General features: G+C 41.0%; 1 protein-coding gene across 6 annotated transcripts; it reads left to right on the top strand.

Annotated features, from left to right (window-relative positions):
* Window positions 1-16,674: 16,674 nt before the first annotated feature.
* On the top strand, window positions 16,675-69,354 carry DAB2 (DAB adaptor protein 2). Of its 6 annotated transcripts, XM_029216605.1 has the most exons (16): window positions 16,675-17,067; window positions 46,701-46,893; window positions 47,873-48,012; window positions 48,714-48,812; window positions 50,504-50,635; window positions 51,124-51,204; window positions 51,638-51,664; window positions 51,913-51,966; window positions 52,351-52,413; window positions 57,157-57,810; window positions 58,788-58,947; window positions 63,607-64,239; window positions 65,326-65,435; window positions 66,022-66,092; window positions 67,647-67,682; window positions 68,994-69,169. In XM_029216605.1, exons 2-14 carry the CDS (start codon window positions 46,803-46,805, stop codon window positions 66,085-66,087), a joined length of 2,310 nt encoding a protein of 769 aa, XP_029072438.1. In that variant the 5' UTR covers window positions 16,675-17,067; window positions 46,701-46,802; the 3' UTR covers window positions 66,088-66,092; window positions 67,647-67,682; window positions 68,994-69,169. The 6 variants fall into 6 exon arrangements, with proteins under 6 accessions (XP_029072438.1, XP_029072436.1, XP_029072439.1 ...); XM_029216603.1 differs by lacking the exon at window positions 66,022-66,092 and having other exon boundaries at window positions 68,994-69,354; XM_029216606.1 differs by lacking the exon at window positions 66,022-66,092 and having other exon boundaries at window positions 68,520-69,237.
* The last annotated feature ends 2,735 nt before the right edge of the window (window positions 69,355-72,089 follow it).

Genomic DNA, 72,089 nt, shown 5'->3' with positions numbered 1-72,089 from the left:
AGCCACCACAATGGGAAGCCCGCTCACCGCGACAAACAGTAGCCCCCAAATGCCGCAACTAGAGAAACCCTGTGCACAGCACCCAAAGCAGCCAAAAATAAAAAGAGTACAAATTCTTAAAAAAGATAACCTCAACCCCAAAGTTTTCCCAATCCAAAGAGTAAGTTTTCCACCTGATTCATCTCAGGCTTTACTTTTTTGTGTGAATAAACACTTCTTTGCCAACCCTACCTCTATTTCTTCACATTGCTTTTCTTGCTTGGATCGAAGGCTATATCTCTTTTATGGGCTTTGCTTAGGAGTGCCATAATCAGTGAGCATTCCTCAGCTAAGAAGAACCAGATGGCCATGAAGAGATGTTAATGTTCCCCTCACGTGTCTTCTGGGCAGTCCTCCTTCATAAGGGACAAGTGTGCTGACTTACCACTACTTACCACTACTCTGAGACTTACGTTAATCCAAATAACCAAGGACAGTTTTCTTATCTGGATGGCAGGCATAAGCCAGAGGATCCTACCTTTGTCTAGCAATTAATCAACTTGTTTGGAGGCAGCCCTGAATTGTGCCATATATTATATACAGTACCAAAATAATATTCTGATCCAGTGAAAATATTTTAGGCAAAATAGAAGACTCTATGATTTTAAATTATAATGCCCAGAGATACTTGGAGATTAAAAAGAGAATGTGTCTAGCAATATAATAATAATAATAATAATAATAATAATAATAAAACATAGCTAAGTTCACAGCATCTGTGCTAATGAAGACATGGATAATTTTAACACTCTAATATCTATACGCTTCTTCCTTGCTTTTCATCAAATGTTTAAGAGGTCATACAGAGTAGTTGAAAGTCACTGGGTGGGGTAATAAGACTTAGAAGAATTGGTTTGAATCTTGGCACCTTCACAAGCAATCTAAGTGCACTTGAAGGAGTTCCCTGACTTTTCTGAGATATAATTGTATCACCCTTAAAATGGAGACGGTTATACTGGTTTAACTTGCAAGATGAATATTAGGATCAAATAAGAATATATTTGAAAGTCTATTAAACTATAAAGTTGCATGCAAAGAATGCATAAACAGCATCGTCTTCATCGAGGTCAAACAATTTCTGAGTTCTATCCCATCCCTCTTCTGCCCTTGACAGAGGTGCCACAACTCTTGAGCAACAGAAGAAAAAGGAGGAGAAGTGAAATCCCTCACACCTCCCCCGCCCCCAATATCAGCAGTGACTTCACAATGTAGAATTGCCTTTGGTAGCCATATCCTGACTACCAAAGACACCCCTGAAAAAAAAATCTACTTGAAGCACTGTGGTTGATTTCCTGACTTTATGAAGCCAGAAAAAAGAAAAAACAAACTCTGGAACATCTCATCAGACAAGCACATGACAGCAATATGGGCCTCTGTCTAGGGCTCAGAAGCCAAACAGACTTTGCACCTATTTGTTCTCACCCCCGTGGTGTGAAGCAGACAGGAGAGACGAGGTCATTCTGCAAGTCATCTGACTCCAGCCTGAAGTCAGTAACCCAGAGGAAAAAAATCTTGGGACCATAGGGGCATCAAAGAAGGGGCCAGGCCTGGGCTTGCTGGTAAGGCCTAATGTTGAGTGGAGGGTGGTGGGTATGACTCAGTTGATCATTCATCCCAGAAGGTACTCCTCCAGCAAACACAGATGTCTGGATCCCCTCTGGAGAGGAATTAGGGTAAAACAAAATCACCCTCTCAGACAAGGGGTACTATTATATATGGAGTCTGATTCCTGAGCTTCTCAACACTGACAGAATATTGGTTTTCCTATAAAATAGCTCCATGTGAAAAGTTCTCTGAGCTAAATCATGGAAATCCTAGGGTAAGTTAAGGCTTGTTTATCTACAGCACTCACTGGTAGCCCAACAGTAACTAGCCCATGGAAAAATTGAATGAATGAACTCCACGGAACACCTAATGGTAGCAGTGATCTTTAACTTTTCGTATTATAGAAATTTTCAAATATAAACCAAAATAGAGAGAATTGTATACAGAAACCCCATATACCCATCACTCTGCTTCAACAATCTTGTTTTGTCTATTCTCCTTCATTTTGGGGGGTGGAGTAGGTTATCATTTTACCCGTAAACACTTTACATCTCTAACTCATAAGGACAATGCATTCACACACCTGCAAAATTAATAATTCCTTAGTATCTTCTAAAATTCCAATTTTTCTGCCTCAAAAATATTTTTTAATGTTTGTTTGCTAGAATCAGAATCCATACAAGACTCACAAAACTGCATAGTTTTTTCCTTGTCTTCATAAATCTATAGAGGTCTTTCCCACCCACCCCACTCCATTTTGTTAATACCATTGACTTGTTGAAGAAAGCAGGCTTTTTCTGTAGAATGTGCCACATTCTGGATTTGGCTTACATGCCTGGTGGTGTCATCTAATTTGATTCACTATATGTGTATCTCCCCTAAACTGGTAGATGTATCTAGAGGCTTTCTTAGATTCAGTCTGCTTCAAATATACTTCATAGTTAGCTGGGTACTTCCTACAGTATCTCACAGAAGTGATCTTTGAAAAAGCATCAAATGGCAAGAAATCAATTTGGTCTGTCTATATGCCATATATAGGTTATAGCAGGCGCATATTCCAGACATACTAGAAATTCAATCCTCAAGTTAAGTAACATATACTCTCTCTTTTTGGTCTTATTTGTTTTAATGGATCTGTATTGGTGCAGTAACTACGCACAGCTATTTTCTTGAACCTGAGACAGGAGGAACAGGAGAAGTTAGATGAGTTTAGCAGGTATTCCCCTTACTAAGGAAGCAATGTCACACATGTAGGGATAAACATTTCCAGTTGGAAGAGTAGGTGAGAAGGGAAAGTTAAGTAATATTTGGAGACTACAGTGATTTGCTAATCGTCACAGTCATGAACCATATTGCTCAAGGGAAACTTAGAAACCATCAGGCTCTTGTCAGTTAGTGAGAGGTGCTATGGAGAAATGTAAATCAGAAACTATGTAGGAGGTAGAAGGTAGTGGGGCAGTAATTTGAAATCAAATGATTTTATTTGCTTTCTGGGGCTGCTGTAACAAACTACCAAAATCTAGGTGGTTTAAAACAAGAGAATTTTATTCTCTCATAGTTCTGGGGGTTAGAAGTTTGAAATCAAGGAGGCATTGAGGGCCCTGCTCCTTCCGAAGGCTCTAGGGAAGAATCACTTTCATGTTTCTCCCTTGGCTTCTGTTAACAGCCTCAATCTGTGGTTACCTAGGCTTGCGGCAGCATCATTCTAACCTCTGCCACCATCTTCACTTCGCCTTCCTCCCTATGTGTCTTGTGTCTAAACTTCCCTTTTGTTTCTGTTTCCAGTTTTACTGAGATATGGTTGACATACAGCTCTATAATTTTAAGCTAAACAACAGAATTATTTGACTTATGAAATGATTATCACAATAAGTTGAATGAACGTCCATCATCTCATATAGATATAAGATTAAAGAAATAGAAAAAAAATCTTTTTCCTTGAGATGAGAAGGCTTAGGATTTACTCTCTTAACAGCTTTCATATATAACATGCAGCCATGCTAATTATCTTTATCATGTTGTACATTACATCCCTAGCACTTATAACTGGAAGCTTGTACCTTTTGATTGCTTTCATCCAATTCTCCCTCCCCCACCTTCCACATCTGGTCACCACAAATCTGATCTCTTCTTCTGAGTTCCTTTTCTTGTTTGTTTTTGAAGTATAATTGACCCATAGCACTATGTTATCTCCTGTTACCCAACATATACACGCACACACACATAGAAATGTATATTTCCATACATTTCAAAATGGTCACAATAAGTCTAATTACAATACAGCACCATGCAAAGATATTACATAGTTATTCACACTGTACATTTCATATCCATGACTCATTTATTTTGCCGCCAGAAGTTTGTACTTCTCGGGAATTCCCTGATGGTCCAGTGATTAGGGCTCCGTGCTTCCACTGCAGGGGGCACGGGTCGATCCCTGATCCCTGGTTCGGGAACTAAGATCCCACAAGGCATGCAGAGTGGCCAAAATTTTAAAAAGAAGAAGAAGAAGTCGTTTGTACTTCTCAATCTCCCTCACTTATTTCTTTTCTCTCCCAACCCCTGTCCTCTCTGGCAACTACCTGTTTTGTTCTTTGTATCTATAACTCCGTTTTGTTGTTTGTTCATTTTTTGTTAGTTTGTTTTTTAGATTCCATAAATTTCCTTTTCCTTATAAGGACACCAGTTGTTGGATTTAGGGCCATCCCAATTCAGTATGACCTTATCTTAACTTGATTACATCTGCAAAAACCTGATTTCCAAATAAGGTCACATTCACAAGTTCCAGGCTGGACATGAATTTTTGGAGGACACTATTCAACCCAGTACAATGGTCAAAAGTACTCTCCATGAGAAGGTGACGATTGAGCAACTACCTAAGGTAGTTAGAGAGCTGACTGGTCATGAATCTGAAGAAAGACAGTCCACGCAGAGAATAACAAGTGTGAAGGTCTGAGATGTGAACAGGCCTGGTGAGTGAAGCGAGTGAGGGGAAGGTCAGTAAGAGTGGCAGTTACATAGGTAACACGGGGGTGGAGGGCGGTCAATACAGCCGTGGAGGCCATTTCTAAAGACTCTGGCTTTGACTTTGATGGAGAAGGAGTTTTGAAGGGTTCTAAACAAATGTGTGATATTATTGGACCTTTCTCGTGAGAATCACTCTCTCCTCTGATGACAATAGACTGTGGGAGGGATAAGAGCATAAGTAGAGAAAGGTTATTTTAATAATCCATGTGAGGAATGATGACAGTTTGGACCACAGTGGAGGCAGTTGGAGGCTATCAGATAATAAGAACTATAAATTAAAAAGTTCCAATTTGTTTCCATCAATACCTATCTACTACATTATCGAGTGTTTTGTCACCTGTTAGTACTCACCCCCAGACAGTGGAGGCAGCACCAAAAGTTTAAGAATTCTTTTCATAAGAAAATCTTCAAATGAGAAGAATATGAGTTACTTGCCAAGAATTTGTTATCTTACATCCGTTATTATATCATTTAATCCTGAAAATAAACCTGTACCACAAGCATTGTTTCCCATTTTACACATAAGAAGTTTAAGGTTCAGAGAAGTTAAGCAATTCATCCAGTCATATGAACAGTTAATGACAGAGCCAGAGTTTGAATTTATACACACTTAATCTCAATCCCATGTGATTTTCATTGCACTACAGTGTGAATTAGGAAAAGTCATTATTCTGTTTCCGTATCTAATCATCATGGCCCAGATCTTGTTCCAGAGAAACATTCTTCATTTATAGGTAGTTGATTCATCAATTTAACCGATGGTTCTTGACCAGGAGTATTGTGAAAATAGACCCTTTAGTAATGAAGGTATTGGGAGAGAAAGAGGCTAGTACATGCCTTATACCAGGGCTGTGCTACAGCCGGCACCCATGCTCACAAGAGCAGGTCTTTCCATCTCTACATTAAGTGATGTGACATCACATCATACCTTGAAATAAGCCCTGGTGGGTGTAGTTACCTCGTGGAAATCAGCTAACACACTAAAGCGGAGCTTTCTTTTTCAGAGACCTGGTTTACCAACATAGTATTGCCTATAACTCAATCACAACTAAATATAAAGGTGTGGGGTGGGGGACAGAGATGGGAGAGGGGCAGAGATGGGGGAAGGGCAGAGTGTTATCAAATTACTAAGTATAGTTAACGTCTAACAGTAGTTTAAGAACTGCCTCGGTATAAAACGAAATAATAGAAAGTGTCCGCTTGACAGATAAACACATTTAAAGTTTATGATTACACGTTTCCTGGTTGGCCTCAGCAAAATGACTATAGGACTTAAGCGCATTCACCTGCAACTGCAGAGTTCTAGACTGGTTTTCCCTAAACACCAACACACCTAGCCTAGCTTTGGCAGGTGGTGTTTCTTCAGCAAGTACACCTTTGGTGAGCTCGGTTCCTCCACGGAAGATCAAAGCCACAGCAATCCTGGCAGAGGCAGGCCAATTGCCTGGCTGGCCTGGAGGAATGCTCTTTCACCAAGGAGAGACTGAGGAGAGGAATCAGCCTGAATATTAACGAAAGTAAGTATGCTTTCCTTGCCATGGGGAAAAAGCAGGATACCTTCATCTAGATGGAGTGATGACCTCTGAAAGCCAAGGAGAAATTGTTTGAGGGTTATTGCTTATTTTGAATCATCCCCACACCTTGTATGTTCCACCAGGATTTCTTTTTTTTGCCACTTTAAAATTATTTCATTTGCCGTAAAACACATATAGCATAAATATGTAATTTAACCATTGTTAAGTATACAATTAAGAAGCGTTCATTACTCTCACAATGCTGGGCAACCATTACCATTATCTATTTCCAGAGCTTTTTTTTAATCACCCCAAACAAAAAATATGTACCCATTAAGCAATAACGTCCCATTCCACATCCTTTCCACCTAGCTCCTGGCAAGCTCCAATCTACTCTCTGTTTCCATGAATTTGCCTATTCTAGATATTTTAGATAAGTGAAATAACACAATATCTATCCCCCTGTGTCGGGCTCACTTCAGTCAGCACAATGCTTTCAAGGTCCATCCACATGTATCAGAGTAGCATGTGTCACAACTCTGTTCCTTTTTATGGCTGAATAACATTCCATTATATGGATATATCACATTTTGTTTATCCATTTATTTGTTGATGGACACTTGGGTTGTTCATTGCAGTATTATTTACAACAGCCAAGATATAGAAACAACCCAAGTGTTCATTGACAGATAAATTGACTATTATTCAGCCATAAAAAAGGATGAAATCCTGCCATTGTGACACTATGGATGGACCTTAAGGGCATCATGCCAAGTGAAACAAGTCAGACAGAGAAAGCCAAATACTGTATGATCCCACTTATACATTTCATCTATTAAAACCAAACTCATAGAAACAGAGAACAGACCGGCAGTTGCCAGAGGCAGGGGGTGAGGGGTGAGGGAAATGGGTGAAGGTGGTCACAAGGTAAAAGCTTCCATTCATAAGATAAATCACCTCTGGGGATATAAATGTACAGCATGGTAACTACAGTCAACAGCACTGTATCTGTATTGTATATTTGAAAGTCGCTAAGAGAGTACATCTTAAAAGTTCTCATCACAAGAAAAAATTTTTGTTAACTACGTGAGTGATTGATATTAACTAAACTTGTGCCAATCACTTCACAGGGTATACATATATCAAATATTATGTTTTGTACCTTAGGCTAATACAATGTTATATGTCAATTATAGCTCAATAAACTAGAAAAAATACAATATGAAAAAGAAAAAAAAGGCAGATTCCTGGGCCTCTCCACAGACCCAATGAATCAGAACCTCTGAGGTAGGACCTGGGAATGTGCATTTATTCCACCTTCCTGGAGACTCTGAAATGGGCCAACATTGGAGAATCCATGCCCTACGTTGTACTGCCTACCCCTGCACTGGACCAGGGGAAGGGAGTAGGGAGGCCACTCTAGCAGAGGCTATTCTGCTGAGACCTATTGATGTGGAAGACTGTGGAGCTTTCAGGGATTGCAGGAACAAAGGGCGTGCCTGAGGATCCACTATCCCAGACCTGCTGGAGGCCTGTTGACCCCCACGTTCTTCTCATACTCACATCTCTAACTTCCTTCACCAGGTCCAAGACAAGACAAATCCCTGGTGTTCTTCAGGGGCACTTGCTTTCACAGAACCCAGAAGGCGGCATCAGCACTGACCCACTGGACACTCTTAGGCTGCCGACCCTGATCTAAAGGCTGAGCGTCCCTGCAGGCCTTCGGTACCACACCCCCTACTCCCATTGTAGCGCGCTCTGAACTTGCGGCTAATGATGTGGCAGCCATCCTTAGCAGGGAGGGGACCAAAGGAGTTAGAAACATCCTTTTGGAGATGTCATGACACTTTACTGGTGTCATCTCATTTTGTCCTTCAACAGCCGGTGAGAGAGTGTTGATTATCCCCATTTTACAGATGAGGAAGATGAGGCCTGAGACGGAATGGGGAGGTAGAATTCCCTGATTGGTCCTGAGATAGACAGGGGAGAACTGGTGGCTGTCACGTAAGTGGTCACTGCGTGGATATAGAGCAGGGCCCAGATCCCCACCAGTATTTCTTTTAAAAAACAGCAGCTTATATCCTGAACCAACACACACACACACACACACACACACACACACACACACCTGCTACCACCTCTACTCCTACCCAATCTCTCTTAAAACCTTTCTCAGAGAAACATTCCTTTGCAGGGCCTCGTCACGGCTGTCCTCAGCTGGAGTGTATAACTTCCCATTTTCTCTTCTCCCTCTCGTGACCACCGTCCAAAAGGGCCAGACCCAGGCTTCAGGTCAGGATAGGACTTTCTCCTTGTGCTCAACATCTAGACACCAGAGATGGCCTGGAAAGATGCTGAAGTCATGATCAGAGACAAATGAATCCAAATGAGGTCATAGATCCAGGGAGGGGAGAAGAGCAAGGAGAGATGAGGTGTGAAGTGGGGGGCAGTGGAGGGGCAGAGCAGCCGCAGGAACCAGCAAGCGGAAGTGACTGGCGTGCCTTCCAGAGTTGTGCTGGAGAGTCCGTGTCACTTACAGCCTTCTCATTTCTTCATAACTTCTAACAAGAGTCAGGATCGCATAGGGGTTAATTCACAGACCCTGGAACCACACTACCTGGCTTTAAAACCTGGCTTTGGCATTTTTTTAGCCTGTTATGTTCATCAGTTTCCTCAGTTTCTTAATCTGTAACATGGAGAAAATAATACAGGTTTTACCTCACAGGATTGTTATAAGGATTAAGTAAGGTAATATCTATAATGTGCTTAGAAGAGAGTCTATATAAAAAAGCCATAAAGGGGCTTTCCTGGTGGCGCAGTGGTTGAGGGTCGGCCTGCCGATGCAGGGGACACGGGTTCGTGCCCTGGTCCGAGAGGATCCCATGTGCCGCGGAGCGGCTGGGCCCGTGGGCCGTGGCCGCTGGGCCTGCGCGTCCGGAGCCTGTGCTCCGCAGCGGGAGGGGCCGCAGCAGTGAGGGGCCCGCGTAGCGCAAAAAAAAAAAAAAAAAAGCCATAAAAGTAAAACAGTACATATCCATGCACCCTGCGGCAAGTCTTAGAAAAAAATGATCAGCATGATTGGACGTCTCTTTTATTTATCTCTCTTCCTTCTCTCAAAGGAAACCACCATCTTGAAATTGTGATTTATCATCCCCATGCATCTTTGTATTCATTTATATGAGTATTGTGTCTCTAATGCACAATTTTATTTTTTGTATTTTAAACCGTCTATGAAGTATTTACGTATTCATCTATACCTTGCTCTGCTTACACAGTTCATCTGTGTTGATGCAAGCAGTTCTGGGTCATACATCCATGTCATTGCTATTATTGTTAGAGTATTCCCAATGGATGCCTGCACCACAATTTGTTTATCTGCTGTCCAAATGATGGACACTTAAGTTGCTTCTACTTTTTGCTATTCTAAGCATTCTTAGACATATTTCTTAGCGAATGAGTTAGAGTTCTTCTAAGCTGATTTAGAAGTGAAATTTCTGAGGTTTAGGGTAAACTTCTTTTCAAAATTACTTGATATTTTAGAAATTATTCTTTTAAGATATTCAGACAAAAAACACGTTTTCATCAGCACTCTACTTGTGCTAACTACGACTACAAGTCTTTTAGACAAATTGGCTTGTTTAATCCTCATAAAAACACTATGAAGGAAGTTCTATTATTTCCCTCACTTTACTGAAGAGAAGTTCAGCAATTCTCAGATCTCACATTTGGTAAGCTGTGGAGCTGGGATTCACACCTAGATACACCGGTTCCAGAGTTATGCTAAATGAAAATAGGATATAACAAAAAGCCAAGAAATTCTGACCAAAAAGCATCACAAGGCAGATAAAAAGGTTTCACTGAAGGAGATGAGACTTCATATAATCCAATGTGAATTCATCTTAACTAATAACATTTACATAGACCTTCTTTCCAAATAAGGCCCATTCTGAAGTTCCAGGGTAGACATGAATCTTGGGGGGAACACTATTTAACCCAGCAAAGGATCCCCTTCTATCTTCTGTGGCCAAAGAGAAGAGTCTAATCTACTTTCTACAGGGCAGGCCTTCGGATACTCAGAAAGAGCTCTACTACCCATAGATCTCCACTCCCAGCCCCTGGCAAAACGTGCCCGATTCGGTCACGCCATGCTGGCAGCGCATCCAGTAGTTCTCAGTCCCTAAGAAAATCCCCTTACTGTCCAAGTGGCCCTGCTCTGGACGCTCTTCCATTTGCCAGCGTCTTTTGCATGAAGGGGTATCTACAGCAGATATTGGACAGACCGATACAGGAAACAGTAAACCCTAAGTGTGGTCACTAACCACTATAATTATGGTTGGGTCATGACTACGTAAGCCATACATTCTAGGTCATTCAGGAAAGTTGAGTAATAGTTCTAGCTCTGTCTCTAAGTTTGTAAACAGAAGTAAATCAAGGTTTCTGTGCTTATATTTCTTAACCTTTAGAAAAAGGAATGCTTGCCCTAACCTGTTTGACAATGATGTTGTGAGGACACAAATCAGATTGGTACAAAACACTCAGATAAAAATCGTCAGATAAAAATGAATGGGAGGAATGTGACTAGACAACCAAAATGCAATGGAATTTAATCTTCTTTTACGCCATGGGGTCCTTTGATTATCCAGTGAAATCTGTGGTGCACCTCTTCAGAAAATGCACATAAGCGTGGGCACACACATATACCTAAGCTTCAAAGTAATTGGGGAGGGAATTCCCTGGTAGTCCAGTGGTTAGGACTTCATGCTTCCACTGCAGGGGGCCCGGGTTCCATCCCTGGTCAGGCAACTAAGATCCCACAAGCCATGCCGCCAAAAAAATAATAATAATTGGGGAGTTAAATTACCCTGGAGTCCAGACATGGTTTCCCTTCATTCTTTAATTAAGAAGTGATTTTGAGCCTGAGGATTAAATGAGTGCAGCAAATAGTATTCCCCCTTGATTCACAAGTGGCTGTTCCAGTTTAGAACTGAGATTATTAAGCCAACCCAGGAACCCCAGCACAGCAAGTGGCCATAGTTGGAGCAGAGTGGAATCTGTTTTGGATCGAATTGAGTGTCTAGATTTTGAGGCCTCTTTCTCAGTAGTAGCAACAGATCTCCGAAGTAAAAGAGGTTGGTGCTCGTTTTCTGATTTTCTGCCTTTCCCCTGCTTTTAATATTCCCATTTCAGCAGAAATTCACTCATCTCTCTTTGACAGGATGAAACTGATCCATTAAAGTAATCCTCACTAATATGTTAGAAAATCAGGGTCTGGGATTAGCCCAAGGGGTCAGCCTTAGGAAAGTTCACTGCAGCCAGAGGAGCATCATTATCTAAACACATGATTTACTAGTGATAGAATTTCTGATGTTGGTGGCAGAAATCATTTGGGACAAAGCACCTTTCTTGTCCCCCTCCCCTGCAATAATGTATTTTTTGAATAATTTTTGCATAATTTATGGTATTTATATAATGTCAAACTTTCCAAAGTCCTCCCAGGTATATAACTTCTTTTTCTTCCCACCAGAAGCCAAAATGGGAGGGGAAGACAGGGCGTGCCCATTTTATAGATAAGAAAATTGAGTCCTTGAGAAGTTAGGAAACTTGCAGAAATCTTGTAGTTTGGTAAGAGATGGAGCCTGAATTTTAACCCAGATCTGATCTTAAATCTCACTTTCCTTTGCTGTATCAGAAAAACAATTATGTACATAATATACAGCTTCAATTTTCGAATGGCCCCTTTGAAGCCAAGATGTAAAATGACGTCAGGGATAGCAGAGGGCCATTCCAGGAGTTGGAGGTCCTATAATCTTCTCTTTCTAGGTAACCTTAAGCTGGATGCAGAGTGGAGTTGACAATCACCTCCGCCTGCTCAAAAATAGGAAAAAAATCAGTCCCTGCTCTTACTGATGTCTGAGATCCTTTTAACACTGGGCAGTGCCTTTCATACCAAGTAAGGGTCATGGTTGGAAATGCAAATATCTCGGTACAGGTCCATGCAAATGACTGGTATCAGATCCTTCTCTGAAAACAAGTCTTGACAGGGGAGGGGGCAGGGAGAGAAGTCACCACCAGAGCCAGGACACTGTCTAAGGCTGCAGAGAATCAGGGGAGAGAGAAGGGGCAGTATCTAAAGACCAGTGGCACCTGCTTCCTCTCAACCTTGCTGTTTTCCCTCCACACAGTTCTCAGGGCTCAGAGAGGAACAAAATGAGTGTCTTCTTGACCACAGGAGAAACTCAGTGTTTCTCAAAGAGGGTCTCCAAAAACACAGCATCCGAATCACCCGGAAGGTCTGGTTAAACCTGCAGATTCCCATGCACTGCATGCCTCTCCTCCCACACCAACACCCCCACCACCCACACACCTTTCCAGGCTCTGGGGCTGGACCCAGGAATTTTCCCGGAAGCAAGTTCCCAGGAGGCCTGAGGCGAACAGCAAAGTTTGAGAACTGTGCTCTAGAGGCCAAATTAGATCAGGAGGACACTGATGAACACTCACTTCTGAAAGACCTTGAGGAAAACTCCTCAGGGAAAAGCCATGTTATAGCTTTTACAACTCTTCTCTCTCCTTATCTTAAAATCACTTGGTGTATTTTTTTTAAATTATACAAACCTATGGATATATCATTTCACTTAAATGCACAAATGAGATCTATAACTATATCTGCATACAGGCTCTTTTAATTTCTTTTCCCTTTTTGCAGGGCTCTCACCCTTCTCCTCCCCCTGTCTACCCTCATCTCCATTGGGTCCCCAGTAATCTGTATTGTCACTAGTCTCTAGTGTCCCTGATAACCATGCATACACACACACACACACACACACACACACACACACACTCAAACCTACATAGCTAAGTGTTGCTTTTTGTATTACTAAAATAGAAACATATTTTACATTTTTTTCTATATCTTGTTTTTCTCACTCAACACTACCTAATAGAAATCCTTCCATATTACAAGGTTCAACTCCAATTTTATTCTTTTAAATGATTGCATATGATTTCATAGTGCAGGTGAATTGTAATTTATTCAATCATCCCCTTACTGACAGACATAATTTTTTCCCAGGTTCCTGCTGTTGTGGACAATGCAGCAAGTAATATCTTTGTATTTTTTAATGTATATTTTATTTCTAGGGGATAGATTCTTGTTCATAGGATAGAGAACTGTATAAGCATTTGCTACAATAATAATTAATATTAGCATTTTGTAGTATTTTTATTTTTAATAACTCTTTCCAACTTACCTTCCAAATAAGATAATATTTTAACGAGTAATTCATATGAGGACTCTTCTTCCCCTTTTCAACTTCTTATTATAAAAATTTTTATTATAGCAAAATGTAACTAGTTATGTAAACCTATCATATTGAATTTTTCCTTCACTTTACAACATTCCAGCTCTTCAGGTAACTTCTGAGTTTCACTAATGTTTCACATCAGAAGCAAATAATAAATATTGAGTTCTGAGGTACGATACAGGTGTAACCAAGAAACCAAACAAAAGCAACCAACAAAAGAAAAAACAAACAAACCAATAAAACAGGCTGCCTTTAGTAGACTACGCTCCAAGTATCTTAGATTTTAGATAGATAGATAGATGAAAGGAAAAACCCTCTAATGTTTGCCCTGCCTTGCCAACAGCCAAATCTGATAGGGCCAGTTTTTCTGCATCTATGAATGTGCAGAATGAGTGAAGGTCAAAGAACATTTTCTGGGAACAATAGCTATTCTCTTCTTCTTCTTCTTTTTTTTTTTTTTTTACAACACCGAGGAGGAAAAAAAAAAAAAAAAAGATGTGACCTTGCTAGATCCACAGACTTCAACCAGTCCTTGTTTGATTAGAACATCTGGAAGCATCCAGCAAGGAATCAAGGTGCACAGTCTACCTATGGCCAAGTCTAAAGAACCATTTACAATTCATGGGAAATGGCAGGATTCAAAATGGGATGTTTAAGGGAAACAAGAACAGTAGGGAAGGAGATAGAAGAAAACCTGGAGAAGGGAGAGAGAAAGCCTTACGTCTGTGAGCTATAGGGGGGAAAAAAAAAACAGCTTAATTATGGAAGAAAAGACACACACATAGGATAGCTCGCACAGGCAGAGTTGCTGTGGAAGCACATTCCAGGAAAATCTTAAGAGATTACTTTAATAATAAACCATGCATTCTTCAGCAAGCCATCACGGGATTAACTACCCCTTCCTAGGCTGGGAACAGTCATCAGTTTTTTTGGGGGGGGTTTCTTCCTTTTCCCTCACAAGCAGGTTTTGTGCAAAGAAAGAGTCATGCAAGGACCACAGTTTTTCAAACATTGCACTCAATTTTCCTCACCTTAATTGTCTAAACATTAATTTCAGAAGTGATAAGAAAAGACCGTGGTTTAGGCAGGGTTAATGTCTGGGTGGGTTTGGGTGTGATTCTCCAGGAGCAAGGATGTTCATTTTAGATTTACTGAAAAGCCAACAACTTCCATGGGACAGGAGACTATGCTCTACCAGGGATAAAAAGGGTTACATTTATTTTCATTCTTCTCTCTGTCTTTTTCTTTCTTTCTTTCTTTCTTAATGTGAGCAGGATACTGAATTACTGCCAGAGTAATATCAGAGCCCTAGAGATATAAAAACGCACTTCAAGTCAAATCAGAGTTCTCCACTGTTGACTCTTAAGATATCTGTGTGAAATGACAGAGCTGTCCACTTCAAGCTGTATGTGTGAGTCCACTGCTCATAAATGCACTGTTTTCATCCAAAATCTTCTCTTGAAACTACAGGTTATGGCAGATGAAATCATTTTCTTCCTCTGGCTTCTTAGACAAATCCCTTCCATTTGGTGGGGTAGAGCAAACATAAGTCAACATTTCTTGATAAGAGTCTTTCGATTAAAAAAAAAAGATGTGGGTGGTCACTTCTGAGAAAGTGTTACATAGTGAGGTTAAAAGAGAGACCCATTTTTTTTTCTTCAAATTGTCAAAGTCTCTGTTTGCCTGAAATCTGCTGTCATTTTTCCAGCTACTTAGCTTTTGGAAGGGAAACCAACTCTCTGTACTTCTGGATCTTAAAAATAAAGCACTATGTCCTAAAATGTACCAAAATTAAAGTTCTCTGCACAGAAACTAACACACCACTGTAAAGCAATTATACTCCAATAAAGATGTTAAAAAAATAATAAAACAAAACACAGAATGTGGTATAAAATAAATAAATAAATTTCTCTGCACAAATGTTATAAATACAGTCCCAAGACTAAATTTTATATACCTCTTGTCATTCACACAAAGTCATTTTTTTAAAATAATAGCAAATTACCTCAGAGGAATATTGAAAACTGTCAGCACCACCCTCCTCACCTCTACCTCCGCAGGTATGAGGGGATGAGACAGGTGGCAGAAAGAGTAAAGGTCAAAAGAGGTAGTATTCTCATCGTTGACAGGTTTTGCTGCTCTGCACGCCTGGCTCCAGGGCTGTCCCAAGCCTGACCTACTTGAGAGCAGGGACTGTCACTCACACTGAGCTGTCCCAAATTATGTGGTTTTGCAGTCGGATCTAGGCTGGGACCACAAAATACATATCTGGTGTCCCATGAGCCTGATTTGAACCCCCAGTTTCCAGAGGTAAAGTGCAAATCCACTGTGTGTTACTTACTCAATAAAATCAATAACCCCTTCCCATCCAAGTCACAATTTAGTTTTTTTCACATTTGGTACACACTGTCTCAGACTTAAAAAAAAAAAAGAAGGAAACATAGACATACTTTTCACAAGAATAATTTCATAACTCTTAGAAATCAACAAAGCTTCTGGGGATGTTTTACAAGTGTTCATGATTTTAAAATACGGAGAAGATGAATCCCCAGCTTGTTAAGGTCCACTAAGATACGCTATGGAGTGCCTTCTACTGCTGACTACTGTATGTCACTATTTTCAAACATTTTATTTCTCATATTTCAGATTTTTCTTAGAAGTATAGGAAACACTATAGAAATCACTGCAGATAAAGTCATGTTATGTGTCTACACAGGGATGCCCATACTGTGGGAGAAGCCAGTATATAATCTCTCTGTTTATATCAAGTATATAGCTTAATTAGTTAGGTTATATAGGCGTGCATGTTTTTGTTTATATCAATTTCATAGAGAGTATTGTCTTTATATCTGTATATACAGGATTATATTTCATACATAAATACAGTATGTTTTACATATACGCACAGATTACCCACCAATTTAAATTGGCGCACTAAGTGCGCCCACATCTGCCGTGAAAGAGACACGAATTCCTTTAAAGGGGGCAATCACACGTGCAACTGTAGCGACAGCAGATCTGAGCTAGCATCCACTGCTTCTTGCCAGGAAAGTCAGGAGCAGAGGCAGCCCTTTGTTCAAAGGGCCCTACCGGGTTAGGATGACTTGGGACGCCACATCACTGGAAGCGGCAACGCAGAGAAGGAATTTGTGAGATGAAGGTCGCTGGGTCCCACCCCTTTCCTGCGGAGTTTCCCTTTCCTGTCCTTAAGCGCACCCTCCCCTGTCCCTTGTCCCCAGCCCCGCGAGTCTGGGCTCCGGACGGCGCCCTGACTCCTTCCTCCTCCCCTTCGCTGGGCTCCGGGCGATCGCCCCGCGCTGGTGGGGCTCCCAGTCCACGGGAGCCGGCTCCTCTGCGCGGCCCCAGCTCGGGTTAATAAACAGTTAAGTTTGGAAGACTCAGCAGACACGTTGAGGGGGAGTTACCCAGCCCAGGCAGCGAAAACATCCCGGCGCATTCCTGGGGAGTCCTCAGCTGCCAGCATCTGATTAGAACCGTATCTCGCCGGGAGCGGCCCGCGGCTCCGAGGCTCCCGGGCCGGCGGCTATTTAAGCGCGGCCGCCGTGTCGGCTGCGCGGTAGCCAGGAGGCTCAGGCACCACCGGGAAGTCATGCTCGCATCGCGGAGGCGCTAGCTAGTCTGTGAGTAGCTTTCCGATCCTTCTTCCCTTTGGCTCCATTTTTGGCGACCTCTTTCCCTCCTTTGCTTCCCTCCCGCTCCGCCTTGGGATGCAGACCTGGGACTGCTGGGGCATCTTAGAAAGGAGACGGTGTGCTTGGGCAAACAGGCGGTTTTGTGGCCTGACATCCGAGGAATGCTCCCACGAAATGCGTTTATCTTTGGGGTCGGAATCCAGATGTCCAGCTAGTGACATTTAACAAGCGCCTCGTGTGTGTGTGTGTGTGTGTGTGTGTGTGTGTGTGTGTGTGTGCTTGTTTAAAAGCTCTGTGGGCAGCCCGGATCGGACGCTGGTGTGGCTGCTGACCGCCTAATTAACTCCTCCAAGGGGGGTTATTTTTGCCGTGTGACAAAGGTTGGGGACCTGGTTTGTGCCCGCGAGAAGCTTTTTCCCGGTGACTGACAACGTATGGCATTAAAATGTGAACTTGCACCCGATTCTTAAGAAAGTATCTGCCCGAGAGACTGAACAAACTTGTTTGAAATACTCAGAGGGTTTAAGTGGTGTCTACCTGCTTGCTGTAATCTGGAAAGATTAAGTAAGAACTTTGGAAAAGGGGAAAAAAAAAGAATGGTTGACTGGAGCCCCAGTCAACATAGCGGGTTTCATAGCCTAGAGCTGACTCTGTTATTTGTTTCTGTCGTCCTTTCCTCTTGACTTAATTCTTAGCCTGGAATTCAGGTCCGCAGTCAATTTTAGAAGGGAGCCCTCTGAGTCCAAAGGGAAATCGAACTGGATTAAAAACACTTAAAGAATCTGGATGTTATCTGCACCCCATCCTTTCCCCTCCTCCCCCCACCTTATCCTCTTTCTTTTTAGTTTGTGTTTGGAAGGAAGAGAGGCACTCTGTAAAATGAGAAGAGCCGAAATAAGCTTCCAGACACATGGAAAGACTTAACAATTATGGAGGGGCGACTTCATGAATAGTAAATGTTGTTATTGCACTATAAAGTGACTTAATGAAAAAATTTCTGGCCCTAATCAGGCAAAGCAGGGGAAGGGGGGAGAGGGAGGTAAGACAGAGCTAACTCAAACAGAAGGAATGGCTGAGGAAAGAAGGCAGCTGCAGAAATGCCCTCAAGAGGTCCGATAAGGCTCTTGGAATGGCTTTGATGGGGTATGTCATTGATCTTCCTGCAGGCTTGAGGTTTGCTCCCCACCCAGGAGCATCTACTGGCTGTTGGGGCAGGAGGGACTAGCTGGAATGGGGGAGCCTGACAGCTACCAAATGGCTTGCCTCCACGCTCTGCGACACCTCCACTGACTTCTGAAACCAGCAGCCAGACCTCGATTAGGCTACTCTTCTCTGGGCGTGGTGCCTGCCCCCTACGCCCGCAGGTTCTGTCTCTCCCTCCTCGAGGGGAGATAGGCCTCTATGACACTGCAAGAAGGTTTATTGCCATGAGAATTCAGAAGTATTTGAGATTGAGCTGTCCTTCATCTTTGGGGAAGGATCCTTTTGGTTGAAGTGCTCCGTATGTGCTAATAAACAATGGTACACCTAAAGCAATGTGCAATCTTGTTGAGAAAGCACAAAGGAGGCCTAGTGGTTTTTTCCAATGTGTATTTCTGGCAGAGATTACTTCTAAATCCCTAGCCAGTACCCTCCTAAGGCAGACTGGGTTCTTTTTCTTGTTGGTGGTGATTAACTTCACTTCCCCTTCCCTTCCCACTCCCAACTCTCTCCCTTCTTATCCAAATGGATGCCCTAGCAACCAGTTCTTCTTAAGCTATACCCTCCTCCATTTTAAAGTAGATGGTAGGAGAACGTCTTCCAACTTTGAGCTGTGACACATAGGTAGTCGCCATCCTGGGGATCTTGGACACAGCTGATCTCCTGAGGATGTGAGAGAGGAAGGGAGCCACAGCGCTTGTTCAAAGCCTTGCCGCACTGTTAAGGACAGAATCCAGGGACTGCATTTCCACTCAAGACTTTTTATAGTTGGAGATTCAACTAAAAGTCCAAATTCCTGTGCATTAGCCTTACGTCTTGCCTTTGCCCAAAAGGCTGAATGGATTTCAGCCACCTTGCTTGGGTTGAAGGGAATTGCTTTCAAGACATTTGTTGGCACGAAGGAAGGTGTTACAGGGACCTGGAAGCTGCTGACCAGCTGGTCGGGGTGATATTATTGGCCTGCTCGGCCATGCCTCCCATTACCTGAAGACTTAGAGAGCAGGAAGACGGAAGCCTTGGTCACGGCTCCTGGTCAGCAGGAGGCTTTGTGGAGACTTGGGCTCTCGGTGGTACAGCCAGTATGTACTGCTTCAGCTCTCTTTCTACCCTCATGTCTGTAAGCCTACACTTGCTACCATGATATTTTCACCTGGGCAGTTTTGAAGTTTCCATGTGTTTCCCTTCCTCAGTCTCTAGTGACTTGAGGATTTAATTAACGCTTTTCTTAAAGACAAACCTAGGATGCTGAAATACTTGAGAAGGCTGCCAAAGACAGAGCTCCAGGGTGTTAAGCAGAAGATGCCTCCCCAGGCGGAAAGCCTTGAAACTGGACCAGTTAGGGAGGTTTTGGTATTTGACCAAACGCATAAGGCTGTCTACACCCCAAGCAGAACCAGAATGAGAACTCGACTCGAAATGTGAAACACCTGAGGAACAGGATGTGGTATTTGAAAATTCTCTGGCGCTGCTGTGTAATTCTAAAGTTGAAGCTGTGCCACTGGATTGCACAGAGGTTGGCCAAAATCACATTTAGCCGAAATAGCTGTAACCTCAGATCTATGTAGTTAGGGGTGACCTAACTCATGGTAACGTTCCCTGACTGGATTAATCCTGTGACTCAGAAGGAGAGCAGGCCACCGAGCCCCCTTCTAGAAAGAGAACGCTGATTTCTGGTGAGGGGAACAAATGACGCTGCCGTGTGGACACAAAGGGCTGGCACACAGGCCGTTTCCACCTCACACCTTGCCCGGCTGCGAATGTGGGTTCTGGGGCCCCATTGCCTGAGTTCAAATCCCAGGGACAGCACTGCCGCTCACGTGACCTTGAGCAAATTGCATCATTTCTCTGACCTTAAGCTTCCTTATCTGGAGAGAATAATAATACCTACCCCCAGGTTTGTTGGGAAGACTGTTAATCCGGTATGCTTAGAATCGTTTACTCTGATGTTTTGTTTTCATGTTGCCCCCTGAACCACCGAATTATGTATCTTTGTGAAAACTAAATGCAGAACGGGGAATGTCTTTGTCAAAGTTGGACACCGCCTGTCTACCTGAAAAATGTTAATCACTTAAGCACTTAATATTAACAAAGCCAGGGAGTTTGCTGTGTTTAACACTAAACCGCCTGGGAGTTACTCTCTGTTCTCTGCCTGGAGCCTGCAGTTTGCTTTGGTCAAGCTGACCTCCTCTGGTCTCATTTAAGTCTTTCCCCCCACCCCCTACCCCCCAGACCCCCTACAGAGAAGGAGCAATCCTTCTGCCTGAAGTCAGCATTATAGCAGAAGGAAGTGGGAAGGGAGAGGACCGCGGGAACTAAACTGAGGGACTAGGCTAGAAATAAAAAGTCCTCTGAGTACACAGGGCCCCATGCTGTCCTTGCCCACGTAGCTGGGCAGGTTGCCACCGTTACTCCCCTTCCCGAATCTTTCTCCTACCTTGGAAGGAAGCCTGTCACTCTAGGGTAAGCAGGATCTGAACAAACTGCTTCCTGGTCTAAAAATGGAAGTTACTTTTTTTTTATTAAGTGAGGTAGAATCTCCTCTCTACCTACCTCATCCTTCTCTTCTAAAGTTATTTTCATCCAAAACTGTAATCCAAATTGTCCAGCTCTTGCTAATTCTTACATCATCACGACACAAACATTATGGCTTATGAAATTTCAGGAACATAAAAGCTGTTGCCTCAATACAGAGCAAGCCAGTTAATGTTTTTCTGCTGCTGTAACTTATAACTTAGCCCCTAAGCTAGCTAGAGGCAAGTGACCTTTAACTCCTTTAAACTAGTAAGAGTTCTTTCTGAGTGAACAGAGCAGGCTGAGTGAGCGTTCAGGGCAGGCGAGCTACGGTGAGGCAGAATGCATTAGGGCTGTCACTTACATTTTTAGGTAACCATGGAGCCGGTAGGTTAGGAAGTGAGAATACTGGAAAAGCTGGGTTTGAAATGTTCTTCAAACTGGAAGAGATTTGGGTGAGGAATTTACAGTTTAATGTTCTCTCCGGGTAAAAAGCTACCCTATTTCTCCCTAGCAATGTGACGCAAAGTGTTATTCTGAAACAGACTTAGAACTTTATGTAACCGATGAGCTGTGTAAGTTCTCATTTAACAGTCAGATTCATTCAAGAACTTTATGTAGCCGATGAGCTGTGTAAGTTCTCACTTAACAGTCAGATTCATTCATTCTTTCAAGATTGGACACGTAGTTAGCTAGAGTGTATCGTTCACAGCTAGAAAGAACTCATCTCAGACTAGCTTTCAGAGTGCGGTCTCTGGACCAGCTACATCAGCATCCTTGGGAACTTGTTTGAAATGCACATTCTTGGTTCCCATGCCACATCCACTAAAGCAGATATGAGCAGTAGGGCCCGTCCAGCTGTATCTCAGCAAGCCCTTCACGTGATCTAAGACTAACTTTCAGATTTCACTTGTTCAGTGGAAAGCATAACAAAGTAACTGAATTCCTACAGTCATGGAAATAATAAAGCATTTAAACGTCGCTCAGTTTAACTGAATCTGAGAAAGATGAAAAAGCACAAACCTTGACATTCTTCCTGCTATCTCACATAACTGCTTTCTTGATTCTAGGAAAACCGATCTACTCCTTAGTTTTATATTGTCAGTTCGCTTCTAAATCCTTTTCCCTTTGGGGTTTTTAAAAAACATAATTAATCTCCGTTTATTAGAAGACTGTCCCAGTTGCTTCTTTTTAAAAAGATTTCCGTAAACTACATCATTACTCTTGAACCAGATGGTTCTCTCTAACCTATAAAACTTTGTATTTTGTTTTTTCATGCCTTGCCCAGAGTGCGGATGTCGGCCTTGCCATCATGGTAAATGAATCTGCTGCACTTAGTTTTTATAGCGCTTTATGGTTTATGAAGTACTATGCCATTCTCCCATTTGACTTTCACTTTAAATCACTTAAGGTAGAAAAGATATCTCCATTTCTTAACTCCAATATGATCAATAGATATCAGCCTGCCCAAGGTCATACCATTAATTGGTAGAGCCAGGATTCAAGCGTGAATCTTTATGATTCAAATCTTGATGGTTGTCAAAATATTTAGTAAACACCTGTCACATGAAGTATGTTGCTAGGCTAGCAACGGAAGAACTCCCAGTGAATAGAAGTCTAGAAGGAAGTCTAGAAGAAATTCTATTTTACGTGAAGTAAAGAATGTAGGCTCTACTCCTGCAGTGGAATGACAGCACTGCCATTTCTTAGTCCCTGACCCTTAGTCACCTCGCCCCCCTTGCAAAACAGTCCTAAGAATGACCAGTGTTCATCAGAGACGGGTGTTTAGCAGAGATGGCGCCTTAGACTGAAAGATACAAGGGTGCGATCTAGAAGGAGAGAATTGGAACTCTGGCTTTGAAGAGACAGCATAGGTTAGTGGTTAAGAGCTTGGGCTTTGAACTACAAATGATGGTGTCCACAACCCAGCTTTGCTATTGAAGGCGAGGGATATAACAACTGAGCTTCATTTTCTCCGTCAATAGAACGAGTTGCCTCCAAACTAAAATTAAAGGAGGAGCCATGAAAAAAAAAAAAAAACTTCCGCAGAGCTGCTGCTTCAGAAGTGTACCTGCTCTAGGACTATAATTCTCAATGAAATAACTAAATTGATATTGGAAAATGGTCTTGTTCTCATCGTTTGTGGTCTTTTGGCAAGCTAAAATCTAGAGATGAACACATTCAGGCTGAAAATGAGACCATCTTTCTTACCTACCGTGAAACTATTAAATGTGAAGTTCGAGCAGGAAAATGTGGCAATGCTTCCTAAACAAGTACAGGCACACAGATGTTAATTCTTAAGGTACCACTTAAACCTCCTCTGGGCAGGACAGTTGAGTCCTCCTGAGGTCTAGAATTAATCCATGCCCAAGTAACTGGAAAGTTAAAAATATCTTCACTAATGTATCCGTGTTGGGTACAGCTGCCTTCCTTGTTCTAAACATTTCACCCAAAGGATCTCACTTATTTTTCATATTTGAAGTTTCCTACTAAGGGGCCAAGAGCTGTTCTAATCTTCTATAATATGTAACGCAGATGCTAACGTGTTTTTTTGTTACCATTTAGGGCAGCAGAAATAAGCCAAATGTGTTTGGCTATTTGTCAGAGGGCTCTCATAGTCCTATGAAGAATGCCAAACCAGTCTGGCTTTGGGGCACAATGTTAGCCCAGATGAGAAACATGTAACTTACTTGTAGATCAGAGGATCAGAAGTTGGAATGGTACACACAGTAGGTGCTCAAACCTCCCTAAAAGGAAAATGCCATCTGTGCTTTACTGCATCAGCATTGGGTGGTGGTCGTGTTATTTTTTGTTTTTGTTTCTGTTTTGGGATTTCTTTTTTTACCCTTTGCTTCTGAAGTCAGATATCTTAAATAAAATCCCAGTTTTGAAGTAGAAAACAAGTAGAACAGGCTCTTCCATCCATAGCTGGTTGACGATAAGGAGATTTAATATGGATTTCTGCCTGGACCAAGGTTCAACTATAGCTAAGGCTTTTCAGAAGAATTCGTGTACTTGAATTGAAATGATAGTTTTATTCAATGTCCAGCCTGTCTTCTGAAGGATATCTTGATGCATAGATGTTTGCTTGGCTGCCTGATAACTTGTTCTTGGGGTTTCTGATTTGTCCAGGTGATCTAAACTTTTCATTGGTTGTAATTGAAAGTTGGCTGAAAACATTTACCTAACACCTGCTAGGGAACACATAAGTGTCAACAATGGCTGCCTACCTGAAATTCAGAGAAAATGACAACCGCTCAACTAACGTATGGTTTTATTATAATTAAGTGGTACAGAGTGGTACAGAAAGAAAAAGACGCAGGTGTGATGATGGATTTGGCTTTCAAAGGAATGGTGGAAGTCAAATCAGCAAAGGTAGGAAGAAAAATGCATTCTAGGCAGAAGCTCATAAGTACATCATGCAGATGTATGCCCAAAGAATACTGATTGGCCAGTTTGGCTAAGAGAAAGTACAGGTGGTAGAGAGGTAAGGGGTGATATCATTTGGAAAGGAGAGATGGACTGCACTGAGCTTTGGATGTCAGGGCAAGGACTTAGATCTTTATCTGCTAAGCGGTAGATCTCTTTATTAAATCCGGAAAACAAAATGCTGACTCAGATCAATTAACCTGGCTGTATTGGCAGGATGAGTTTGAGTAGCGATTGCTTAGCAGTTGAAGAAAGACCTGTTCTTTCATGGAAAATCAGCAAGGTAAAGAAAAGATTTCAATATTAAGGAACAAATTGCAACTGTGTATTACCTCTAATGTTTTAAGTGCACTCCTTCTACCAGACTACATGGGGGCTAGAAAAGTGGGGTAAATGATTCCCTGACCTCAGAATTTCATTGAGTTAAGGGAAGAGTTCCACAGGGATCAGAGGACAACAATAGGTCAAGTGTGGAGAAATGGTAGGGCCGGTGAGAGGTAAGTGAAGACCTAAGACAACACATCTTGAGTGAACTTTGAATGACAGGTAGGAATTTAAGTAGGTGAAGGCAGTAAGTATTACAGGCTAGGGAGATAACAAGAGAAGGCACTGTGTACTTGTGTGTGCACGCACGTGTGTGTGTGTGTGTGTGTGTGTCCAGGGTAAATGGAAGAGATCAGCTTCTCCAGGGAACAGGTGGCTATGTATATATCTACTGTGCATTCTAAATATACAAGGCTTTGCATCTCAGATTGACTGTAAATAGAGGAATTGAGCACTGACGCCTGATTAATACAAAATCAGGAAGACCCCGAGGTCCGATACGGCACCACTACAAGAATTCAGCCATGAAAGTGGGTCAGAGACAATTAGAAGCTCTTACAACTTAGATTCTCATTGGATCCTTTTGAGAAGATGGAAGGGAGAATTAATCCCACAAAGAGCTTTTTTTACTTCAAGTATTCTAAATATGAAATACCTGTGCTGTGTGTATAAAAAATATAACACTGTACTAAGAGTTGGCTAATTGTCAGGAACAAGGTACGTGACACAAGACAGTATAGCTTTTTTGGAAGCAGGAACTCGTCGGAATGGCGATGAAGCAAGACTGGGGAGGAATCCCGGAACTAAGTAAAAAAAATTTTTTTTGGTGGAGAGGGAGGAGAGGTATGGAAATAAAGGGTAATTATGGAAAATAGAGGGTCGAAAGTTTGCCAGATTCAGTAGATATGTGAACAGTCTAAGATAAAATCTTAGCTTCATTCTAAGCTATAGACAATACTGTTGTGGATCTTTTAGGTATATCCATGAACAAAAGAAAATCTGTACTTCAGTTTCCAGATAGTGTATAGAGATAGAGATCTTCAGCTTTGTATACAAGAAGTCTTTAACAGAAACAATGGATGCAACTGTGCTCTGTTTTAGCATCCAAATTCTTATATTTCATGCAGCCAACACTTGTTGAGCACCTTACTATTTGGGGTGATAATAAAGTCCATGTTCCTGATGAAGGCTAACCTTAACCAATTGTTACCTAATATTCTCTTGCTGGTCCTCTCGTAAACTAGGTAGTGCTCCTTAAATAACTGAAGCCACTAGTAGGGACCCATGGTTACGTTTTCAAAATATTGCTTCATTTAAATCCACAGTTCAGTAGTTTGGCCTTATCTGAAAGTGACCCTGTTGTACTCTTAGAAAAATCTGGTAATTAAGAGTACCACAGAACATGTTTGGTTCTAGAATATAGAGGTTTGTGTCATCTCTGAATTGCTTGTACTCCTGAAGTGGCAAAACTGATGCCAAGTGAGCATATGTTTCTTTCCTGTGTTTATGAAAAGAGTGTTGATTCAGAACTCTGGATTTTAAGATAACTTTGCAGGAAACATCACTGACATTTCTTCATAACCTAGCATATCACAAGATTGTTTCCTCCCACTGGCTCTGTCACACAGATGGTCTTCCAGATTGCAATATTACTATAGGAGATTCCCAAATATTTAATGTAAATATCTCCCATCTAATTAATGTTTTAAGTAAATGTCATCGTTTTAAAACTGTCTCTTGAAGAGGGTAATTAAACCCTTAAGACAAAATTTTCATCTTTCCGTGGTTGATATTAATAAGAAAACAGTATATAGAATTCCTTGAAGTAGTCTAATTTTGCCTTCTCTTCTAAACGTTATTAATGGCAGTGAAACTTTCTACCCTAATCAGAAACATTTCCTCTGAAATACTTAGTAGCAGTTGTAACTATTGCTTGCTTATTCTCTCTCCCCTGTCTATACTGTAAGCCCCTTGAGAGTAGAGACCATATCTATTTTTGTCACTGTATATACAACATAATACAGTTCTTGGAACACAGTGGGTATTTGGTAAACACTAACCAGATCGCCAGGGTAATGAGTGGCTCAAGCGGCTCTCATCTGCAACATTAATTGGAATTTATTGTAAAGGGAGCAAAACAGAGAACTTCAGCTTGCCTTATCTGTTGGTATAAGCAAAAGAGTTTTGAGTCTTTTTTTGACTTTAAGGTTATTTATAATGAGCAATATCCCTAGGTTCCTCTAGTTTATATCTTCTCAGGGCCTGAGAAAAGCCAACAAGCTGTTACTGAAATTCTCCACATGGTGTGGTCAAGCCTTGGTTTAACTTCTGCCACTGGAGTATTCATCATGGCTCATACATCTATCTAACCCAATAGATATTATCACAAGGGCCAATAATAATCATAGTGGCGAATAGTTTTCAACCTGATATTTCTTCAGGTTGTCCAAGGACAACTACTTATTCTCCTCCTGTTTTCTCCTTTTAAGAGCATCTACCAAACTATTTACTAAAGAACTAATAAAAATTGAGAAAATAGATGAAACCTTTGGCTCAGTACTGAATAATTAAGGTTATCCCTTTGACTTAACACAATTTCTGCTCAAATCAAAGAAAGCTGCTTTTTTAAATTTGTATGTGCAGCTGTACTGAACATACAAATTAGGTTCTTTAATTCTTAACTTAGGTTGCCAACTTGTTCCTATCTACACAGACCCCATTGGATCCAAGAAAACCAGTCTGGAAATAGGCAATAGACCGTACTCTGATCAACTTTGAAAATGCTAGCATAAGAGTTTTTTCAAACCCCAGTGAGCAATTGATTCAAAACGTACTGTTCATTTGTTTTAATATATCAGGAGCTTTTCTCAACAATTTTGGACAAGTAAACATTTAACGAAGTCTAAGATGACAGTGTGGAAAGCTTTCCATGGGCAGTGTTCTGCACGCTTGCAGAGATGTTCAAGTTCAATTTGTAGGTTCTCTTAGCTTTTGAGTTTAATTTCATGTGACTGATACTAGAGTAGCTTTATGATTCTGTCTTTAGCCCAAGTAAGACTACAGATTTGCCTACATTTTAAATATTGCTATCTGACAAATTAGTACGTCTCTAAGGAATTTAATTTTAAAGATGCGGAAAGGCACACGTCACCCTAATATCACTATTCTAAATGTATAAGAAGCAGAAATCTGTCTCTCACCCTACTGCCACCCTTCTTGACCAGCATTTCCTTGCAACTCTTCCTTCTAGTCTTTCAATAGTTATACGGAGAAACATATATACAATGGGAAAATGCTATCTGTTCTGCTTTAAGCAAGGAGCTATAATGACATGACTACTTTAGTCAATAGCTCCCTTTTACAAGTTCCTTTAGTCGCTCACATTTCAAATATCATTATACTTACATAAGGTTTTATAAAACTGACATTATGGGAATTCTTTTTCTACGGTCTTAGAATGAAAGTTACAAGACATAATGGCCTTTGATTTTTTTTTTTTAAGCCACCTTTAAGGACATGTTGTTTATTTGAAGTTTGAGGGTCACCAAGCATCATAGCTTGGCAAGATGGGATAACCTTGAATCTGACATTTGAGATTGTTAGACCTTAACCTTTCAGCTAAAAGGCTTTGTTTCCAAAAGATTAACCAAGTAATTAAATGAAAGAAACCGGCAGTTTTGAATCACTCAAAATGGCAAGTTCATGCAACTATCATTACTACAAAGCTATCTGACTCTTTGATACCATGGCTCCATACACAGATTTGTCACCACCCCGACCTCTACACCATTGCTCAAAACCTCAAGGTCTTCTCAGCACCGTCTAGACAAAATAGAGTTCTGTTAACCCACCCTAATCCAGTCTGACCTACTTTTCAACCTTTTCCCATCATATAACCCAGCACGGTTTGGTATTCTAGTCAAGATTACATAAATATCCTTTTCCCATTGCTATCAATTCCTCTTTCCCAAAAGTATTTTCTGGCTAACACCCATTCCACCTATCTGAAGAACTAGATTAATTCTCTCTTTTGCCTGTATTGTTCTACAACAAAGACATTAAGAGCATAGATATTAGACTCATGTGACTTTCAGGGGGTTGATTAACTTCCGTACTTCAGCTTCCACTCTTTCAGAAAGGGATGAAGATAAATTTAACTTTTAAAACGTTGGTATCCCTTCTGTGTTCCTTAAAAAACTATTTTTTTGAATTTAATTTAATTTATTTTTTTATACAGCAGGTTCTTATTAGTTATCCATTTTATATGTATTTGTGTATATATGTCAATCCCGATCTCCCAATTCATCCCACCACCCCACTAAAAAAACTATTAAAGCCATCCCCAACCCTGAACTCCCAACCCGCTTTACTCTCCTCTTTTTCCAGAGCATCTGTCACCTTCTGAAAGACTATAATCCATTTATGGCTTTCCCCTGCTAGAGTGTAAACCCTATAAGGGAATAGATCTTTATTTTGCTCACTGACATATCCTAAGCGCTAGAAGAGTGCCTGGCACATAGTAGGGATGTAGATTTATTACATGAATTGACTTGTTGGCACTGACCCCTGGCATTCAGGAGCTAACTTTGTTTCCAGTCTCTAAATCGTAATGGCTTTGAGCAGGGATCAGTCACCAAACCCCATATGCTCTCAAAAACATATGAAACAAAGCTACCCGTATTTGAAGGCCTTTCTAATTTCCTATTAGCATGGCTTCAGAGCAAACTCTAGGATAGCCAATGATTTACCATCTGTAGAGTCACACTGACTGAGCACAGTGTGAGACAGATGACATGCTCTTAAAAGTCAACAGGGGTGGCGACTTCCCTGGTGGCGCAGTGGTTAAGAATCCACCTGCCAGTGCAGGGGACACGGGTTCGAGCTCTGGTCCGGGAAGATCCCACGTGCCGCGGAGCAACTAAGCCCGTGCGCCACAACTACTGAGCCTGCGCTCTACAGCCCGTGAACCACAACTGCTGAGCCCGCATGCCACAACTACTGAAGCCCGTGTGCCTAGAGCCTGTGCTCCACAACAACAGAAGCCACCGCAAAAAGAAGCCTGTGCACCGCAAGTAAGAGCAGACCCAGCTCTCCGCAACTAGAGAAAGCCCGCGCACAGCAATGAAGACCCCATGCAGCCAAAAAATAAATAAATAAATAAATTTATTTTAAAAAAAAAGAGAGTCAACCGAGGTGGCATTTGACTCTTATGGGATTTCTTAGGTGGAGGTGCAAATGTAGAATGAAATTTCAGTTAGAGAACCTCAACGCTGGAGAGAATGACCCTGAGAAAGAAATTTTATTCACATCCTACTTGTGATAATTAGTCCTGAAAGTAAAACTTTGCTTACCTTAGAGAGACTGAGAAAGCATGTTAGTGCTGTTTCTCTCACTGTTTTCTTTGGTGGAACTCATTGTCTACACACATCTATAGTTTAAGGATCACATTCTGTTTTTTAAAGACATTACAACTATATTACAAACCACTATATATAAAATAGATAAACAACAAGGTCCTACTGTAGAGCACAGGGAACTATATTCAATATCCTGTAATAATCCATACTGGAAAAGAAGAAAAAAAACATTAAAACTATAAACATATTCCTAACTTCAGGTTTTACTGCAGTAGAAGGCATCGTTGGGTTATAGAAAAGCTTGATCATTACTTTTTTAAGGATTTGTCTTAACCTCCTGGTCCATAATATCGAGTCTTTTTAATAAAGATTGGATTAGGAACTTAATAGTGGCTTTCAAAGACTTGTCTTTGCACAGGACTATAGAGTTCAGCTAAGGAAACAAATGATCTAACTGCATTCTCTGATGCTAAAAATGCCTACATAATAAAACTAGAAAATAGCAGATGCCACTGTGGAGTGAATCTAAATCTTCAAGGACCTACCGAAGTTCTTTTTATTTATTTAATGGCCATATATAACAGGGATCGTAAAGAGAAGCTACAAATGAAGTCCTTATCTAATCACTTATATCCATTCATGTTTTCCTCAAGTATTTAAATGTCAATTACTTAGCAGACACAGAATTTTGCAACAGGTCATTAATGGTTCAGAGAACAGATGAGATTGCTCTAAAAGCTAATGAAACCGCTTGCTTAAATATTGCATTTTTTATGAATCAAGTAAATTTCCTTCACAGTGAATCATTGATGTTGACATTGCTGTGTAGACTAATCAGAAACTTTTCTGTAGTTGAATATAAATATGACATCTCGTAATTGGCCAGGAGGTCTCAGTGCAAGCCCAGCAAAGTGGCCGGCAATAAGGAACCATGCCTACTAGTTCATCTCACGCTAAAACTATAGACCCGTGTGGCACCCCCATGATTTGTCGTCTTGAGAAGGCAATGAAACCCAACAGGGATGGTGTACATGCAGCAGGCCTGGGAGAAGGAAGAATTCTCATCTCATCTGCTTATTCTGGGAAAGTCTCCTCATAGTAAGTCACATTTTTGACCAATCGCTTGCCCTAAAGCCAAGCCTTGACCATTGGGTGATACCTGTGACTGTGAGTGCTAGGCAGGTTATAAATAATGACAATGCAAAGGGCAAATACTCGACACAATTTCTTTTTTTTTTTTTAATTTTGTTGAAGTATAGTTGATTTACAATGTTGTGTTAATTTCTTACAGTTTCTAGCCAAAGCTCTGAGAGCTAGAAAACAGACACACTTCACAGGTTTTTAGTGCAACTGTTAGACAATACGGTATTCTCACTATTAAGTCAAATTCATTTAACGGGGAAGGAGTAGAGGGTTAACCAGCATTAGACTCACACTAACGACATCTGCAGCTGGAGATGATTTTGAATAACACATTTTAAAAGACACAGACATAGATCTAATAAATGAGTCTTTACAGTCCAAAAAGCCAGAGAAACTAGATTGTCCTAGTATATAAATTTATCATTTCAAATCTGTTAAGCTCGTTGGGAAGTAGCAATTCTTTTGTCTCTATATGAATTGATGGTTTATTTAGTTAAGGCGTTTATTGCCTTTTAAAATACCCAAACTGAGTTGTTTATCAGGCTACCAGTGTAGGTTTATAGGAAACAGCATACTGCATTGAATATTACTTCATGTAAATATAAAGTTAAGACACTGATTACTTCTTCAATCTTGCAAAATAATATTAGGTCAAAAGTAAAAAAAGAAAAATTATGCTGGACCTGGGGAAGAAAAATCTCATTTTCCTAGGCTCCTCCAAGCCATTGGTTAACGCCACCCGAGGACCTTATCTTTAAAAAAAGAGAAAAACAGTAAATGAAATATTCAAGACTTGAGCCTTTGAAAATGGTGTATAATGACATAACCAGGGCAATTTTCTTAGATACCTTGTTTTTATGCAGCTGGTACAAATTTGATTTTTTTCCCCCTTTCTCCCAGCTCTGGAATGATTTTAATATTAGAAGAAATGACTTAAGAAAACAATCCAGTGGAATATATATGTTAGAAAACCTCCAAAGTCACTCTTTAAATCCCAGAATAAACCTTTTGAAATCTGTACAGATTAAGGTGATACCTGAGATTTTTCCTTGTGTTCTTTGATTATTGCAACCAAGAAAGAAAATCAGTAAGCTGTATCTTCATTTTCTAAGAACTCTTAACTTGGTGCTCTGAAACACCACCTCCATTATTTTAACTTTATTTGTAGGATCACTTAAATGATTGCCAAAGGTGGAATAGAAATTGACTTCCTGAAAGCTTCTTTAGATTAATAATGGTTAATGTTTGGAATCATATAAGGGTGGCTTTTTCCCGAAGGCTTTAGTAGATACAAGGTTCCCTGAATTACTCTTCCAGACTTGCCAATTAATTGTACATCATGATCCCTAAGGTAGATGTCTAGACATGTTTGTGGAAGGGAGGACCAGTTAATGGTGATGACTTACATGATTGTAACAGTTAAAATTTTGGTTGCATTCTCATGAATTTATGTATAGAATTCATGAAGCAAAACCTGTCTCACCTACTTAGACTTTATAAGCGAAAGTCTGATATTAAGTGGTAGGTTTTTTTTCTTGTAATTGGAACTTCCTTTGCTCATCTATCTCTGCAGTGAATGAACCATATACAGATATTTCGATAAACTAGAACACTTTGTTACATACATTGCTCAATGTAGTTGCTTCAACTGCGAAGCAATTAAAATCCCAAATCTGTTTCATTTAGCATGAGTTAATATGCTGCCATATAGAATTTTTCCATCCCTCAGTTTAAAAATGCACTGACTTATACCCATGTGCTTATTTGGTCCAATTCAGGGGTTCCCAACCCCCAGCCGCGGACTCGTACCAGTTTGCAGTCTGTTAGGAACCGGGCCACACAGCAGGAGGTGAGTGGCTGGCAGGCGAGCCACGCTTCATTTGCCGCTGCCCATCGCTCATTACCACCTGAAACGTCTCCCATCCCCCATCCCCCCATCCCCCCAACTCCGTGGAAAAATTGTCTTCCACAAATTCGGTCCCTGGTGCCAAAAAGGTCAGGGACCGCTGCAATACCATTTCCCAAAAAATGAGAGAATAATGATGTCGTGTGAACCTTAGGTCAAGTTCAAGGATGCTTGTGCATTTCCACCACTTTGTCCATCTCACTCTGCAGTAGCTTTTTTTTTTTTTTTTTGGCTGCGTGGCATGCAGGATTTTAGTTCTCCAACCAGGCATGGAACCCGTGCCCCCTGCAGTTGGAAGCATGGAGTCTTATCCACTGGACTGCCAGGAAAGTCCCATGCAACAGCTTCTTAGAGTATTTGTGTGCACACAAGTTCAAAGCAGGTGGGCTAGCTATTTCAGACCATTTTTGGAACCTGTCTCCTAAATTTTTAGTACTTGAGTAGAATTAATATATCACCACAAGAAGCAAGAAAACAAGTTGGCAGACTCACCCTTCTCCTTGTCTAACAGAATCTGCAATTACCTGGGGATTTCTCATCTATTAACTTATCTAATTTGGCCAGCAACCAAAAAGTAAGCAAATGAGCCTATATGCTTTTTTCTTCTGGACGAGTTCCCCTGGCCTTTTAGATAGCATTCTGGAGACTTCCTAACCTTCGGCATGGTAGAGCACTGGTGTCGGGTGGGGGGAGAGGGCTGGTTATCAGGTTCCTGGTTCTCTGTAAACCTGAAATTCAACAAATAAAGAGAAAGTCCTTTTTATTTTTATTATTTTTTAAAATATTTACTTATTTATTTATTTGTTTGGCTGCATTGGGTGTTAGTTGCGGCATACAGGATCTTTGTTGTGGCGCACAGGCTTCTCTCTAGTTTTGGTGTTCTGGGCTCCAGAGCGTGTGGGCTCAGTAGTTGCGGCACGCTGGCTTAGTTGACGCATGGCATGCGGGATCTTAGTTCCCCGACCAGGGGTCAAACCTGTGTCCCTTGCATTGGAAGGTAAATTCTCAACCACTGGGCCACCAGGGAAGTCCCCCTTTTTATTTTTAAATGACTCCTTTTTCCTTCATCTTGTTTGAAAACAACCAAGTCTTCTCTAAGGGAAATCAGCTAAATCATGAAGAAGATATCGTTTGACTCGTATATTGAATTATGTTTTGGCTTCTGTTTTTCTCTGTGGATTTCACTGTAGTAACTACTAAATTAAACAGGTGATTCAATCTATGGTTTTTATTAGTAGGCTTTTCTCAGAGATTTGCATTTTTTCCTGTTTCTCCTCCTTAGGGCAGTTTACACTAATCACTTTGCAGTAGCGTCTTTCTCAGACTACAATAAAAGTTCATTTTTAAACGGTTAAAAAAAAAATCCTTAAAGTGATAGTCAATATATTCAGCACACAGGTAACAGTAAGTGTTTTAAAAAAACCCAACCTATTCTTATCTATGGGGTTAGCAGGGCCATTGTCATTCTTGGAGATGAAGCCCAAATGCCCTGTTGGCTGTAGATATCTTGCCCAACTAGAAGAGATCATGTCAGACGTGGAAATAGGAGCCATTGGCAAAGTGTCTCATGGAAGGTTAATACCAACTCTAAGGGTAGATTGAACACTAAAACAAAGGGCATATTCTACTGAAAAGGCCACTCAGAACCAGAGATAACATATTAGAATCAAATAACTTAAACTCATCTTATGTTGGGTCTACATAGGTATAAGAACTTTTTTCATGGTTTTGGTCTATGTACAGAAATGTAACAAAAAAGAAGTCCTGACTGTCTACACACACTTACTACGTACACCTCAGTTTGACTACTCTGTGCAGGTGTTACAAGGCAGCTGGATTCTTCTCCCTTTAAACTCTCCAAAATACAGCACATCTCTGAAACGTGAGTTACAGGAAGATACAGAAACACTCAAGCCATGGCTTTGAAGATTATATGAATGTGGGGCTCTGCCTAGGAACGGAAACCACGTTGGAATTTAACATAATTCAGCCAGGTTATTAAAGAAGAAACTAAATATCAAGCAGTGTTTCTTGCACTGGTTTTGGAAAGTTTAAGATGACCTGCCTGCTTTTAAAATGGCCTGATATGGTATATCATAAAATAATTCTACTAGTGTATGTAAATGTTTGTTTATAGCTTAATGTTTAAAATACAAGTGCCTTATTGTATAGTACAGGAAACTATACTCAGTAATTTGTAATAACCTATAAGGAAAAGGAATCTGAAAGACCATATATATATATATATATATATATATATATATATATATGAACTGAATCACTGTGCTATATACACCTGAAACTAACACCACATTGTAAATCAACTATACTTCAATAAAAAATAAAGTAAAATAAAAGGAAATGCACACATACATGCATCAAAAGATACGTAGTAGAATATTCATAGAAGCACTGTCCAACACAGCTCCAAAGTGGATAAAATTTGTGGCGTATTCATACAATGAGATACACGGCAATGATAATGAACAAGATACAACATGGCTGGAACTTCATAAATATTATGTTGAATCAAATAAACTAGACACAGAAGCAAAAAAAATTTTTTAAGTAAATAAATAAGATGCAGGTGCTTCTAAATAACGTGCTTTCTTGAGCTCTTCTAATATCCACGTGGACTTTCAAGATGACTATTGTAATGGCACTCAAGTAGAAAGTGGAACATGTTTAACAGTTAAGATTTACATATGCAAGCATCATAGGTGAAATCACAGAGGGACTCAAATGAATAAACTGTGTATCCTGAAATCCACGTGCTTGGTGTGCTACATGGCTGGACTGACGTCATTCAGATTATTTCGTTTGGGAACGAGAAAGCACAACTTGATACTGTGCATTCTAGGAAACAAACTGCTAAGATTCATTTGTATGATTTATTTAAAAACTAGCTTGGAATTAGGAAGAAGGGTGAGTTTTGGTAGAAGTATGTTAAAGTAACCTGGGAAGGATAGACATGAAAACGATGAAGTATTTGCTGGTCAGCTGGGTAAGTATATGTAGATACGAGGGAAGATTATTGAAGAAGGTAGGAATAGTGTCAGTGTATTGACCTAGAAATCAAATGTGCAATGACAGTCCTTTTCCCTCACTCTGATTCATTGTTATTTTGACTACATTTTCCTGTAAGCGACAAGCATAATATCCACTGTACATTTAGATACCAAATTCAAAGTAAAAATCATGTGTTTTTGTATCATAATGCTTCTCAAATTATTGCCCCAGAGGTCCTGCAATAGAAAAATTCCAGAGGCTTCCATGTTAGTAGTTTTGGCTTGTTTCTTTTTTTAATTTAAAACCCTAAAATATTTCATATAAATTGTTCAATCCTTAGAATACTCTCTTCCCTTGCCTTTAGGATGGGAGGTAAGCAGAATGAAGTATAGTGTTCTACTTTACCATCTAATAGTACAAGATAGAGTTCTTCTAAACTCAGATTTTAAAACTGGTTTATTCCATTCACCCATTCTGGTTATCTATGAACGTTTAGCTTTTCAGAATCTTATTCCTTCCACTTGCTTTTTTGGTATACTTTCTGGTTACTATCGCTTCATAACTAGACCAGACTCGGTGAGGACCCCCTTCTGTCACCGTCAGCATGGTGTTCCCAGCGTTATGACAGCACCAGTGTGAGCTACTTTGCTACCACTAAACCATGATGGCTTTTGTCCACTAAAGCAAGTGCACTTGTGACTGAAGCAGGTGCTACTCTCTCAGGTCCTGCAGTGGTGACCCAGGGTAGGGGGAGAAGTGCTCTGCCGAGTTCCATCATGTCCCCACAGGCCCTCTAGTCACACAGCTCATTCAATGTGCTCATACATATCACCCACCAGCCAGGGTACTGAGGCCTGCCCAAAGTGCTAACATACCTTCTTGGCTGGGTTCGATGGGAACCCTGACATTTGAGCCCAGGTCTTGAGTCTAGACATTTTGTCTTCTACCCGTTCCTCAGACATAAGGAGTTTTTCCACCCCTCCCTCCCATCTCTGCCCACACACACCACCCCATGTTGGACCACTTCAATCCACTGGCCATTTCCCAGAAATGTCTTGGCTTGGTATACAAATTTACCCACTAGATCGTCAGCCTTTGTCAAGCCTCTCCCACCCCCTCAAAAGCCATACTATCCTTTCCCCCAGAACAATGGATTCCTAATAGCCTTTCCTAGAATTAAAGGGAATCACTCCTAGCTCCTTCCATAGGTGACTTGGTATCTCACTAATAGAAAGAGAAGCAGCTAATAAGGTAGTTCAAGATGATACTTAATATTATGAACTTCACTCAAGGATGCAGTCATTACCTTACCAATCTCTCTTCCCCACATAGCTCCTGAGGGACAAGTGAAAAAAGGACAATAGCAACAGATAAGGAACAAATACCACATCGTTAGGGGGATCAGGGCCCAATAACCACCAGATGCAGAGCTCTGGTAAATCTAGGTTGAAGCACACTGCACACTAGACCAGAAATCCCCCATTCTCTTTTCCATGTCAAGTTGCACCCACTACATCACCCTGCCCAACTCACTCGAGATATACAGAGCACATGCACCATAGCCTAGCTGAGCCAGTCCAAATGGTCCCTGGTGTCAGGGTTACCACAGCCTACCCCAAATGATCCAATGCTAGCAATGTAAAGCGGTGGCACAAACATGATTTTCAAATCTCCAAAGTATCAATGTCACTTCCTTCCCTTTGTAGAAGGGAGCTAAAGGATAAAGTTGGATTTCAGTTTTCCTATTCTGTTCAGTCTAAGCTAGAAGAAGTCATACTCAAAAACTGGGGTAGAATGATTAGCTGAGATGTTAAAGTTGAGATGGGTATACTCTCTCATGTCAATTAATCCAACCCCAAGCTTCATGTGTCTATATTCACAAAAATTCCACACAGCCCAACGACTGCAGAGATATTCCAACAGTACTTTCTCTCTTAGAGTTTGATTAGGTGTAAGGAGGGATTCTAGAATCAGTCTGCTATGCCTTTGTTCACACAAGCATATTAACATGTGCCCAGCTTGCCAAGAGGCTGGAGCATACTCTAATTGTGAATCTACACATTCTACTTTTTCTAACCCTAGTAAAGTGTTCAAAATAACAGTCATTGCACTGAAACAACTAAGTAATGTGATTGCAAAATTGATTGTAAATAATACTTCAGTTAGACTAGTGAGCTATTTTTAGACATTTCTAGTGAATCTGCTGCATTGCCCAGTCTAGAGAATGGGCCTTCATTCAGATAACATTAAGCTCCTTCTTAAAGCCTTAAACTCTCCCAAACACTTTTATTATGATGACTGTTCTTTAGGCCCTGTTAGGAGATACTCCTAATAAAAGGTTATTTTAAAAACAAAATGGGCGGAGGTGAATACAAAATTAGGAGAGGTCATAATGAGTCAAGAATAGTGGAAAGGGCTTCCCTGGTGGCGCAGTTGCTGAGAGTCCGCCTGCCGTTGCAGGGGACGCGGGTTCGTGCCCCGGTCCGGGAGGATCCCACATGTCGCGGAGCGGCTGGGCCCGTGAGCCATGGCCGCTGAGCCTGCGCGTCCGGAGCCTGTGCTCCACAACGGAAGAGGCCACAGCAGTGAGAGGCCCGCATACCGCAAAAAAAAAAAAAAGAAAAAAAAAAAAAAAAAGAATATTGGAAGTTGGAAGTTGCCAACTCAAGAACTCAAACTTCCTATCGTGCTTTAAAAACAACAACAACAACAAAATAAAACACTAAAAGGCCAAGACCTGAATAGTAGAGAATGTACTGAAATAATGTGGATTCTTTGATCTGTGGGTTGCATCTCAAACCTAGCCAAATACTTTCTTCCAAGCAGCCAAATTAGCATTAATGAGCCAGTTTGACCAAGCAGGACTCCAGCTACATAGGCAAAAGAGAATCCAGTGACAATGTATCATTAGACCACATAAAATCCTTTTTCTGTTTTGGTTCAGAAAACATCTATGAAATTCCATGTTCAAACTATTCTGCTAAATTATCTTCTTGTTGTTGGCTTGGTATATCTACTAAATGGGAGGTGTTCTTGGTTCAGTCTCTATATCATGGGCCTTGTACAGCCTTCTTAAAAAACAGTTTAAAAAAAAAGCTGACTCGGGCTTCCCTGGTGGCGCAGTGGTTGAGAGTCCGCCTGCCGTTGCAGGGGACGCGGGTTCGTGCCCCGGTCTGGGAGGATCCCACATGCCGTGGAGTGGCTGGGCCCGTGAGCCATGGCCGCTGAGCCTGTGCGTCCGGAGCCTGTGCTCCGCAACAGGAGAGGCCACAACAGTGAGAGGCCCGCGTACTGCAAAAAAACAAAACCAAAACAAACAAACAAAAAAAGCTGACTCGTACAATCTCTAGAAATAAAACACTAGAGTCTCATTTTAGGATCTCGATTTCTCCTGGTACCAACTCTTATCCGCAACCAGCTGTTTAACAATTAGACAAGTTATATACTCTTTCTTGCCCTCAGTTTCCTAATCTTTGTAATGAAAGGGTGTGACCAAATTATTCCCTAGGTTTCTTCCAGCTCAGTAGTCTAACCCACTTGGTATTTCTTTAAGGGGACAAAGGATTATGGAAGTTAGACTACTGTACCTCAGAGTTGTCAGTACATTAGAATCATCTGTGAATCTTGAAAATATATTGGTCCCTGCATCTCCTCCTTCATGGATTCTGAACTGATGGATCTGGGTGTGACATGGACTTCAGCGTCTTAAGAGCTCCACATAAAATTCCCCAGGGGGTGTGAGGTAGACCTTCTAAGCTGCCAGTGGTAATGATGTAGGCTTAGATTTGCCTCGGGATTCATTAGAACAGGCCTCTCTGCGTAACTTAGAGTAGTTTTTATCCCCACAGTCCTGTTCCTGTCAGAACCTACCTTCTAGAGTCACAGAAGCCAGAGTTGGACAGGATGTGGCTCTAACAGTGTTTCTACTTACTAGCTGTTCACCTATTGGCCCTGCTTGTTCTAAAATCGTTTAAACACTTGCTGTGGAAGAGCAATGTTGGCTACAACGCAAGACTGCCTACACGACACATAGTGTCCATGAAACCAGCTGTGATTTAATCACAGCTGCCATTTGTTGAGCGCTTTCTGTATGCGAGGCACTGAGGTCCCTACATCAGTTCTTACGGATTTTTATACCAACTCTGCAAGCTATATTCCCATTTTACAGGTGGAGAAATGAATATTAGATAAGTTGCCTCAAGCCACTGTGCTAGAAAGTAGTGAAAGTATGTAAGACTTCCAAGCCTGAACTCTGAGCTGCTATACTATTTCACCTCTACCCAGAATTAACTGTCTGAGGAACTCTTAACTCTGGTCTGACTTGATTCCAAAGATAGGGGAAAATTTTCTGGTTCAGAGCTTTATAGGTCCTGTCAGTCCTGCAGCATCCTTCCTAGGGGTTAACAGCAATGATACGTGCTCTCTGTAAATGCATAACTAGTGTATACCTCCTTGACTTAGGCATGTTTTGTTCCTGAGGCCCCTACAGCAGTGTCAGCATTTACAAGAAAATCTCGTAAGGACTCCTTTTCAGTGTGTGTTAACATAATCTTATTTCCCCAGTTAAATAAGCTGCAAAAATCTTACTGTCTACTCAACTTGGCCTTTGCAGAGAAGAATAAACCTTCCTAAAAGCATAGAAAGTCAAGCAGTTAAAGGAGAATAGCTTTACATCAAACACCAGAAACTTGGCTGCATCATTTCTGGCAAGGTCCCTTATTCTCAAAAGGCTACTTTGAAGATAGTGGTGAAGGCTGTTTGCTGCCCTCTTGGACCTCGAGATCTGCCCTAGAGGTTAATATTTCACATGTCCTAGTTCATTAGCTCAGCTGAGACAGGCATAAAGTTCCAAAGAACAAGAAAGCACATTTCTGACCTGTACAAAGTGCTGGACACTAGCAAAGACATTTATGTTGCTTTGTTCTTGATTCTCCTTAACTCGCTTTCCTATGTCTATTTTACGTGGCTCTGTCCGGAAAGTTAATTGATATGTTAAAGTCAATGGGCTTATGACTTTGAGACCAGCTGAAAAAATACAGGTTAAAATCAGTGGAATTAAAAAAAAAAAAAAATTAAGTGCAGCAGCATATACAGTAGGAAAGGGAACACAGATCATGTTCAGTTTGAGCCCAGCGACTTATTAGTGATTGACCTTGTGTTACCGAGTCCATTTCAGTATTCATAAAATAGATACACAGTCTATTCCATAGAGCTGCCAGGGTAAGTGTTTTAAGGACTTGGTAGGTTAGGTGTTTGTACCATCCCCCTTAACATTAAAAACAAGTCTTCTACCATTTGTGGAATGGGCCTACCGTTAAATAAGTTCTTAACTCAAGTTATTCCTTTTACCAGCATTGAGAATGACCAAGAAAATATCTCTCTGCTCAGGATAGGAGGTGAAAAGATAGATTGGGAGGGAGGTGGCAAACATGTGTCATGATATTGCTTTAGAACGCTGTAATCATTAATTAGAATCATTGCTGATACCAATACACTCCTATTGGTGGAAAAGGTAAGGAGGAATAAGGAGGCACCAGCCAAATGTGTCCCTACACAAATTTGTCCCTTCTGAGTATTCCAAGGTTCTAAATACTTGCATGAATCACTTTAAGTGCTAAATAAACTATAGCAGATTGTTTTCTAGTGCAAAGGACATAGTCATCTGAAGATGACTCACACAGTCTTCTGGTATACATTTCTCAGAGCCTTCTCAGAAACCCAAAAAAAAACGTGTTGCAGAATCTCTCCTGGTCATCTGATTCTTGTGCCATGGAAAGGGCAAGTCCCCACATGGTTTGTATTAAGTCCAAAATCCAAGTTAGATATCTTCACTCAAATGAAGCTAATTTTATTGACTCTGCATAATTTCATTTACAACTTTCTATTCTATATTAGGCCTTAAAAAGGAGTCAAAAATGATGGGGAGCTGTTCGTGTGACCTTTTGTATATGTTTCTGAACTTTAATTAGTAATCCCTCTTTTATGATAACATCCCTTGTGTGTCTGTTTCCTGATTAGTTTTTGGTCCTTGATCAGAAGAGTCCCTGGGACTAAACCCAGTGAATGAGAAGGACTAGACCTGCTGGTTGTCCTACACCCACTTGTTCCCCTTTATTAAAAAATCCCTTAGCTTAATGCAATCTAGACACTTTCTTCAGCAATGCCTAGGTTTGGGAAAGCAGTCACGGGAAATGGTAGGGCATCTTTTGGTCCCCAGGTCCCTTTTTCACGCCCAAAGCCATTCCAAAAATCAGTTCATTATAAAACCTGCTAAAGGTTTTATGAGCACAGCTGACAATTCTGTAACATTGTTGGAAGGATTATGCATTTGAATTTTAAACATTGGATTTAAGTTGATTATTCCTGTGGAGGGACCTAAGTCTGGAAGCAAGACTTCTTCTGTCTACCACATGTCAAATGGTAACTTGGACATTTGGGATATCTGTTCTCTTTAAACCTGTGGAGAAAGAATGTTTATCAGTCTGGTATACACATAACTGGATGTACACTTCTGTTAAAATTTTTCGATAAACTTTAATGGTTCTTTGTAAGGGGATTTATCTTTGAGTCTTGGAGCCTATGGGCAGAATCTACCTTCCAATCATTTCAGGGAGCATGGATACATTTTAAATTGTATGGCCTACAATGGAGACCTGCCCTTGGCTATTACAACCCACCATACACATCCATTTTCTTCAAGGAATAAGCTAAGATGCTAAAGAAACCTTTTCTCCCTACTTTTTTCTCCCTTGCCCCTTGTAACTGCTCATCCCCAACAGTGAAATGATATAGTCAAAAGATACCAAGCACCTTAAAATAATCCCAGTGCTGTGAAAAGTTGTAGTTCAGTATCTAACAAGAGAAATTTTTTGCTGTAAAACCAAGGTAGCACCACTCACTTTAGAGCTCTTCCATTTTGGCCCTGTCTGCCGACACCAGATTTGATGCTGGTTTTGAGTTATAAGGTTGTTACATCTTGTATCACTTTTATGACTAAACCGCACACCACCATTCCCTCTCCCAAGCCCCCTCAAAGTGCTCTGTGGCACTTCTCAAATTCCATTAAAATACTCTCACTTTAGGATAAAACTTCCCATGTTTAATGAGCTAATAAGTCTTTTCTTCTCAGAAATAATATGCATGCTACAGAAAAGTATGGTATCAGCTTCAAAGGTGGGCGACAAACTCTTATGCCAGGTTACTTTCCAGCCAGAATTGGAGGGGAGGAAGGGAAAGTCTTCAGGGACAAATAGGTAACTGGGATGGGCAGGAAAATGGGGGAAAAGGGAGCTATGCTGATTTGAAAAGGGAAGGAGTTAAAACCAAAATGTTTTCTAAAAGAAATGAGAAGTATTGGCGTTTCTATCCAAGAATGAAAGAAAAGGATGTTGAAGATAAGTAGGGGTAAAATATGTGAGTCTCATATATAAAGTGAAAAAGTCTCAATCTTTGTCCTAAATGCAAGGGGAGCCCCAAGATTAAGTGGGAAATCTTTCAATGTTATTCTAAAATTTAGGGAGCTTCATCATTTAACAACAAAAATCTGGATTATCCCAGTTCAATAAACACAAGCCATGGACTGGAGCTTCAGGGTTGTCATGGGAGCAAAAAATGGTGGGAAAAGGGCTCTCAAAGAGGTGTAGGTATCTGATGCATGCAGTCGGATACCCCCAAAAGGATGAAAGCGAAGTAATTGGATTTGGTCAAGAGAGCCATTAGCAGCTGAAGTTGACTTGCTGCGACTAACGTTAAGGTGAACAGTCCCATGAGGGGAAGGGGATATGAAAAGGTGGAGGGTAAGTGCCCATCAATTGTAGATGTTTAGATCATAAGATGATAACTGGAGGACTACAGGGTCACACAGAAGTGTTCTCCTTATTTCTAAGATGAGATGAGCAACTGACGAAAGAAAGGGCCCACTGGGGAGAAGGTGAGGATGCAGGAGGATGAATGTTGATGCGTCTCCTTAGATCAGAGCTTATCTCACCTCCTGACATTGTTAATGTGGGTAAATATCCTCTTGATTTGGGATACGTTCTCTGAAATTAAGAAAATTATTGTTGGCTTCCTGAAATTAGAAGAGTATGGATATGACTAAGAGATTTATCATGTTGTCAGGAAATAAATCTTGGAACCATGAAGCCAACCAAGGCACACAAAATAGAGGTGTTGTATTAGTTTCCAAGGGCTGCCATAACAAATTACAAAAAACTGGGTCACTTGAAACAACGGAAATATATTCTCTCACAGTCTTGGAGGCCAGAAGCCCCCAAATCAAAGTGTCATTGGAGTTCGTTCCTTCTGGAGGCTCTGAGGGAGAGCTCATTCCATGCCTCGCCCTTAGCACCTGGTGGACATTGGCAGTCCTTGGCGTTCCTGATTTGTAGATGTATCAATCCCATCTCTACCTCTGTCTTCATATCACTTCCTCCATGTGTCTCTGTGTCTCAAACTTCCCTTTGCCTTTCTTTTATAGTGACATTTGTTACAGAATTTAGGACCCTCCCTAAATCTAGGATGATCCCATCTCAAGAGCCTTAACTTAAAGACAATTGCAAATACCCTTTTCTCAGATAAGGTCACATACAAAGGTTCATGAGTTAGGACTTGGATGTATCTTTTTTGTGGGGAGGTGAGGGGCACTATAAGTATATAATAGAGCACCTCTGTAGCTAGCATGAGGCTTCCCATGTGAGACTCATCAGTGTAGTGTTTAAGGAACTCTGGCTTGGGGCCAGACAGCCTGGGTTGGAGACCTGGTTTCAACTTAGCAGCTGCGTTGTTCAAAACCTCTGTGCCTTGGCCTTCCCTCTGGAAAAGTGAAATAATACTGTATCATAATACTCATAGGGTTACCATGAACGTTCTGCAGTTAATACAGTTAAAGGGCTAATAGTGCCTGGCCCCCAACTAAATCTTGAGTAAATAAGGCTTTGAGTCCCCTATAGTCTTCACCTGTAAATAGACTGTCTCCCCAGCCACCTACCAGTCAGGTGTCTTTGGGCAAAATTAGCTACTAACGGGACTTCCCTGGTGGTCCAGTGGGTAAGACTCCATGCTCCCAATTCAGGTAGCACGGGTTCGATCCCTGGTCGGGAAGCTAGATCCTGCATGTTTACCAAAACTAAGAATCTGCATGCCACAACTAAGAAGCCCGCATGCCACAACGAAGATCCCACATGCTGCAACGAAGACCCGGCACAGCCAAAATGAATAAATAAATATTAAAAAAAAATTTTTTTTAATTTTTAATAAAAAAATTAATGACTAAATCTTCAAATGAAATAATTCAGATAACATTAATCATATACAGATTTGTGTAATTGTCTATGTATGTATTTTAAAAGACTATTAAGATTATAAAAAAATGAAGAGAGCTTTTGGGGGTAGGACGAATGTACCAGCCCATTCATGGTCTTCACAGCATTACGCCACCATGAGTGGCTTTTCTTTGCTTTAGCCTTCAGTTCACATCGAAAGTTAACCTTCCCTAGCGCTCTCAGGAGCTGTGTAGAAATTTTCACTCCTGGGAGGTGAAAGAACCTTTTGAAATGTTAGTTTTGACTTCTGTGTGCTAGCAATGACGACTTTTTTTTTGTTTTACCTACTGTGATACATAGGGGAGCTTTGTGGAGCACATACCAAAGGGTTCTGAGGATAGTAATACTAAATAATAGCACAAAATATGTACAATGAGACACCCCAAAAATCCATTCTTTCCCTGATATGTGCGTTAGTGTCAAAAATGGATGGCTTTTAAAATATAGTGCTTAGATAGCTCTGGAGATCATGTGCAGAATCTTAATACTTAAAAAATATTTATCTATGAATAAGATAAAATTCATAACTCTCCTCATCACTCTCTATATAGTTACATGATTTTTTGAGGAACCAGAATTTTTTTTTTTTTTTTTTTTTTTTTTTTTGCGGTACGCGGGCCTCTCACTGTTGTGGCCTCTCCTGTTGCGGAGCACAGGCTCCGGACGCGCAGGCTCAGCGGCCATGGCTCAGGGGCCCAGCCGTTCCACGGCATGTGGGATCTTCCCAGACCGGGGCACGAACCCGTGTCCCCTGCATTGGCAGGCGGACTATCAACCACTGCGCCACCAGGGAAGCCCAGGAACCAGAATTTTTAATGCCCAATTTCAGATGCCAGTGCAATCTTCTCAGCTCAGCATTCAATTTATTTAAACTTTGCTATGAAAACTTATTCATCTACGTGTGACACGTTTTGATCCCTATCTTTAATACTACATTTTTATGCCAAAGTTCCAATATGAATTTCTGAGCTAGATAATAACATTATTTTTAAATTTTAATGAGATATAGTTGATTTACAATATTATATGTTTCAGATGTACAACAGAGTGACTCACAGTTTTTAAAGATTATTATAGTTATTATAAATATTGGCTATATTCCCCATGCTGTACAATATATCCTTGTAGCTTTTTTATTTTATACATAGTATCAATAGTTTGTACCTATAATCACATTAAATGTTATCAGATATCAAATACTTAAAGGAACATCTGGTAAATACCCTCTTTGTATTTTGGAAACTACAAAGGAAACAGTCCTACCCACACTCCCCTGCTGTCAGAGTTCAGTCTAACAGAGAAGAAAGAACAAAATGAGTCTGAAGAACTACGCTCCCAAATCACGGGTTGTGGGCCTATTAGGACGTAAAGTCTGGGTTTGCTATGTTATGATCTCATTATGCCTCTAAACTCTGCCCACAGGTGTGTGCAGCAGGTTATGTTTGTTTGAGACGTCTCCATCGGGGATCGCTGGGTGTCACTAAGTGTCTGCTGGTGCTGGAGTTGGCTGTCTGCCTCCTTGCCATGTCTAACGAAGCAGAAACGAGTGCAACTAATGGTCAGCCTGACCAACAGGCCGCACCAAAGGCACCATCAAAGAAGGAAAAGAAGAAAGGTATGGAGAAGTCCTCTTGAGGCCAATGAGGGGAGCTAGTGGTGGTTACCAGTGACGAAGTGTGACGTTCAAGGCAAAGTAAGAGCTGGCCCTTGCCTTAATTCAATCTCAGCCAAGTGTCAAATTTTCCTAAACAGGAAAGTAAAACTTTGGCAGAGGAGATTGGTCCGATCCATATACAATAAGACGTATCTCTGAACTCTGTGGTTGCACCAATTTGGGTCCTGCTGGGAAGCTTTCATACATCTTGTTCAGTTGGGAAATGGCAACTATCAAGTATTACATGGTTATCTTTCAGTAACCTATATACCACTTTGCTTTACTGAAGTAGCCGTTTTAGAAAAATCAAGATCTTTATTTTATGAGACCCTCTTCTTTTGACCTGAAGTACCACTAGAAAGTGTCAGCATCCTTAATCATTCATAGTTTGAGAATATGCCGTGATTTCCTTGCCTTTCATGTCCACGCTTTAGAAATGAGAATGAGAAGAGAAGCAGAAGAAGTTATAAAGATGGATAATTATCTTAGTTATTTCCAAGGGAATTTACCCACAATTCTCTTTCACTTTATTGACAGTTCAAAGATGCTAGTAAATTGTGCAGTGGCTTATTTTCCTTTCATTAAAAAAAAAGCATTTTCCTCCTTATATTCATTTTAAAAAATATTTTTAAAACTATGCTGAAGAATATCCCCCAATCCCATCTCACATATTTCCGTAAGTTTCCCATAACTCAGCCCATTCTGCATCTTTAAGAGTTTATTTTCTCTCCGCCCCAATGCCATACACAGTTTTACACAGTGTTTTTTTTTACTCAAAGGAAGTAAGGATAAGGGTAGAATATTGCATACTTGATCAATTGTAGAATAATCAAGATATTTACTACACAGATTTTTAGATCCTGGAGCATATTTGGTCATACCTGGGGCTGATATTTCAATACATTTATAAACTTTATCCTCTATTTCGTTCTTTTCTCAGGCACTGAAAAGACAGATGAATATCTTTTGGCCAGATTCAAAGGGGATGGTGTGAAATACAAGGCCAAGCTAATCGGCATTGATGATGTGCCCGATGCAAGAGGGGATAAAATGAGCCAAGATTCTATGATGAAACTAAAGGTAAAGGGGGAAAGCATACTTTGTCTCTATCTTAAGCAAATATGCAGCAGAGGAAATATTAGAAGTTTGTATTTACCTATATCTCAATTATTTGAAAGAAAAACCTTTCTAATCACGTAATTGATCCAGCGGTGCTGCATTTTATGAGAAGCCATGAGTTTGTTTGCATATTCTGAGTGCTGTCTAGAGACCTGATTTAATCAAGTGTAGCAGGACCCTAGATGCCTTTTCCTTTGAGCAGACCAAATTTCTGAGCCTGGAAGTATTCAGGTAAAATTCAGGAGTCGGCTTCGAAACTGGTGTTCTTTAGTGTTAGCCCTTTGGTTTTTTTAAATTTTTAAATTCTAATACTGCCATGCTGTGAAACTAATTAAGGAAGTAATACTCATTAAATAAGACAAGGCCTAGAAGGAACATCTTTGAATGTGTTTGGAGATCTTCTGGTCCAGTCTTCTTGTCTTTGCCAATGACTATTCGGAGGCCAAGGGAATGAGGACTTGTCCAAGTTCACAGAGCTGACTAGTAATTGCCTGGCTCAACGTCTTCTATTTCATCCTGCTGTCTCTTATGAAAGATGCCTAATCCTTTCATAGATGGTAAACCAAGCTGAAGACAAAGCTGATTGCCTTTAAAAATGTTAGAATCAGAAGCATCATAGGGTTCTTTTAACTAGATGTTCCTCGTTTTCCCAATTTCATCAGGGAATGGCGGCCGCTGCTCGGTCTCAGGGACAACACAAACAAAGGATCTGGGTCAACATTTCTCTTTCTGGAATAAAGATCATTGATGAGAAAACTGGGGTAAGAATTCACTGACACCTTTCTGACCACCTGAGTCTGACAAATCATTTGTGACATAAATTTCAGCTCCCCTTTTCCCTTTTCAAAATTCTGTAGGGGAAAAAGAAAAGATTACATATTACTGCACTTCTCCAGAAGTAACAGGCAAAAAAACAGATAGGGTAGGAGGTGAGGGGTCAAGATACTTTATTTTGAAACTTATTTCCTATAATAGATGCGAACCTCAAGTCTATAAGTCTAACCTAAACACCGGTATGCCATAGATATCAGTTAGGTATTTTTTGGACCAAGATGTACAGCACGAGATCAATCCTAACCACTGGCTTGTGATGCTATCATAGATCTATGTATGGGTCTCATTTTAATATAAGGTCACGGGTGAACTTACTGGCTAACCAAACAGAGAATACTACCTGAAACACGTCTTCCATTTTCTCTCCTTCTCTCTTTTCCCTTCCTCCTTACCCCATAGATGTAAGCTTGCTCATTTTTTGTGGTTACTCTTATTCTATCACATGAACAGTCTTGCTTATTTTTTGTTTGTTTGTTTGTTTGGGCCTTATCAAAAGCTATCATACTTCCAGTCTTCTGGGACTCTTTTCCCTCTACTCAATATAACATCATCAGGTTCACCTGCTTAAAATGTTTTTCATTGCTGCACGATAGTTTTGTACCAGGATACTGTGGGAAGACCTCAAGTTACTACTCAGCCCTTCCTAGAGATTCCCATTATCTAATATGCAAAATCCATTGGTCAAACTTAGGGCCCTGGAACCCGGGTACACGCTCACCCACCCTGCTGTCCTCATGCACTGCTGTCTCCACTGTCCCTTATCTTTTGACTCTTGTTTTCACAAGCCTGCCAGAGAATGGTGGCACTTTTCCCACACAAGCGTTCTCTCACTCCCAAACCTCCTAAGATGCCCAGTCTAAACTTTTCAGTGGTCTTAGGTGCTTGGAAACAAAAGCCAAGACACATTCTGAGCATCTACAAATATGCCTGAAGAGTTGAGCCCTACCATCTACTTGAAAGGGTCAAGAGAGATGGGGGAGGGGAATAGCAGGAAAAGCACTGCTAAACCAATAAGCCCTGCCACATGAAACTCCTGTATAATGACGTGGACATCTGTGTGATGTTGACAAATACTTGATGACAGAATCTGGTGACTTCCAGAATGTATTGGGGGTAACTGTCCCAATAATACTTAGGAGGGTTCTCTGGCCAGTCTGAGGCAGTCAAAGGATGCTTGTGAACACTCCTCTAGCTTAATTATGCTATTCACTTGAGTTTGTTGAGTTGAGAAAGTAGACCTCCCTGGAATGCTTTAGAGGTGATATGTTCCATCTTCGCTTTAGAAATTCTTGGCCTTCTAATCCTCAGTCCTTCCTTGCGATGTGGCATCACGTCTTTGGGATAGAGAGAATCAAGTATAGATAGTTTAAGAAGGATCATTCTTTCTATTTCTGTTTTCTACTCTTTGTTGTTAGGTTTTTTGTTTTGTTTTCCCCTTTTGAGCCCTTCCTAGCAACGATAAATGTAGCAGTAGCCTTCAACCAGGAGTGAAAAAATCTTCAAATGTTTTAGCCTTCTCATATATGCCTTGGTATCTGATGCTTAGTTGTGCTCCAGAGAGAATCTACAAATAGATTCTAGTTTTCTCAATACACCATTTTTGATATCCCTTTTTTAGGTAATAGAGCATGAACACCCAGTAAATAAGATTTCTTTCATTGCCCGTGATGTGACAGACAACCGAGCATTTGGTTATGTGTGTGGAGGGGAAGGCCAACACCAGTTTTTTGCCATAAAAACAGGGCAACAGGTAAGCTCTAAGCCTTGAGGTGTACCTGGAGGGGGACTTGAACATGAGAGTGTGTGTCTCTCAACTAGAGAGCTTGCTGGAAACAATTGGATGTAGGAGGACTAAACAGTACCTCAGAGGATGACTATCTTTAATTAGTCTAAGGAATCTTCTTTAAATGTCATTGATACCCATGTAGTGTGTGGCACAAGCATTGTTAGAACGGACCTTCTCATAAGATCATTGCTGATTTTAGAACGATAGTCAATTATTCCCAGAAATCTTGAAAGGACTTGGAAAATTATCATTGTGCTTCTTGTTTTATCTAAGTATTTTATGTATCTGAGGGTTGGGGGGGGGGAGTGGTGGTGATCTTCCACAAACCAGGGGAGGGTAGGAAGGAGCTTTAAGAGAAAGGAAGGAAACATTACTAATCAGAACTGATGGGGGACAAAGGGAAGAAAATAGTAAGATTAAAATTCTGATAAAGATGCTTTCTCTTGCTTCAGGCTGAGCCACTAGTTGTTGATCTTAAAGACCTTTTCCAAGTTATCTATAATGTAAAGAAAAAGGAAGAAGAAAAGAAAAAGGCAAGTACTATCTAATACAGGCTCTATTAGACTTAATACAACATTCAAGACCATGTCTGAACATTATGTGAACACATGGCCTGCCTGGAGTGTTGGCGTCTATGTGGCTCTTCAAAGTATAGAAAGTGATATATCTTTTGTTCTTCCCAATAGGGCAATGTTTGGATGTTATAGTTAGGCCCTTCTGATTTCTAGTGCCTGACTCTTGTATTTTCTCCCTATAAACTTCACATTGATTCCAGGACTACCAAGTCCAATAATGCTACTCAAATCCAGTATTGATATGAAAAGGGGAGGAGAATGTAGGGCAGAAATAATATGCAAGACTCTCTCTTGCTTTCTCTTTGTGAACCCATAGGTATATTTATTCCTTTATTTAATTCTCTTTAACTATAATTTACTAAGATCACTGAATTTGTGTCTTTCTTTTTAGATGGAAGAAGCCAGCAAAGCAGTAGAGGTAAAACTGCATCTTTACTTCTCGTGAATTGCACGTGTGATGTGTATAAGCCCTTGTTTGCCACCTGCCCAAGCAGGCTTCCCTCCTAGTTTTATTACTATGTGTTCAGGACCCTTCTGGTCATAGAAGATGTACAGTTGAATGAGCAGTGCCAAAATCTAAACTTCTTAGCAAGCCAATACACTAGGAAATTAAACTGTGTAGGGAAAACTCACCAACTAAACCTTTAATATTTGCCATCTTTTCAGAATGGGAGTGAGGCCCTAATGAATCTTGATGACCAAGCTTGCAAACTGAAATTGGTACGTATGTGATTTTTTATGATTCTTACTTACCTGAACACGGGATTTGCTTCCTAAAGATGTTGTTAACAAAATCCAGTTGCGACAACTCTTTCCCTAACTGTTAGTATAACATTTATGTCAATATACAAAGTGATCTTTTTAGTAAACACTTCTGAATCTAATCCAAATACTTTTTTAAAAGTGTACATCAGATGGATTTGTTTGGGGACTTGTCTACACTTCCTGACCTAAATAACCTAATATCAAATCTGTATTAGTTAAGTGAAAATCCAGCTGTGACAACTATTTTCCTAGACTTTAGTTTAGGCAACAATTACAACAATATACAAAATCATCTTTTTTAATAGACACATCTGAATCTAATCAAAATACTTTTTTAAGGGTGTTGACCAGATGGATTTGTTTGGGGACATGTCTACACCTCCTGACCTAAGTAGTCCAACAGTAAGTGTCTGTTTTTAAATTTGCAATGTAATGGAAATGACATCTATAACTCAAACTGGCAATTAACCAGAAATCTTGAGCATCTCATTGAAACTTGGAAGGTGACTGCTGATCTTTCTGCATAAAGTGTAAATGGCTACTAGAACAAATTTGCATCTTAAGTCACCACGGGAGCCTATCAGCACTACTTCAGATACATTAATATTGCTTAGAAGTTAAATCTGAGCAATAGGTCAGGCAACGTAGTCCGTCTTGGTATTACTTAGGACCAGAAGGAGGAGCTGAATATTAGTCCTTGGTGTAAGCCTCCTTGAAGGAAACATGTTTGTTAGATGACTAATTGTATAGACTCCTGGCCTCTTCATTTTTTTTTTTTTTTCTATTCTTTCTGTTGTGATTTAGCAGCATAAGCTTGGTGTAAAATAAGACTTAAAACAAGAGGCTCAGTTATATTTAACCAAAGCTTGTCTTTGTTAAAAAAGTTGCTCATTCTTTACAGGATATTATAGTGTATCAAGTCTTATTATTGATTGATCTGTAACAACTCTGTGAGAATGGAGCAGTATTTTTCTTTACAAATAAGGAAATGGTGATTCAGAAAAACTCTCATTTACCCAAGCAGAGGTCCAGTTTCAAGGCTTAAGCCTAAGTCTCAGACCTTCCAAAACAGTCCTCAAGTGAAATTACTTGTAATTTTGAATGACTTCTTACAACTTATTTTATTTATTTAACAGTTTCTTGAGTACCTGCTGTTTGCAGGGCACAATATCAATGACATCATGGAGTTTACTGTCTAGCAGGGAGACCAACATTAAAACTAATCACAAAGCCTAACAGTTGATGTTACTTACAAGGTATTTATCCAGTTTAGAGGTTCAGGTAATGCCTCTGAGTAAGTGAGTTTCTGGACTTGAACATAAAAATGAGAAGGCAATAACTAGATAAAAAGGGTATCAGTCTAGAACGTTGGGGAGAATGTTTATCTAGGGGTCTCTTATATCAGGAAATTATCAAGCAAGCCTCTGTGACCAAGAGGGTCATAGGAATTAAAGCAGCAGCAGACTGAGGACTAAAAGTCTCACTTGCTGGAGTACTGCAGAGAATGGCATGCCTATGCAGTTTCACACAAATGCCCAGGCCCCGTGAGACGGGTAGGAGCAGGGACTGCAGACCCTCTTCTCTACCCCTCCTTTTATGAGAATCACAATGCATGATATAGCGTTTAGAGATCCTAAAAAGCCCGCATTAGAGAAGCCCATTTAATGTTCTTTCAAGTAGTGAGTCCTAACTCATTTGTCTGTAAAACTTTTTGTAAAACCTTATGTTTGTCTGTAAAACATAAAATGTTTTTCGTAACATTTGTTACCATTGTAAGGATAAACTTTTTGACATACCAGATTAGATAATCCTGACAGGTCCATCGTAGATCTGAGGTTTTTTGATTCCTAGGCAACTTTGCCCCTCCTCCGTGAGTAGCTCCCTTCCCAAAGTAAATTGACATCTGAATGACCTTCATTCCGAGTATTACTGACATTGAAACGAGTAGTATATTAAAAGAGATCAAAACACTCAAGCTATGATGTAGAATTCCAGTGGGATAGGCAAGGAGGCACTGACTGTTTAATCTGCTTCTGTAGACTTCTAGAAAGTTCTAAAAAAGGAAATGAAAAACAACACGAGTAATCTTGAGTCTCATTCTTATGAGACCTTACGCATTCTAAGAATTTTTGGCTTGTTGAAATAAAATGCAAGTTTTAGCTAAACTAACAATAAATTAAAATGATAAATACCATCAAAGTGATGGTATCTGATAAGTAAAAGAATGCTAATGGCGCTAATTATGTGCTAGTTAGACTTTGCCAGTGTGTTCTTACATACTGACTCCATATTCATAGGTCACGAAATAGATTTATCTCTACTTGATAAAACCAGCATGTTTAAAAATTTTGAAATCTCACATCAGTTGCTCTGGAAGAGATGAAGAAAGGCAGAAATCTAAATTAGCTAGACCTTATTAGTGGTTCCCTAACCCAGCTACCCTTCCCCCAACATTTATACAAAATAGTTTTCTGCATTTCAAGTAAAGCTCATGTTGCAAACTAAGTAGCATACCTTAGAATGTAATTTTTTTCGCCAAACCACTTGAACAATATTCTTCCACACTGTATCTCAAAAGAAAAAGGAAAGAAAAAAAGACCAAAAAGACATGATCTCTAACTTTAAAAACTTGACCATTTGAAAGCATGGTTATTATGAAAAGAACATAAAGTGTGGTTTCCCCATTAAATCTGGTATGGGGATGGGTATCAGGGCACAAAGCACAGTGTCATATATACGTAAGATGCCATGGGTGGGCACAGGTGAAGTTGAAATAGAAGGATCAATGGGAAAAAGCTTTGTAAAGAACCTGAACTTGAGTTGGGTCTTTGAAGTATGTAGGAAAATAGAGTAGTAGTTAGGCTAAAAGTAAAGGTCTCCTGGTGGGTCATTTTGAAAGTCTGGCTAATGGAGATTATTTTAATACTGGGGAGTAGCAGGAAGTCACTGAAGGCTTTGAGTAGGGAGGTCCAGGATTTGGTAGGCTGGAATGGTTAGGCAAGATGAGCTACCTGCAGAAGAGCTAGGCTAGAACTTAGTATTTTAAACCTTGTCTGGGCAGACACACCTTCTTGGTTGCCTGCTTGACCCTCTTACTGGAGCCCCTTAACAGCAGGGACTATATTTCATGCTCAGTTCTTGTCTCTCTGGTGCTTACATGACGGCCAAGTGGATGCAGTGTTTACAGTACAGCAGAGAATTAAAGAAATGCTGACCAAGGGGGTGGACGAGAAGTCTTACATCTTTCAGTTGTAGTCTATGAATCAGACCCTTAATCTTGGATTAACAACGACCTCAACCTGAGGAGAGCCTTATACATTTTACTTATAGGGTGACTATTCAGAAGTCTAACATTGTGGCTCCTGTTTGGTGTCCTAAGGACTTCTTCTGAAGTAAATGAAGGAGAACTCTACCAGCTGTGAACACCCAACTGTTCTAACCCAGAGGTGGCTCATAATAAATGAACAAATATTACAATCACAAGCTTTCGTAATACATTTTGTCCTACCTTTTGATTGTTAAAGATCCCTGCATTAAGAAGCCTTCCAATCAATTTCTTTGATTTTTTTTAAAGTTTTTTTTTGTTTTGTTTTGTTTTTTAATTACAAGCTCTCTCTTCTGACAAGTTCTTCTGGTTATAAAGAGAAAAGCTGGCTTTTAAAAATTGTGCCTTTATACCTAACAGTGAAGCAAGCCAAAATATAGAATACCAATTAGGTCTGACTTAGGACCTAAACTTTTAAAAATTTTGTTCTTTTCTCTTAAAGCTGAGGAGACCTATTCAGTCTCCCTTTTTATTTGCTAGTTTGAGAATTTTATATTCCCTTGAGATCGCCTTGATCATTGTCCCAATGACCAAAATATTTAATAATCTGCCCAGGAGAATGCTAGAAAACTAACTTCCGTTTCAGCCTGACAGTTTTTATTGTTTATATTCTTCTGTGGCTAGCATAGTTAAGTATTTAATTGATCAAAGTCAATCAGAAAGAAGGTCTGTCAGTATGATAGCTATATCCCAGGGTGAATCCTAATTAGTTGTGTCATTGCCCTGAATAAAGACATGTCAGATTTATCAAATTTGCTGCTTTTATGCTGAGAAGAATGTCATATCTGACAATTGAGAATCCAAATAATTAACATAACTGAAAAATGATAGGGAAGGAATAGAATTTGTAGAGTTATTCATTTAGTATGTCTTTCAGATTAACTCTTAAGCCCATATCTCCACCTTATACATAAATTAAAGATTAGATTATACATAAATTAAAGGTGACTTAAACATTAGTTGAATTTATCCACTAAGTAGAGGAGACTCCTGTCATGACACAGGCAACACTAAACTATATTACGAAAAAAGGTGCAACTATGAGAGGTTAATGTGATATATTATGTTAGATTATATCAGTATTTTGAGTATCATGTTTTTAGAAGGACATAGACAAAAGAGTATGTCCAGAGGAGAGACTAGGATGATGAGAATGAGAGATCCAACTTGGCTGCACCTTCAAAAAGATCCTTAAGTATTTAAAGAGGCATACCTGGCAGGCTGTGATGTGAGGGGAAAATCTTCTTTGCCCCCCTAGAGGAAAGACCAATTGTAGGGAAATATATTTGACCTTAAACTTTATTATAACTAGAATGATAAGATATGACTATATTAGGCAATGAATTCACTCATTTAGAGAGGTGATATTAGGTGACTCTGGGGGTACAATAGGAATGTACATCATGTAGGAAGAGGGGCTAGGCCATTTCCTTCAAGCTCAATATACTTAGATGGTCACTTAGAGGGACTCGAAATCAATTCCCTTTAAGACTGTCAAAGGCATGAATTGAAACAATGATGATTATGAACTCAGCCAGTCTGAAAGTGTGAGGGGAGACATGTGAAGTAAACAACAGTAAGATTTCACTGAATGAAGGGCCAATGAAGTTGAGACTTAAAAGGGCCTGGGAGGGGCAGGGAGGACCTATTCTACAACTAGTAAATGCACTCAGGGACGCGATGGGAGGAGGTAATGGTCAACCAGTAAGACTGAAACCGAATGGAAATTTTGATAATCCTAGTCATATTATGTAGCTTTCTCATTTGAAGTCACAACATGGACTAACATTTTCTTTTTTTTTTCTTTCCAAATGTGATAGGAAAGCAAAGATATCCTGTTAGTGGATCTAAACTCTGAAATCGACACCAATCAGAATTCTTTACGAGAAAATCTATTCTTAACAAATGGCATCACCTCCTGCTCTCTTCCTCGACCAAAGCCTCAGGCATCTTTCTTGCCTGAAAATGCCTTTTCTGCCAATCTCAACTTCTTTCCCACCCCTAATCCTGATCCTTTCCGTGACGATCCTTTTGTACAGCCAGACCAATCGGCACCCTCTTCGTCTGATTCTCTCAAATCTCCAGATCAGAAGAAAGAGAATTTGACTAGCTCGTCTACCCCTCTGAGTAACGGGCCCCTGAACGGGGATGTTGATTACTTTGGTCAGCAATTTGACCAAATCTCTAACCGGACTGGCAAACAGGAAGCTCAGGCAGGCCTGTGGCCCTTATCAAGTACGCAAACACAGCCAGCAGTGAGAACTCACAATGGGGTATCTGAAAGAGAACAGAACGGCTTCCATATCAAATCCTCCCCGAACCCTTTTGTGGGAAGCCCTCCCAAAGGACTGCCCGTACCGAATGGCGTAAAGCAGGACTTGGAAAGCTCTGTCCAGTCCTTACCACATGACTCCATAGCCATTATCCCACCTCCACAAAGTACCAAACCGGGAAGAGGCAGAAGGACTGCTAAGGTGAATTGTCTCCACATATCCATTGGCAGAATGCATGTTCGGTACCGAAGGGTGGTGTGATGCAAGCTCTCTTTCCTGCTGCTATTGTAGTTTCCTGTGTGGCTGTAACATAGGAGGTGGGATAAGGCACATCGTTCTCCAGGAATACTTTCCTCTAACTGTCACCCTTTTTAAGCTTCTCACTCGGCAGTGTTTGTCACACCCTGCTTTCCGTTTGCATGTCGTCACATATTATTAACTAAACACAAGTTTTTCCGTTTTTAATGCTGCTATGCTTCTGTACCTCCGGTAAGTTTGATCATCATGTTCTGGGAGGGGAGGGGAAGGGTTCCTGTGATTCCCTTTGGACCTTCCCCGTACTAACACACGCCTCCACACACCCCGGCATATGGCATTCATGTCCAAGGTGGTGGTCTAAAATTCCCGAGTTTGTCTCCTCTGATTAATGACTGAACAATCCATTGTCTTAAAAGAAACTTATATATTTACTATTACCACTTCCTTCAGAAGCAATTTAAAATGGGGTTTATATAAGTTTCATTTTAAAAATCGCATTAAATATGCTGGCCTAATGATTAAACTACTGTGTCATCTTTATGCAGAATGGTTTAAATCCAGAAGAAGGATCAGAATATTTAGGCTACTTACTTACAGTTGCCCTTTCTCTCCCAGCTTCAAGCTTTTAGCTTTTAAGGAGACCAGACAGAATCAAATGTGTAAATGAGCAAAATAGATTTCACTTTGTAGGTCCTCCATTGCATCAGTCACCAAGACCCAATATTCTGTCCATTGCCAGGATCCGTGTCCTTTTTTTTTTTTTTTTTTTGTCTTTTGGAGTTTGTTATAATAATTTATCAATAATGGGGAAAAGTCTCTCTTTTTGTGTTCGCAAATTCGAGGTACAGAGTAGGAAACAGAATAGAGCTGGATTTCACTGTTCCTGAGTAACTGCTCTGTGTCCCTCTCTGCCCTGTCAGTCTCCAGCAAAAGACTTACTTGCATCAGACATCTTTGCTCCTCTCGTCTCAGAACCTCCAGGCCAGACATCTCCAGGACAACCTGCAACCCTACAGACCAAGCCCCTGGACCTCTTCAAAACAAGTGCTGCTGCCCCAGTAGGGCCCCTTGGGGGTCTAGGTAGGTGTTTAGAGATGGAGTTAGGTTTGGCTCTGTTACTTTCACTCCTAAGATGGTAATTCATAGGAGGGAGAACTTCATATCCATAGGGGTTCCTGGGGCATAAGATTTGAGCATCCTAGGGAGCCTTTCTCCCACTTTTACTTCTGTACAACCCACCCCTATTAGGTACTCTTGACCTGTAACTGGAATTTGACTCCTTGAATTGGCATGTGAGAAGAAATCCATTTTTAGTATTGCACTTACCTGAACCAACCGGTCATGGCTTACTGAAGACAGTTGGAAGGGATTCTGAAGCCCAGACCAGCTTCATTGGAGAAACAGGGTTGAGATGAGAGAGCCTTGTCTATCATCTCTATTTGAAAAAGTAGCAACATGCATGTCTTCCATGCAATTTGCCATTACTAAATTGAAGCGCTATCCCCTATTTAACCTCTTGGTTAAAGGAAGGGATATACACCCCAAGAGGGCTATAAGTTAAATCTGAAGCAAGTGTGAGTAATTGAATGAAAGTGCCAGGTTCTGAGCCCAGCTCTGTTTCTAGGCATATGGTGGGTGTGAGACAGGCATATATCCTGATCAGTCTCTGAATAGTTAAGCCTTAGCAGCTCCTTGCTGGTATTTTGGCTAGTTGGGTGCCTTAGTAGAGTTAGTAAGTCCACAGTACAGAAGTCTGAAGTTGAAAAGAACACAGAAATAAGGGAAGAGATGGAATTTTATCAGATACCTGAGAGGTGATGCTGCTGTCATTCAAAAATGTGTCACCAGCTCTGCAAGCTACTGGGCCACTCTGTGGCAGGACGTTGGGGAAGGCCACTCGGCTGAGGGCTGGCCCTGCTACGCATTGCCTGAAGCCTCCAGTTCTTTCCTGCCTCCATGGAACAGTCTTCAGAAACCCCGACAATGGTCTTTGCTCTCCTGCTGGGGCTTCTCTTTGTTTTTCTACTTCTTATCACCTCTACAAGCTCCAAATAGACTCTGTCTTGGGAGGGGGCTGAGGGGGGGGCGGCTATGGGTGAAGAGAGACTCTCCCCTATTTTGTAAAATTTGACCAGGGATCTTGGCTTTCTCTGCCTCCTGCTGAGTCAATCATCAGGACTCTTTTTTCCTGCTGTTTTCCGCCAAAGGAAAATATTTTGGTTCTGTCATCTTAAATCTGTTCCATCTTATCTGGAGTGTGGTAGCAACAGGAGGGTTGTTTCCCACCTGCTGAGTGGCTGAAATCCCCGCAGGTGTGAGAAGCCCACTTGTTCCAGGTCTCTGCTTGGCATTTACACCATCAGGAGACTCTCCCCAAGCACTTCATATCTCTTGGGGTCTTCCCCTTTCTGCATCCCTTTCTCCTCCACCCTCAGGTGGAGCTGGTTGGTGCCTGCAGAAGGATAGAGAGCTTGCATGCAGTGCCTGCGACTAGGTCACGTCGCAGAGCTTTGTAGTTTCATATCAATGCCCCGAAGGATTTTTACAGCCAATATTTAACGAGTCAGCCTGAAAATACAGCTGGACCCTATACCTGTCAATTTATTCGGACGAAGTGAAGCTTTTTGGCTAGGTGCCCCTGTGGAGGCCCTGGGGTATACAACTGCAGAATACTGATGATTCTTCCCAGTTTGGACATGGGACTCAAACTGAGCCCTACAGTATAGCCCCTGTCCACTAGCAGGGATCCTCAGCCAATGGAAGGTTGTAGGTCTGGCTTCCGCTGGACCCAGCTGGGGGACCGTTTCCTCTGGAGAACTGGGGGTGGGGAAAGGGCGTTGTAGAAAGCTGAGCCTTTGGCTTTGACTAGCTGCCCTGCGCTTTAATCTAGCATCTAAAGGTTAATAAAACTAACTTTTTATACCCACACTTTCTTTTTCCTTACCTTTCTCCAGCAGGGCCTTAAATATCTTGGAAACGTGATGCATGGGATCTGGTAGACGGGAATGAAGGCTGGCCTAAGTATACACTGGGAAAGCCTTTAATTCCTCTCAAACGTATTTTTCTCTTTTACCACCACTCCCACTAATACCATCTAGGACTAAAGCCACACATTTTCCTAAGGGAAGGCAAGTCATCCAACATGAAAGATGGTAAAATTCTATCCGATTTTTGCACATCCAATTGGTGTAAATTATTAGTGAGTGACTCTAGCTTCAGTTAATAAAATTTAAGTAATTTGTTTTAAAATGCCAGCAATAACTTTGTTCAAACTCAAGCCACTTCTAGAAGCCTGTATTATAGGATCTAAGAGAACTGTTCCCTTGATTGGTTGTGAAAGGAATACAGGCATACCTCATTTTATTGCACTTCGTTTTATTGTACCTTGGAGATATTGAGTTTTTTACAAATTGATGGTTTGTGGCAATCTTGAGTCGAGCAAATCTATCAGCACCATTTCTCCAACAGCATTTGTTCACTTCGTGTCTCTGTATCACATTTTGGTAATTCCTGCAATATTTCAAACTTTTTTACTATTATTATATTGCTATGGTGATCTGTGATTGATGATCTTTGATGTTACTGTTGCAAAAAAGATTATGACTTGCTGAAGGCTCAGGTGATGGTTAGCATTTTTTAACAATAAAGTATTTTTTAAATTAAGATATGTACATTGTTTTTTTAGACATAATGCTACTGCACATTTACTAGACTACAGTATAGTGTAAACATAACTTTTATATGGGCTGGGAAACCAAAAAATTTGTGTGACTCACTTTATTGCCATATTCCTTTTATGGCAGTGGTCTGGAACCAAACCTGCAATATCTCTGAGGTCTGCCTGTATGTATACTCTTGAGTGTACGTGAAGTCTCATTTCGGTATATGTCAAATAAGTATTTGAATTAACATTCTAATAAAAATATAGTTCTGTTCCTTGATGCCAAGGAGACAGAACAGGAGGATAGGGTGCTGGATTTGGAGGTGGTACGCCTGAGTTTTAGTCTCTTTCACAGACTGTGACCCTCTCAATTGTAATCATTAATATTCTTGTGCCCAGTTTCCTCACCCCAAAAATAAGCATGTTGATTTAGTAAGATGACCCACCTCTGAAACCCAGCAGTCTTCGTGAGCACACCTCGTGTTCACGGCCAGATGGCTGTTGTTCCTGATGACGGTTGAGTCAAGTAACACCAAGCTCCAGTCCCAAGAAAATTCAAGATACAACATCTTACCATATCAGCCCCTGAACGTTGTTTTAAAAATATTTCTCACTCTGGAAACAAAAACATTCCTAACCCAAGTTTGAAGGCCTTCTCCTACTTTGGTTAGAAAACTTTCATAACTAAAGAATCCTCTGCTCCAAAGCTCAAAGCAAGTAGGGTTTGAGAGCAGAGTGTCGTTTGTGAATGGGTATGAGGCTGAATTTAGGTTTTCTGTTAGTGGTGACAGTTTAACTGGGTCATTAATACACTTGGGAAGAGGCCGAAGAGAAAATGTGCTACGTATTAGAACAAGATGTAGGGAATGAGCTTCTCAAGAAGAGGAGGGCGCACATTGGCGAGACCTAGATTTTAGTGATTTAATGAATTACAAATCAACAATGGCAAGGGTGCAGGTGATAGAGCCATTTCCCCACAAAGAGCAGATGCCTGGATACAGGCTGTTAGTTACATTGCAAGGGTTGGTTTTTTTTGTTTGTGTTTTTGCTTCACTTTATCTCGTCTCCCTCTCTTCCTCTTCCTCTTTTAAATACTCTGTTCTAACTTCTGGCAAAGTTTAGTGAGTGACACATGGCAGGAAGCACTTTTATTTGAAACAGCTCTCCTAGGAAAACTAGCCTTTTCTTCATTTTTGTATATAAAAGTCTAAAACTATCTTGGCATCAACCAAATTTTATCATCCTTTTATGTAGCTGTGTCCACCTTGGCAGCATTTAAAAGCAAGGAAGCTTTGAAATGGTTTCTTTGGGATGTAAACATGTTAAAGCCTAATGCACATGCCTGATAGCTAGTCTCCATAAGACCTCAGACATGAGCCAGTTGCCAAATGAAAACGTTAAATCAGTTTCTCAAGAGTATCTGATGGATTATATATATATATATTTTTTCGGTACGCGGGCCTGTCACTGTTGTGGCCTCTCCCGTGGCAGAGCACAGGCTCCGGACGCGCAGGCTCAGCGGCCATGGCTCACGGGCCCAGCCGCTCCACGGCATGTGGGATCTTCCCGGACCGGGGCACGAACCCGTGTCCCCTGCATCGGCAGGCGGACTTTCAACCACTGCGCCACCAGGGAAGCCCTGATGGATTATATTAATTTACTTCATAACAAGCATGGTTTCTATATGTAAATGTATTTACTCAATACGTAGGTTCATGCTATTGACAGGCTCTGTTCTAGCTGTTTGAATGACATCAGTGTACGTACGAGAAGGGCTCATTTTCTTTTTTATGACTGGGTACTTATGGACTGTATTATCTATCTAATGAGGAAAGTGAAAAAGGTGTGGAAGAAAGAAAGGGCTTCGAAATGCAGCCAGCATTTAAATGCTTGCTACCGCTACTTCGTCTTTGGAGTGAAATAATCTAATAAAAGCCATGTCAGCCTCAAGGCTTAATAAAGTTTTGGCATGTAGATGCTCTCTAAAAATGCTCTCCGGAGAGTTGACTCTCTGAAACTCAAGGATCCTCTTCAGGCTAGTTTACTGATAAGTCCTTTATCCCATTTCCCTCCTTCAGGTGGTGTGCCAGTTATATCTGCTCAGACAGGACCATGGAACCCAGCACCCTTAGTCTTTAGTCAATCCACTACAATGGTCCCGGGCACTATGATGGCTGGTCAGCCTTCAGGATTCAGTCAGCCAATCGTCTTTACCACAAGCCCAGCTGTTCCAGGTTGGAACCAGCCTTCATCCTTTGCAGCCTCAGCTTCACCTCCAGCCCCTGTAGTCTGGGGCCCATCAGCATCCGTGACACCCAATACTTGGTCATCAACCAGCCCGCTGGGGAATCCTTTTCAGAGCAATGTTTTTCCAGCTCCTACTGTGTCAGCCCAGCCCCCTTCTATGCTCTCCTCTCTCCTGGTCACTCCTCCTCAGCCACCTCCCAGAACTGGCCCTCCGAAGGACGTCTCCAGCGATGCCTTCGTTGCCTTGGACCCACTTGGGGACAAAGAAATGAAGGAAGTGAAAGAAATGTTTAAGGACTTCCAACTGCGGCAGCCACCTACTGTGCCAGCAAGGAAAGGAGAGCAGAATTCCGCTGGGACTTCAAGTGCCTTCTCCAACTACTTCAACAACAAAGTTGGCATTCCTCAGGAGAATGCAGACCATGATGACTTTGACGCTAATCAACTGTTGAGAAAAATCAATGGTAAGCTACCTACTTCTCTGTCAGCTGTACCAACAAGTATTCCACTGTCATATGGGCCCACAGAGTCCCTCAGAAGAACCCTCTCCCGACCCACCAGTAGCTTTACTTTTGCTTTTTTTGCCTAGCAGGGGTGATGGAGACAACTTAACCATTTACCTTACAGAGTTAACTTTACCTTAGTTAGCTGTTTCTAAGGGCTGGCCCAATGCTGCCCTCTTGTGACAATTCTTAAAAGGGCTGCCAGGAGCTATTGAAGTTCAATGGGTCATGGCACCTGGAGGCTGTATGTGTGATAAGGACTCATTTTTTCATGAGTAGGTATGTATGGACTGTACTACCCATCTAATGAGGAAAGTTAAAAAGGTGTGGTAGAACGAAAGCGCTTCAAAATGCAGCCAGTATTTGAATGCTCGCTGTACTGTATTAGTGATTTAATCTCTCGGAGGTTTTACTTCCGTGCTGGCCTCAAGGCTTGGTGAAGGTTTGCCATGTAGGCGGGCCTCTCACTGTTGTGGCCTTTCCCGTTGCGGAGCACAGGCACCGGACGCGCAGGCTCAGCGGCCATGGCTCACGGGCCCAGCCGCTCCGCGGCATGTGGGATCCTCCCGGACCGGGGCACGAACCCGTGTCCCCTGCATCGGCAGGCGGACTCTCAACCACTGCGCCACCAGGGAAGCCCCATGTAGGTACTTTTAAGTGAGGGAATTCTGTATCTCTTCCACTTCAAGCAAATATGCATGGTTCCTCTTCCAAGAAGGGATGAATTTGCCTGTAATAATCACTGGGAGTCCTGGTATTTGGTGGTGATTTTTGTTCCATTGATGTCAGTTTCAAAAGTATGGAACTTAGGGCTTCCCTCGTGGCGCAGTGGTTGAGAGTCCGCCTGCCGATGCAGGGGACACCGGTTCGTGCCCCCGGTCCGGGAAGATCCCGCATGCCGTGGAGCGGCTGGGCCCGTGAGCCATGGCCGCTGAGCCTGTGCGTTCGGAGCAAGTATGGAACTTAATTTCCAAGATAAGCCTGACTGGAGAACTTGTGCATGTATTTGGGGAAAGCTTGTCTACTGACTACTTTTTCACCTTCTAGAACTACCAAAGCCAGCTCCCAGACAAGGTGCCCTGCCAGTCTCCAAATCTGCTGACAATGCATTTGAGAACCCCTTCTCTAAAGATTCTTTCCGTTCATCACCAGCCTCTGTAAGTATCAACTATTAGAAGATGATGCTCCAAAGTACACGCCACATAGAGTTACCACCTCCTGAATTAACCTTGCTTTGTATCTTTGACAGTAAAGGACATTTGAATACGATTGATCATTGAGGACCATCGCAGTGTAAACCTCAACTCAAACTGGGGAAAGATTATTTTTGCAGGAACTACTCTCCTGAACTTGAGAAACAAATAACATACAGAAAAGTCCTTTGTATCTCACTTAACCTAGCTCGGGAAAGCACTTTGAAATAAAATTGAGCCAAAATAGTATCTTTACAATTTTTTCAAAGATTTAAGTTCCTAATTTCCCACCCATAATTACTTAGCTCATAAAAATAATATTTTACATTGGGAGGCAAACATAATTCTGAAACTTGGTTTTGATGTAAATAATACACACACACACACATATCACAGGCAGGCAAACACAAGTCATCATAGACCCACATACAATATCTGATTAGTCTGTGACCTAAGTGATTTTTTTTAAAGGGATCTGAGAAGTCTTAATTATAGTTGTTTTCTTACAATTGTAATTATGGTTATTGACTAGATGGTCTTATCTCCATAGATGGCTTCTCCTCAATCCACATCTTCCGATGTATATAGGGATCCATTTGGAAATCCTTTTGCCTAACTTCTGTAAGTAGAAGATCCTACTAAGCTTAGGTTTGGTGCAAAAGGGTGGCATGGGGGTAAGGGTGAAATTTTAATTTTAGAATCGGAAAGAAGTTAAATCTCTGTCATGGAGAAGTAAAAGATATGGAACACTATACTTAACTAGTTTAGTAATGAATAGGCTGGACATCTATGAATAGAGTTCTCATACATATAAAAAACAGTACTATACTCATATGGATATGGATTTCTGTCATCCTGTGTTTTTGATATTTCACTTCTGTATGGAAGTAAAACTCAATATAACACATAGCCTTCTAGATTTTTGACCTTCATACTGAAGTGATTGCAAAGCTTCCTAGTAATTGCTCAGTTTTCTATAGAACTTTCAAAATCTGGGGACCTTCTGAAGCCACCAAACAGGTCAGCCAAACAGATCATGATCACACTTCTTGCCTCCCAAATCAATACGTATTTCTTTGTGAGGGGCCTCAAATTAGTCTGAACTAGTCTGGCGATGGTAAATCCCAAAGTGGTGACAGCTGCCGGTACCTCCTTCAAAAGTAGTATGAGCTCACATGAGTCTGCTGGTGGGTTTTATCCTCGGTGAGTTATTGTGTGTAACCACCTTAGACTGAGACCCGGGAAGGGGAAAGGGAGAGGGGTGTTTTTCTTTCTCAACAGTGAGTGGAAGCAGCTTTCATCTTAAAAGGTTGAAGTTAGTGGAGGACAGGAGACTTATCTGCATTTTGAAAGGGGTGAACAACAGGAAGAATGAAAAGAACCCAAACCCATTTTTTTTTCAGTCTTGCCCCATTCAAGTGAGACTACCAAACTGTCTTGACCCACGTAGAGCTGAATTCTTTTAAATAGATAAATATATTAAATCTGAGATCAACAATAAGATTTGAGTTTATTTGCAATTTGGATTAGCCCCCCTCACTCCACTTCTGTAATTACAGTATTTCTGAAAGTGCTTTTCCGCAAAATCAGCTTCAGAGAACCGAGTGAGATTACTGAAAAGACAAATTCCCGGGCCCCAGCCCTAAGGAATCCCCCTCGGTGCTGAGGAAAAGCTTCATTTTAACAGGCGTCCAGATGGTTTCTAATGTTAATAAAGCAGTGTAATATATGGAAGATGTTGAAGGGCTAGAAGTCTTGACAGAGACTCATTATTGCTTCCTCTCCAGGGGAGGCACACACGGACAATAGAAAGGAACAAACCGCACTGAAAATCTAGGAGGATTGTTTGCGCTAAATTGAATTGACTATAGAGTTCTCTTTGGAGGCCCTTTCTTCTTTAGGTCATGAAGGAAGGATAATTTTGGTCAACCTGCTAAATATATAGGTTGAGGGGTAGGGGGGACAATTGCCATGGGAGAAAATAGATAACATTATTAATCACTTGTGTTAATCACTTTATTACAGATTCTACATCGACTATTCTATCCAATCCTCTTGAATCGGTCCTAGGCGATACTATGACTGACATTTTTAAATAATGACTTAATATTTAATACATTGATAGTCAATCCAAAATTTCTAACCATGGGTTTTTTCTTCTCCACACTTCTCTAGGAACTTGGCATGCTGACTGTCCAGAGGAACAAAAAGGTTGGCCTTAGTAGTCAAGGACAAAGCTAATAAGCAGACAAGTCCTGACCTCTGCCCTTGTTCTAGCTTTGACATATTATCTGTTGCCCTATTTCTTGCTGCCTCTTCCACTTGTAGAATGCCTTCCACTTTCTGTTTAGCTAAACTGAATCTATGGATTTAAATAAATTAAGAACCTAAACTCTCTAGCTTAAATGTAAATGAAGTAGTTTCCCTCCTTGAACCCTTGTTTATTGTGTCCCTAGAACCTTCTAGAGCACTGTGCTGTGTACCCTCTGGCTGGGCGATGCAGCCACCACAACCCCTCAGATCATACTGTTTTGAATAAATTTTAAAATCCTTACGGTTCAGAGTGTCTCGGGGTTCTGTTTCAGAGCATAAAACCTAAAGATTGTGGTAGAAAAAGGCACCTTCTTAAACCTTGCTTCAGACCATCACTTACAGAGTATTTTTAAAGTAAAATAAAGTAAAAGTTCAGTTTCTCTCTGGGGACTTTGAACACACCTAAGAACGTTTTTAAAGATATAACTTCTCTGTCTGAACATTATTCTTCTCTCAAGGGCAAGATTGTCCTTTCTCCAATCTCTTGCTAGCTATTGCAAATGAGGGAAAATCATTTTTCATCTCTCCTCTTCTTTTCCCTCTGATTCTCTTTTCAGTCATTTTTACTCCTGGGTTTATATAACATTACCTCTCTTTCACAAACAACAGAGTTTTATGGGGCAAAAAAAAATCTAATGATTCACAGATCTGAAGCCTCTCTGCCTTCTCAGTAATCTCTAATCCCAGTAACTAGAATTGCAAATGGGCACAACCTTTATCCTTTCTATGGAATAGGAGGCCATCCTCCTGAGCTGAAGTTCCGGAAGAGCAGTTCATGTTGAAGAAAAATTGAACTCAACTCAGCAAAGAAGGACCGTGTTCTGAAGAGAAACACATCACAAAGTTCAATGTGATAGTGCCAAACATATTAGGTGCTTATTTGGGGTAATGCCAGGCCTTTATCAAGTAACTGGAAAGCTTTCTTGATGCCACACAGTCTCACGGTTAGTAGGATGATAAATGGGAGAAGAAATCTGCGGTGTTATCATTAAAAATCTAATGCCTGCGATATTTTTCTCCTCATAACCTTGGAAACCTTTCCAGTTCATTTTCAGTCCTATTGTCAGCACGGTTCAAAGGGTTTGTTCTTGCCATATGAGTTTTGTTTTGTTTTGTTTTGTGTATGTTGGGTTTTTTAATGTTGTCTCTTGACCCCTAGTGCTCAGGTTCTTGTGGGTGTTAATCAACCACATACAATGTTATCTTTAGGTGGAAGAAGAGGATGACTGCTCAGGATCTAAACAAGATGGTGGCCTCCTGAACCTCTACTGCTTAGCTCCAAGTAGTCCGAGCTAAAGTCCTGTGGTTTTACGTTGAATGATAATAGCTGATCACGTATGGCATCATTTTCCATCTGACTTCCCACTCAGTCATTGTCAACACAGACTTGAAATAGTATTTTATATGTCCAAGTACCTAAATGTGCTAACTGGAGGCAACTATTTCTAGGGAATTGAATTTTTGAAAGTGATGAACAGCCACACAATTGTTTTGTACATACTTATTTTCTTGTGCACTTTTCTGTATGCAAAGAAAGCTATAAATTTACTCATTTCAATAAACTGGAATGGCGGAATCTCATGTGTTATCGTCAGCTCATTGGACCCCTGCTTTCGGTTGATGTAGTAGAGTCAAGGTATAGTGTACACCAGGGTAAGGTCAGCAAATGTTAGTTGTAATAGATTCTGGATTGTCACAAGAATGAAAAAGTGGAGATCCATGAAATAGGACCACAGGTAAATTACTGTCTCATGCCTTTCAAGCTTCTATTTTCTCTCTCAGACCTATACATAGTCCTTCCCTGGGAGTTTAATGGGAGCCTAGCGGATAAGACCTGTACCAGAACAACCTCAGTTATGTCTAGTATAAAAATCATTCTTTAGTGAACTGTTGGTTCATGCCTTTTACCCTTTGCCTCTCCTTGTTCTTTAGTTAGCCATGTCTGATTTCATCAAAACACAACTGTGTGGACTGGTCCAGACTTGTATTAGCTACTCAGAAGAGGCTTCTGAGCCTCTGAGTTAGTTGGTCAGGCCGATGCTCAAATGTCTTTAGCACTAGGACACTCTTAAACACTCTCCCCTATTAAAAAAGTTCAAGGCTCTCATTCATTTCAAGAAGACCTACAGCTACAGGGAAGATGACCCCAAGGCAGACCCTGCTTGACTGTAGAAGTCTTGGTGTTAAACTTGACTCCTCTAGGGAGTAAGATGAACTTGACAGAGTAGGTGTCATTGATTGGCATTTACTGTTAGGGGATGTTTGGTAGTACTGCCTTACCTTTCCCTTTAACTGAAACATTTGGTCTCTTTCTGACCAGGAGTAGAATATAGAGAAACAGACTCCACATGAAAGCAGCTTCCAGTAAACCACAGATGAACTGGAAAAGGCTGCTGATAAGCACAGGTTGCGCGAATTATGGGGCTTATCCAAATGCTCTGCAGTGTGTCTAACCCACTGAACCTGTGTGATATTGCCATGTGCTTTAAGCAAGATCTTGCCAGAGGTTAACCCTTGCTCGTGTGTACAAGGGATGACATTCACTTCAGTGCAGTAGGAACTACTGTTGACCAAGCCGAGGGAGGTGCTTCCTGAGGTGTCCCTGCAAAGTAGAAACAGGCCTCTTTAGAGTCTCTTAGTAGCAGTGGTGTTCACACCTGTAAGCCGGGAATTCAGCTTTTAGGGTAACACTATTATCGCAGAAGAGGGTTTCATTTAAGCATCACATAGATCTAAGCTAAAAGCTGAACTTTAACAGCCAGCCTGGGCCTCCACTTCTCTCACATACAGGCAGTACAAAGGGAGAAGGTATTGATTTTCTCAAAATAATCTTGCATCTGTGAAGTGCTTTAACATTTACACAACATAACTTCATTCTGTTGCTACTGTAATTCTGCAAGGTGGGATCTGTTATTGTTCCAGCTCATCTGAGAATGTCATCCACGCTTTAAAATGGCTACAATCTGCTTCAACTCTTTGAGTGGTTTCCAAGGTATTTGATTGTGGAACTGTGCATCTTAAGTACCTTTACTATAGAAGCTGGTAAAGCTGAAAGCTTGATTTCCCAACCTCCCTTGCACGTAGCTGTGGCCATGTGACCACATTCTAGACGATGAGCCATAGCTGAGGTCTCATTCAGCTATGTAGGGAGACCTTTTCAGGCAGTGATTTCAAACTCCTCCGTCAAAAGGTTAACCATCATGTCTCGAGAGACAAACAGAGTATGATTCTGTGTCTTTCCTGTTCTGACAGCAGGGAGGGGAAAGAACAGAGGATATAGCTAACTCAGGAGTTTGGTTGACCCTGCAATAAGCTGACAAGTGAGGACTCTGACCCATATTCCTGGAATAGCTTCAATACAAAGTCTCTTAGTGAAAGACAGGAGCTCCCCAACAGTCCCTGGTAAATATTTAAGCTATTATAACCGTTGGAGGAGATTGCTAAATAATAAAATGCCTAATTCTTGCTGGGAAATGCTATGTTTTAACGAACCCACTTCTATTAAAAACAACTACATCTCATGTCCTAACATGGACACACATGGACTGTGGCGGCAGCAGCCCTGTTAACGTGTCCTAATTACAGCAATGCTGATGGACAAGACCCACCCAGGTGTCGTCTCACTTAATGAGGGACTGAGCCCCTTGTTCTCCCTTGCTTCTCTGAAAGTATGTGCTTAATTACTGGACCTCTACCATGTGCTGAAATCATACGAGTGACAGTCCCCAGGGAGATGACAGTGGCGGCTGCTCGTGGCAAGGAAATTGGGCTTCTGCAGGAACCAAAGATGGAGTGATCATAAAAGAAAAAGAAGAAGAAGAAAAAAAAACTCCAACTATGAAGGGCTCCAGACTAAGTTTTCCTTATAATGTTAGCTGTGGAGTTTTCTGTCAATTCTTTTACATTTGCTTGACTTCAATCTCTATTATCTTACCTTAATTGTTAGAAAGAGAAATTACTCCTGGTCCAAAAGTTACAGGGTGACCCGACTGGTCTGAGTCTGGGTTTTGGATGTTTCTGGGGTGTGTCTGAGGCTGCCTCCACCAGGTACCTAGTTACACTGATGGATCGTCACAGAACCTTTTGTTTGGGAGCAGCTAAGAGGAGTGCTGGAACACAGGAGCTATAGCAGAGAGGGGTGAGAAAGAGAAGCAAGGGTCAATAGGACATTGCCTCCCTGTCTCCCTCACTGGCCTGTGAAACTGGTAGAGAGCCTTGATGGTGGAAACAATAGGGCTGAAAGAAGGAGGAATTTTCTTCTTCTGATGAAAGAACTTGGGCAAGGCAGGCAGTTCAGGGCCCACG

Source organism: Monodon monoceros, unplaced genomic scaffold, assembly GCF_005190385.1.
Source record: "Monodon monoceros isolate NGI ecotype Baffin Bay Population unplaced genomic scaffold, NGI_Narwhal_1 Super_Scaffold_12, whole genome shotgun sequence".
Classification (NCBI taxonomy): domain Eukaryota; kingdom Metazoa; phylum Chordata; class Mammalia; order Artiodactyla; family Monodontidae; genus Monodon; species Monodon monoceros.
Note: the sequence above shows the minus strand (reverse complement) of the source record. Positions and strands in the feature narration are given on the sequence as shown.

Excerpts from the sequence above, each read along its gene's own strand:
- DAB2 (XM_029216603.1), top strand. The coding sequence starts at position 46,803 with ATGTCTAACGAAGCAGAAACGAGTGCAACTAATGGTCAGCCTGACCAA. Across the intron at positions 46,894-47,872 it reads AAAGAAGGAAAAGAAGAAAG|GCACTGAAAAGACAGATGAA; the intron begins GTATGGAGAAGT and ends TTCTTTTCTCAG. Across the intron at positions 57,811-58,787 it reads GAGGCAGAAGGACTGCTAAG|TCTCCAGCAAAAGACTTACT; the intron begins GTGAATTGTCTC and ends CTGCCCTGTCAG.